We start from the raw sequence: 63,945 nt of genomic DNA, 5'->3' as shown, positions 1-63,945 counted from the left end.
GTGTTTTTGTATTTCGACATAGCGAGGTTCGCTAACTGATTTCTTCTCCCTCATCAAGAATGATGCTTAGTTTTTATCGAAAAAAACTTCTTCGTATAGCTCCCAGCTTCGGTGTCTGCCTCTGATCTGTCATTGAAGATGAATTGAGCATCATCTGCATACAATCGGTGACTTGGATTGTCTAACACTGATTTTTCACTGAAGTTGTGACCACGAAGGACTAATCCAATACTTGTTGTTTTGATATTACGCTCAGGTTATCGGTTAGAAAGTTTTCCCAGGCTCATTTAAATACAATCTATAAAGCTTAGCTGATAATCACCATTTTGCGAGTCAACCATGTTTATCTAAACTTTTCTCCGCATTGTTTTTTTCCGATCAATTTGTAGATATAATCATTTCAGAAGCCTTTTATTAATGCATAGGTCGCCTGTTTCTACTTGTCTTTTCATGAGATGTTCCCTTAATCGATGCCTATCTACAGTATCAATTGCTTTTTACATATCTATGCCAGCACCTTTTTGTTAACCCTTCGGATTTCCAGCTCCAAGAGGAATTAATGAGCCGGAAGACTTCTGTGATTTTACTTCCCTCTATGCGAATTGTAGCTTATCAATGTCGGCGTTCATCAAGTTAAGGATAATCTGTTACAAAAGGTTTCCTCTGAAAAGGTACATGGCTGGATGACTGGCCATGGACTGGCTGGCTGTTTGGCTGGCTGACTCGATAATGGATGGATGGCTCGATGCGAATGATATGGATGGCTGGATGCGAAGCAGAATGCATTTATGGATAGAAAAAAAGCTTGTTGGATGTCTGAACAGAAGGATGGGTGAATGGATAGCCGGACTGTAGGATGGAATGGTTGATGGTTGATATATTGCTGACTGAAATTATAGATGGCGGAATGTTTGGCGTGAGTGATGGATGGCAGGGTGAATCGATGATATATGGATGCATGGCTGATTGGAATGATGGATGGTCGGACACTTGGACAGATAATCTCTAGGATGATTGATTGGGTGGATGACTGGATGAATGAGCGGATATATGGATTATTGGATGTTGGATTACCGGTTGGATAGATGGTTAGATGGGTCGACAAAATTTTGGATGGATGGACGGATGGTGGGATTGATGGATTGCGGTATATATGGAGGAATAAATAGAGGGATAAACAGATGAATGGTTGGATGGTTCAATAACTGACTGGATCGATGACTGTTTAGCCGAGCAGAACAGTTGTTTGATGAATCGATGGATCGATGGATAGATGGCTGGATAGATTGCTCGATGGATGACCTGATGGATGGAAAAATTGATAGATGTCTCAATATATGGAGGAATGAGTGGATGGCAGCATTAAATGATGAATGGATAGATAGATATCTGGCTGGATTGATCAACAGATTGTTGGCTAGATAAACAGATAGATGGCTAGCTGAATGACCTGATGGTTGATGGAATGAATGAGCGGCGGGAGGGATGGTGTAAATGGATTACCAGCAGGGCGGCTGGATGGCTGAAATTACAGTTGATTGAGAGGACAGCTGAAAAACAGATCAATGAAAAGCTGAGTGAATGGCTGGCTGGATTGCTGGCTGGACGAATGGGTGGCAGGATAAATGACTGAATTGATTAATAGTAGGATGGATGAATCAGTGATTGGATGGGTGGACTTTCCGTTTACAAAGAAAAAATCCCTGTTGGATTCCGACCATGGATTTTTGCCTTTGTCTTTGTTTGCGTTACCCATGAGTTTGCTTTTCAAGGATTTTTTTTGAAACAAGGCAAAGGATTTTTCATATCATCAGTCCGGATGTTTTTAAAAAAATTTCGCTGATTGGTTGGACTGATTTCCTTGAAAAAAAAAGAGATAAGCGCCCAATCTTTTTAAAAGCTATGAATTTGAATGCTTAAGGAGGGCGATGCAAAAGTGATAATAGTTCTGATTTGAACATGATTTTGTTTTTTATAAATAAAAAAAATTGCAGGCAACCCTTTTCTCAAGAGGAGGCAGAAAAGCAGGAAAAAAGACTATAAGAACCCTGAAGTCTAGACAGCAGGTGCAAAAAGCTAGACAACACAGCAAAAACCTTACTGACAGACTTGAAGAACTAACTACCCGAGACACTGACAGACGTTTAAGGTACAAAAATCAATCAGTTGATAAACCGTCATTCTAGACGAGTACAGCAGTCAGTAAGAAATAAGATCATGTTGAGAGAACTAAGTTTAAATCTTCGCACCCAAATTGCATCTGGCGAAAGATGTTCCATATTCTCAATTGCATCTATCCGTAAAATCATAACAATCCATCTGATCTATAACTATCATTTTAACTGTAACACAAACTAATAAGATCTAAGATTCCACGTGAAAAATTTTTCGCTGCATACTGCATATAGTGCTCAGAAAGACGAGACGGTCGGTGTAAGTATTTGATTTGCTAGTAAACTACCCGCCGCTAGAGGTCGTTTCGTTGGAGTATTAGGCAAATTTGTAGCAGCGTGTTTAAGAATGGGCATTTTAAAACGCAATGTCTGTTGCGACTGAGAGATTATATTCAACCCGGCTTGAGGTTTCGACTTTATTTTTTGAAGAACAAAATCTCATTGTGCGACCACAAATCCCTAGTCGCGCAGGGCTTATTGTCGAACTGAGTCGAAACTTAAGTCGAACTGGACACATATTTAACCTTGGTCGAAATGGCCGAGCTGAAACTTGCGTTGTCGAACTTGGTCGAAATATTTATGGCTCAGAACTTAAACATAAAAGATTTTGGTCGCATTGGTTGAAGTATCTGCCTTAGAAAACATAGATACTTTTGGTCGGGCTGGTCGAAACATAAAGTCAAAACCTCGGCCGGGTAATTGCAAGTGTTAGGGTTTGAATTTAGAAAGTTAACGAATTGATCATTTTAGCATCAAAGTTGTACTCTTGGTGAACTAAGACAACAGGATTGTACAAATCTACCTTTGCTCTTGTTGTTCAACCTTTCCGAAAAAAAAACAATTGATTTTTTTCGACGAGTTGTTTGTGTTTTTGGGCTGTGATTGTCCCATTTAAATTTGGGTAAAATTCTTCAGAACTTATTTCCAAAGATACCTTTTCAAAAAGACTTAAAAAAACGTTTTTATTCTAATCACTTATGTGATATCATTCAAAAACAAAAATTAAACTTTTAACAAGATACATAGCTGTAATTATGTTAAAAACATTCGTTGTTTGAGCATTGAATTACAGTTAATTTTATACGTGCTCTCTTTGATAAAAAGTCGAGTAATTTTTGAAGACAAAGTTTAAATACAGTATCTGAGAGACTATCATACAGATTCAACTTACAACACACTTTTAACACCAAGAATGAGTCGCAACGAACAGACGAAAGCCGAGTACGGACAGCAGGACACGAGGAGCGAGGCTGACACGACGGCGTCTAAGTCGGGCGAGGATTACTCGGAGTCACTTCGGAAATGTTCCAATTGCGGGAAGAAGGAAACCACAATACATTGTGTGATCACGGGTCAACTCGTCTGTAGGTAAGTTTGTGTAGTCGCGTTTTTATTGATATGTAAGTCAGTAAAATTTGCAGCGGCCATTATTTGGAAGTTAAATTGTAAGATTTTTAAGCTGCTTATCACATTACAGCCATCCCAGTAAATTATAGCCCCCCAGATTTGACGAAAATTAGTGTAGTGGGCAGGCGCGGATCTAGGAATTTCTCGAGGGGGAGCGACTTTTTCAAAAAAATCCTAAGTTTTGTCGAACTTTTTTAGGTCGATCAAATTGATTTTCTGAGCTATCCCAATTCCTCATTAAGACCTTATTTTGACCAAATTTTCTGCGCCGCAGTCAAATTTTTAACAAATAGGCCAAAAAGGCGGTTTTAGGCACTTTTTGGAAAGTTTTGGCCAAAAATTTTTTTTTTGCTGAGCGTGCTCCACCCGCAAATGTAGTATATATTGTTGGCGCCAAAGTGTCTTCATAAAACTTTCAGTCAGACAAAATGGATACCTCATAATAGTACAAAGGGGGAGCTTTTGGGTCGGCAGGGGGTCGAATCCCTAAGGAGAGGCGTTCGCCTCCCCCCTCCCCCCCCCCCTAAAAACGCTACTGGTGGCGGGGCTACAGCTTTTGGTTAGGTTGAAGTTATATTGACTATAATAGACGCGAGCCAAATTTTAATTGAAACGATTCAAAGGCTTCACGTTCATTTTATCTATAAATCTTCAAGCATCTATTCCAGTAATTGAAAATTGCTGAAGTTTAGTAAGATCAATGTTAAGATTGCAAATGTTGGAACTTTGAGTGTCCGGTAATTTTATCAACTCGAAACGGAACTAAAACTTTGCTCACATATAGAGGGAGGGATTTATGATTTTATGAAATCGGAGGGGAGCAAACGTTTTTTGGACCGAAAATATTTTTTGTTTTATGGTCCTGTTTTTAGTCGTCTTGCAAAAATACCCATAGAAAGATTTTTCGTTTCCTGGTTGATAATTGTTTGTTGCAAAGAAGTACGGATTGAATTACTTAGATGGGAACATGTCCATACCAAGCTTACGTACGTTGGTGGCGAACTGAATTTCATAGATGTTTTGTTGTCCCTAGAACTCATAATTTCTGCATCGATTTCCCCGGAATTTCAAAAACGGTTTCAGTCAAAACTGGAATCGAAAGAATTAGTTGAACGCACAGATTAAATGAGTTGTTGATTTTTGCCCGGATTGAGGTGTTTGACTTATGTTTCCAGCGACTTGACTTATGTTTCCAGCGACTCGACCAAAAATGGCAATGTTTTGACCGACTCGACTCAAGTTGGCTCTGTTTCGACCGACTGGACCCAAATTGGCTGTTTCGACAAAAGGGAAAATTTCTTCGACTGTGTTCCATTGAAGTCAACTATGTTTTGACCGATTCGACTCAAAGTGGCAATGTTGCGACCGACTCGAGCGAACAAAAATGAGTTCGACCCAAGCCACCTGTTTCGACAGATTCGACCAAATTGCCGATGTTTCGACCGAAACATCCCCAATTTGGTCGAGTCGTTCCAAACATAGCTGGTTTGCGTCGAACACATTCTCGTTCGGTCGAGTCGGTCGAAACATAGCCAACTTGAGTCCAATCGGTCAAAACATAGTTTACTTCAATGGAACACAGTCGTACAAATTTTTCCTTTTGTCGAAACATAGCCAATTTGGGTCCAGTCGGTCGAAACATAGCCAACTTGAGTCGAGTCGGTCGAAACATTACCATTTTTAGTCGAATGGGTCGAAACATAAGTCGAGCCCCTCAACCAGGGCAAAAATCATTAACCTTTTCAATCTGCGCGTTCAATCAAGTCTTTCAATTCCAGTTGTGACTAAACGCATTTTCAACTTCCGTGGAAGTCGATGCAAAATTTATGATTTCCAAGCGTCTCAGAGCCTTAAATTCGCAATCGACTTTTGAAAATTTTAGGCGACCTTGAAGCATATTTCGGTCTGAAAAATTGTCTGAGATAGGTCATTTGAATTTTTTAATTGAATTTGACTGTTCCATTTTTTTGTTATTTGTCATTGAATGTCAAAATCGTTCAAAGGTGGCAGGTTGATCTTTTTATTTTTTATGTCTGTTTCAACAGTTTCCAACATATTAATTACAGTGAACTCTGCCTCCTATCCGAACTATTTTGTTTCTGTCTAAGGAACTCAGAGTTGTTGTTTTTCAGATCCTGCAGGGGTGACAACATCCGGGACCTGATGAAGGACCTGAAGAACATGAAGGAGGAGTTGGAGGTCAAGTACCCCAAGTCTGTGCGGGAGAGGATGGCAAAGATCAACAAAGTCAACAAAGACCTAGACGAGAAACTCAAAAAGACCGAAAAGGTATCTTTTTACTTTGCAGCGTTAATACATTTTTTAGCTATTTTCTTAATTTAAAGAAACTCTTTAATAAACTTGGCACAGAAAACAAATAGAATTTCACCAATTGATAATCAGAGTAACCGACTATCTGCATTTGCTAACGATGACTAATTGATTTAATCTGCAAAGGTTTTCCACAGTAGCCGATTAAGAAATTTACCGAGAAGGTGGAATTTCGAAATTATTGTCAAAAGTTTTCTGCCGACCGAAACTTTTCTAAAACACTTTTAAGGACAATTAAATTTATCGATAAATCAATTTTTAAGACAATTTAAACCAAAAATTTAGAAAAAAGTTTCCGCGCGTGCTTTGAATTTTTGTGCACACGAAATTTTTAAGAGTTGGTGGGTCAAAGATCAAAAAATCAAAATATTTTTCCCGCGCGCGCTTCTTTTTTTAAATTTAGAGCCCCAAATTATTTTAAAAATTTTTAAGTCATTTTTGAAGAAAAATGTTGTTCAATATGCCTATTTACTAAGACTATCGGAAATGCCGATATTCTATGCTTTTGTTCAGATCCTTCCATCACATCATGAACAAAAGAGAAAACTAAATTTAAAAATGAACGGTTTTTTTAGTTTTTTCACACGGTGGTCAGAACGTTCTGTACTATTTGCACACAGCAACCGGCTATCCTTGTTTATGTTGGTAAACTCTAGCTGAGTTGCAAAAAAACTCTAGCTCAGTTGCAACTGTAACTCGGGCTATCAGCTGTCGTCTTATTTGCCAGACACCCGCTACTACGTAAAACAGCCAACATGAACAAGTAATTACACAGAGGCGAAGAGAAGCTTCGCACCACTTAAGATACAACACAATCATAAAAAAAATAGGAAATTAAGAACGTTGAAAAAAACTAGGTGAACCAAAATAAAGGACACCTAGGGAACAGCTAAAGCTGGAGGCATGTATTTGATTTTAATTGAATTCATTTATACTGACGCGTGACGAAATGCGTAATTTCAAAAATTAGACTGCCCAAAACATTAGTTGTTTCACTACTGAAATAAGTGAGAAGAGTGAGAATTTTTGAGATTTTGGAATTTTCCCAAAGACAATATTTCTCTTACAAAAATTTAAGGAGTAGCCTAGAAAAAACTTTAGGTAGCAAATTGTAAAACTAAGCTTCCAACAACCTGCTGTGTCGATTAAACCTATGATGTCAGATTTGGCAGGTTAGTTATCGAGACAATTGCAAAAAAACAGTCAACAAATCATAAAGTTGACATTTCCGAAATCATAGCTTCTTGTTTTAAAAAATAATTGGGCAAGGCAGTTTATGCAGCAAAGATTCGCCCAACCTTTAATTCCGATTGAACCCAAAAACCCAGGTTTGGCAGGGTAGCTCGAGAAAAATCAAAGACTCAAAAAACGGTTAAAAAAATGAAAATTTCACTATTCCGAGGACCATACATTTATGAGTTAAAACGTATAGGCGCAGTTGCTAATGGAGGTGAGCTTCGAAATCCGTTGTTTTCATTGAAATCAAAATCTGAGCTTAAGTGGGTTAGTTTTTGAGAAAACGAAAAAAAAAAATCAAAAATATCGGTCTAATATTCCCCACAGACTTTTTCGAAGTCTGTAGACAAAGGGATAAAGCAAAAAGGGACCAGAGGAGTAAGCAGACACAGGAAGGTGAAGGCCCTCTTTCAATGGACACTCCTTTTTCGAAAATCAGTAAAAATGTTTTGCAAAAAGTTATAAAATTTTCCAAAGCAATTACAAAATAATAATAATAAAACCCAATACCAAACATTTTTATGGAATTCTGAGGAAACATGCTAATCAAGAAGTTTGAAATTCAAATTAGCAACTGAAAAAAACTTAAGAAGTGGAAACACCAGCTGAGCCGAAAAAAAAACTGATTTTGTAGAAAAAAAAACTTTTAAAAGTTTTAAGTCGCCCCCTGAAACTCCCCTGTAGTAACTAGTACCCACGCACTATTTAAACTTGATCTTTCATAAAATTCAGTATCGCAGCTTTCTTGTTATTCACAAGCGTAACAACGCCGAAAATACCTGAGCAGAAACCTATCAAGACGAAAAAATTCAAATTTATAAAAAAAAATTTAAGTCCTCTTTCCCTCAGAACACGCACACGCACAAAAAATTTTAAAATGCTGAAACACTAAGAGCCACTCGAAGGAAAATACTTTACAGCAATAATAAACGACTTTTAGATGTGGCAATTAAGACAAAAACATAAGCAGACAAACATTAGGCCGACAATTTTATTTGAAAGAGAAAATTTCCGTTTGAAAAAAAAAACAGGTGCGGGTCAGGTTCCAACCCAAGACCTTAGACGTACCAGGCATTTTCGTTACCTCCAGGCAAAGTTGGCGGGGAACGCATATAAGTTTGAACTCATTATGAACCAAGATACAAATGCTTCAACTGATTTTGTTAAACTAGTTGTTAACACGAAAAACTCTACATTCCGGTTTGATAACACTTGCTAATCACAAGCGTAACAATACCTCATGAATATAAAATTCAAGTATATTCCAAATTAAATGACGCAATTTTGGCTGGATTATACGATCTGCTCATTTTTCGGTCCATTCATACTTCGACTTATTACTACATCTGTTTATTGCTACAGCGGCTTATTGCACGCACATCTAACTATCCACACTTTTTTTATTACCAGGATGCAGCTGAAGCATACCGCGATCTGCGTAAGCTGGTGGATGCGAGCGAGAAAGAGACTCTCCGAAAGATCAAAGCAGCCCACAAGTTCAAGAAGGACGAACTCACCGCAGAAATGAACATCTACGAAGGCCACTTGAAGGAGAACCAACAAGCACTCGACAAGGTACATCGTAGCTCCTAAAGGACTGGAACCAAACTTCCGACCAGTAGCTTTAACGATTAGTTCAAACAATTTTGATCTGGAAGCTTTCCCTTCCAAGTCAAGATTCGAGCTCTTGAAAAATCTGAATAACAGAAAAAAAAGTTTTTTTTTCTCGGTACTTCTTATTTCTTCGATTTTACTGTTTATCTCATGGAATTATTAATTATAATTGTTTTTTTTAATGTCCTTCCCTGAATCATGATGCAATAAAATTAAAGCCAAAATAAAAAGAAATAAAATTTAAAAGATAAAAAAATTTTCTAAGGTTTCTCGGTCCAGGCTAGTAAAATTATGAGCGTACTTTTGCTTGATTATGTACACGTAAAAGGTGAGCTAAACAATTCAAATAACAGAAATGAACTCAAAGTTCAAATATACAGTATAATCTGGTGTCTGGGTGACATTACGCCACCGGCGACAATCTGTTAAGGAAAAAATTCGTCACATGCGAGAATTCGTAAGCCATCAGCAAGTAGGGATCACTTGCTCCGCTGCGCTTACATTCGACACGAGATGTATAGTGATCGTGAATCAGTGTAGCCGCTTAAGCTACTGTATCAAAATTTGCATATTATTACAAATTGTCGTCTCATACGTAATCTAATGCTAGTGGTCGTGTTTGAGGTCTCGAATGACTCATGCCATACGATCCACTTTCCGGTGGGCAAAGTGAACGATGGGGAGATAGCGTCCTTGTGTCAGACTAAGAAGATGTACGCAGACATCATCGACAATCTCCACCAGCCAGAGGAGAGAGAGGAACCCACACGCACTTCACTCAAGGTCAGTCCAAATGGGTCATCTTGTTAGCTTTTACACCCTTATGGTTCATATATTACCCCCTATAGCAAAGAACATCCACCCTGTAATGGACTAATTTAGCGGCTATGCACATGCAAATTTTCTAGCTTGTAGCGAATGTGCCCCGTTTCTAACAGGGAGAAATAGGTAACAAGAACCATCGAATTTTTACTATTAAAAAAATCAAGCAGAAAGTAAGCCGAACACTTCATAATTAAAATAACAGCTTCATAAGATACAAGTTGATAGGAAAGAAAAGCATCAATAACTGCCTAGTGCAAGCCATAGCTACGATCAGGTCTATTTAAGATTTTGTTAACAGACTTTTTAAAATGAATATATTTTAAACCATTCTGATTAAAATGTTTTATGCTTTGTATGTTGAATAATGATAATAAAGTCTGGCTTTGAAAACAAAATGGAGTTGACTTGGATCTAATTAACAATTATTGTCACTATGATGCCCAGCAATATCGAACCTCTCTTTGAATTTGTGAAGGCCGTGGAATCTTTTCAGCAATTCAAAAAAAGAGATTCGATTTTGCTGGGCATCAACTTACGAGGTCAAACTGCGCACAGGATAGGCGCACAATTTTGTGTCTGTATGTTCCTGGATTCCAGAGACAAGTCTTAGAACATATTTCAAAATATAAGTGGATTCCACTTACAGAATTTCAGTGGTTTCCGCGTACAAATACCTTAACGTAAATTTTGTCGGCAGATTTGTTTTGTTGCGGATTCCGCAACAAGCAAATGTAGCTAATTGTTATGGATTCCGCAACTGTAAGTGGATTCAAAAAAAAATAAGGTGAATCCGCAAAGGTAAGTGGAATCCGCAAAATTTGTAAGCGGAATCCGCAAATGTGAGCGGATTCCGCAAATTGTAAGTGGATTCCGCAATATTGTTTATTACTGAATCTGCATATGAACAATTTAAAGCTAGAGGTGGAATGATTATCTATAGCAACGCGCAATTAGAAAGCAAGGACTTATCTATTGTCAGCTGAATCCACAAACGAATCTTAAAATATTGTTTAACACTAAATAGGTGCGGATGTCAAATTTTTATCGATCACCCGATGATCGGATGCTTTTTGGGATCGGAAAACACATCATCGAATGGCATTTATTTGTGGTTCAGGGTTTGAAATGGTTCAGTATGTGGTTAAGTTGATTCAGAAATTATCATCAGTGTTTGAGATGAGATGGTTCAGAAATCAGCATCACCCATCAGTATTTGAGATGAGATGGTTCAGAAATCATCATCACGCATCAATTCTTGAGATGAGATGGTTCAGAAATCATCATCACTAATCAGTATTTGAGACGAGATGTTTCCAATGTTTATTAGGACAACGGACGGCTCGATTGTAATTTTTGAAAGCTGAACTGAAACGTCCTCAGAAACACTGGATTAAATGTTACGTTACAGGTATTTGTAGAAGGAATCCACTAAAATTTACTTAGTGGAATCCACTTACATTTTGGAAAATATTTAAGGACTTGTCTCTGCAATCCAGGAACCGACAGACACAAAATTGTGCGCCTATCCAAAGCACAGTTTGGCCTGGTAATATTGATGCCCAGCAAAATCGAATCCGTTTTTCTGAGTTGTTGAAAAGATTCCATGGCCTTCTTACGCAATTCAAAGAGAGGTTCGGTATTGCTTTCAATCATAGTGACAATAGTTGTCAATTAGACCCAAGTCAACTGCATTCTGTTTTCAAAGCCAGACATTATTACAATTATTCAACATAAAAATTTTGTGGACACTTAAATAAAAATGTCTTCGCAATATTTCTTGGGCAAAATTCGGATAACCTTCTCCGCAGCAAGTTGTTTGATGTTACGTTTTTTGAAGAAAATGATTCAATATTTGTGGTCGGGTGTTGATTTCTCCAGACGAGTTTTCATTTTTTTTTACACTTCTTATTAACTTTAAAACCATCTGACAGATATCAATTTCCGGCGGAAATCGTAGATGACCAAAATTGCCAAGCTTGGCGAGCAACAAATGCCGGAAACATTCAAAAATTCGAATGGCAGTGGTTAAAAAAATTAATGCCATTAGAAACATCAACATCAACATACAGCAAAAATGAACAAAAATTAACATCTTGGAAACTCTAGATTTACCGAATTCGGGTTTTCTGAAGTTTTTTGAGGACCAAATTTCGGATTTAGCAAAAATTTCATTTAGAATTCTAAATTTTTTTGAAATGGAAAAACAAGTAAGTGAAATACTGGTATTGTAGTTCATCGTAAAAATTCTGACTCAGAGAGTATCTAAAATTAATATCGTGGGATAATACACAAAGTTCGATGCAAAAAAGGGGTTCTAAAGTTGATAGACAATTGCATACAACAAGAAAAGTTGAGAAAAAGTTCTAAATAGAAAAATAGCACTTGATCTTTGTGCTCTCTCTAATCTTACAACTAATCTCTGAAGTTTACTGGATCCACAAACTCAAACTAACCAATGACAAAAAATCATCAGCACGCTTTCAAACTATGCTTTTATAGAAAATTTATATTTCAGCAGCGCAGTTCTTATACGAGATAATATAACCAAGTGAATTCAACTAGGCATTTCTTTATGAAAAGTTGAAACTTGTCGACGATTGCTTGTGACTCATTTTTTACTCTCACCTTTCTGCCTTCGACACTAACAACCCAAGTTGAGTCGACATACCTCTTAGCAAAAAATAAACACGCACAGAATCGATCTAAGGGCGTCAACTAAGTGGACAAAAAAGCAGACGAACAGAAGTCCGACAAAAATTCTTTGACGCGCGGACAGTTTTTCGCTTACAAAAAAAAAACAGGTCCTAGCCGTAATGAAACTATTGACCTTTGACTTTATAGACAGGTGTGTTACCTCTTCGCCGCATGAGCGAATTAACGTCTTGATTTTTGATTTAATATGAACCAAAGGTACAATGATTCAATTGATTCTGTTAAACCAGTTGTTAACCGGAAAAAAAGTCTACATTCCTGTTTGATATTGCTTGATAATCGCAAGCGTAACAGGTATGGTCTTTGTCAAAAGAGAAGCGCCTTTTAATTTTAGCTATCATTCAAAACAAGCTGAAAGTTAGTCACAGATATCACTGCCACTCATTTTTAAAATTTCATAAGTAGTTGATCTTATTTAATGATTTTTAGATTTTTAGATTTTTATTGATAAAGACAATATCCTGAAAAAAAAACATTGAAATATTATGAAAAAATTATTTTGAAAATGAAATTTTGATCGGACATAAAATTTGAAAAAATTATCAATTTATATGATTGAGAAAATTCATACTGCTTATGTTTCGTAATTAAAGCTTATTTTTCTGAACTTTTCAGAAAACTACTTTTTATGTAAAACCTATAATTTTTAGGCCAAATTTGACGAGGCGAAAGCAAAAGAAGGACTAGATCAGTTCCCAGAAGTGGTCTCGGACGAAAACAAAGAGAAGAAGAAGAAAAAGAAGAAGTCGGATAAAAACGAGGACGAGCAAGACGGCGAGCACCAGGGCGATGACGGAGATCAAACGCAGAGGTCAACTAAAAACAACAATGCCAAATAGACTAAACTAATAAAGCATCAATATGAAAAACTTTTTCGTCCGTTAGACAAGAACTTGTGATCAAAAATTAAAACTGATGAAAAAGGAAAAGCAAAAGAACGAGCAAGCGTGCCAGTAGCACAAAAAAATTGAACCAGTAAATGAGTTTAAAAAATCAAAAAATGATGGAAAAATAACAAAATATCGAAAAAATGTTTCCTACGAGAGTGATCGGAACACAACAAACATTTAAACACAGAGGCAAAGCTGCGCTTCGCAAACACAAGCAAGTAAAACGCAAAAAACTCTAAGCAGGCAAAACAACGAAATAACGAAAAAGGAAGAAATTAAAAACACAGAAGCTAAAAATCGAGCAAAAAACAATAAAACTATTTCAACGTTCCAAATTGGAATCTCGGACCTGATGATAACTCACGTCCTTGCATCTGCACCACGTTCACTTGGAAGTAAAATAGTGACCCAGGTAATGCTGGATGTACCTGTTTTAATAGTTTCAATCATATATTGTACTAATACAGAAATGCGTAATTTTTAAAATTTCAAAAAAATGACTTTCCTCAAAACCCTAGTAATTTCTCTGCTTAAGAAGGCGATTTGCTGATTTTTTGAACAAGGAAACTACTATTCGTTCTTTCAATTGAATTATTTATCTCAGATTTGTCTGGGTAGTTTGGAAAAAAGTGAAAAAGATTCGAAAAACGATCAAAAACTCAAAAGTTTGACTTTTTCTAAATCCAGAAACTTTTCTCTACTAAAACATGGGAATAACCTCTTATGCAGGGAAAATTTCCACGCCATTATTTTCAGATTGAACCCTTAATATCAGGTTTAGCTAGTAGTTTTCGAGAATAGTGATGAAAACTCTAAAAAAAACGGTGAAAATTTCAAAAATGGACATTTTCTAAGGCCATAATTTTCTTTCAAAACGCAAGGCATAGCCGCTTGAGCAAAGAAGATTTTTTCATTGAAACCTTTATTTCAGATTTATGCATTTATTATTTGAGAAAAAGAAAAAAATTCAAAATAAATAGGTCAAAAATACCCCTAATTAAACTTTCGAAGGCCGTAGAAATTTGGTAACATGAAAAAAAGAAAAACAAAATCTGCATTAAAGAGCATCCGGTTTGTCCATTGCTACAATTTTTTGAGAAAAACGGTACAGTAATTTTAAAGAAAAGTTGAAACTTCAGCGAAAAGTGCAATCATTTTCCAAAGCGTGGAAAAAAAACAACAAATCCCGTACATTTTCATTATACCTGTTTTTCAAAAAGGATCTAATACTAGTCAAAAACAAACAACAACATATGGTATTAAGTTGCTTATGCTTAATTAGGCTTAAATATGATTAATTTGAAATATACCAAAAGTGTCACCAAATGAGTACTTTTGTTTGCGATTTAGATTAGAAACAAAAATCTTCGTACTGATACACTACGCTTCGCTGTGTAATCAACTGAATTCAAAAAAAAGGACAGCTCAAGACATCAAAGCTTTCTTATATATCAAAAATTCCAATAAAATGCTGAAAATTCAAAATTTTTCTGAAGAAAAATTGCGCGGTGCTTATACATTCTATCTGTTTTTCAAGCTTATATAAAATAGTGTCTAGGCATTAGCTGAAAAACTGCAATTATCCCCTTTTAGTAGATACTATAGAAGTCAAAATGCAAAAACGTCCTACAAAAAATCAGGTGACATTTTTGGCAACAAGTTTATTGAAAAGCTTTATATGCACGTAATATGAAAGAGGTTGTTCTATTTGAGTTTTGAGAAATTAGGAAAGTCAGCACTGGTACGTGTCAGCAAAAAAAAGTTTTAATGGCAGATTTTCACACGGAAGTGAAGCTTCGCTTCGCAAACATTTGCGAGAACACGACAGCTCTATAAAGTGCAAAACAAAATATAGAAATTAGCCTCGAATTAGTAAAATCTTCAACGTCTAAGATTCGAACTTGCGACCTAGAGATTAAGAGATTCACACACTAACCACTCAGCCACGGAAGCTTACTAAGTACCAATTACTAGTCTTAAATAAATCAGAGAACAGATGCTATGCGATTTCCAATTCTATAGTGAAAATTCCAAATAAGTGAACACTTTTATTTGCGAAATAGGTTAGAAACGAAAGAAGGTTCATTATAACACACTAAGCTGATCGCAAGTGTAAAGACAAAAAGCCTTATGGAAAAAGTCTGTTTCATTTTACAAGACTCTTGCTCTCGAAAACGTTTTTATAATATCAGGCTAGAAGGGAGAAGAGAGATGTTTTTCATGTAAATGTGATTTCACTTTAAGTGTTTAGGGAGAGTGATACTTTCTATCTGCTATCAGTGTCGGCAACTGTATGATTAAAAAAAAGAACCGGTCGAGTAAATCAATGATTTTAAACAAATTTATACACAGAGGCAAAGCTGAGCTTCGCTACACTTGCAAAACAAATGACAGGACGAAAGCAACATGACAATTAAAAAAATAGACAAACAGAGATTCGAGCAAAGTAACAATTGACGCAGGTGGAAAAACGAAAAAAAAAAACGAAAAAAAAGAAACGAAAATATACATTTTATAAAAATTAAATTTTATTGAAGTTTTTACAGGAGATCCTAGTGGATTTGACTATGCGCATTCAAAAATCGGTGACAGATTCTTATTTGAATCGCAAGGTTGCAAATTTTTGAACCGACAAGCTGTGAATAGGAAACCGGATCAATATACGAACTTTAGAGAACCGAAAAAAGTTGAATGAATATTATTGAGCAATACTCAACTTTTGAATTTTGAAGAAAAATCTACCATGTTTAAGCTCTTCAAATTTCAAATACTGTTTATGGTCGGCTATTTTTTCTTGAAGTTATCCCATTTAGAGAAAACTGGATCAATAGTAGATTTTCGGCAAAGTGACCTTCCCTTCGTTCTTTTAACATTTCAAAGGAAAAAAATCATCACTTACTATATCAGCGGTCATCACTTCATTCTTATACACTTAACACAAACGACTGTTCAAAACACTAAATTTAAATATTGAATTGAGTCGTGTATAATCGATTAAATACTAACTTATACTGTCTAAATTGCACAATTTTTTTATTAAGAGCAAGGATAATAGAACCAGAGATGTTAAAAGAAACTCCAAGATAGAACAAAAATTTAACTTACAAATTAATTTAATTATTGAAGCACCGAGGTATCAATAGTTGAAAATTCAGGCACTTTTTCTACTGTTAAGTTTTCGCTATTATTTCCATTTTCAGTGGTATTAAGTGTTTCTTGTCCTGTTACCGCAAACTGCTCCTCATTTTCTGTCAATTCTTTTGGTAATTTCAAATCATCATCTGCAGAATGCAATCTTTTGTAATTTAAAGACGCAATTTCTTTCATGATGACATTTTGTTCCAGTGCCGACTGCAAAGACTGAAGAAGCGTTTGATTGCACAGAATTTCTGGCTCTACCATTACACTGAGTCTTTCACTCTCGTCTCTTGAGAGAATAAAAATAGCTTCTATAAAAGAATCACTCGATACTGGAATAGTTTCTGCGTTGTTTTCATTACTTCTTACTACCGAAGCGGAGACTCGATCAGGTGTACACGTGACCATTATAGTTGAATCAGAGTTCTTCTCATTTCCATTCGTTGACAAATGATCTTGTGACATTTGGTCGTTTTGGCCTTCCTGGACCTGTACACAAGTCGGCAACGCGATTTCAATTTCTTCCACCGTCATTTCATGTACAGTTCTGAGATGCTGACGCATTGTATTTTTAGTACCTGTTTGTTGTTGACATAGCGAGCACACAAATACTGCCACATTTTCTTCCGTCTGATAATTGGTTTCAACTTTGTCCGCTTCTTCTGAGAGTCGTGTCCATTTCAACTCGGGGTGAACTCGGTTCGAGTGGGCACGTAGGCCCTGCTTAAGTCGGAACTGCTGACCGCAATGAGAACAGATGAATGGCTTCTCACCTGAATAACAGTCGCTTTCAACACGTTTTTTCAAACCAGTGTTTATATTTTGAACACTTTTGCGCTCTCTAGACAGGCGGGTACAGAAATCCGCTTGCGATTGTGAAAAACTATCAATCTTTCTGCCAACCTGAACATGTTTCATTGCCGTATTTTCTCAAAGTTTTTTAAAGCCTCAAAAGAACTCAATTTTTGGGCTTAGCAAAATTTATTATTAAGCCCTGACCGTCGTTGTCTTAAATCGTCCAGTTTTTTCTTGCTTAAAATCCAAGCCCATAAACGGAAACGAGAGTATATACAGTATCAAAATCGACGCTGGCTAAATACATTTAACTCTGAATATTACCAAAAAAATCATTGCTGCAAAAAGTTGACGTTTTACTTTAGAACGTATTCAGAAAACACAAAAACTAACAATGATAGCCCGTTGCTGTTGAATGTTGCAACCACAACAATTGAAGTAAACAATCCAAAAACAGAAGAAAAAAAACAAACGACTGATTTTCCTTTTCACGCCTACCATACCATAAGCATGATCTACCTCGTGATTTTAAAACCTTAACTTACAAGCGTACCATAAGCATAGTCTAACGCGTCATTTTATCAAGAACAAACATTTATAAGCATAGAGGCGAAGCTGAGCTCCGCACCACTTGCTATGCAACAAAACAAAATGAAAAATCTCGAAAAAACTAGATCTATCATAATGATTAAGTCTAGTTTTGAAACAAAACATACCGCGACAATCGAATATGAAATTAGCATCGGAACATAAATTACCTTGGCAGATACCTTTCAGAAAAAATCAAAAAGGTTTAAGACTTATGAAAAGTCCCCCTAGCCCTCAAAACACTCAAAAAACATTGTCTGCTCGTCAAATGAAACAATATGAGACAAGTAAGCCGATATAATATAGTCCGAAACCTATTAAGCCCCAAAAAAGAAACATAAAAAAATGAAAAATTAAGACTAATAAGAAATTAATAAGCCCCCCCTCGTCCTCCAAACACAGACACGCACACACACCCTTTTTTCGCTCGTCGCAATATGAGGCTGATAAGCCGATATAATATAGGCCGAAACCTATAAAGCCGAAACAAAAGGAAAAAAGGCGATAAAAAGTTGTTGTCTTGAAAAATTTGAATTATATGTCTATTAAGATGTTAAGCATTTTGTGCAATCTAGAGGTAAACATAAAAAATATGTTTCCATTGAAACGACTCGAAATTAGGTCACTAAGCCGTTTGGGCAGAATAAAGTTTTTATTCAAAAACAAAGCAAAAAAAGAAATATATACAATGACAAGGTTAAAATAATTACAAACAAACAGCAGAGGTAAACCAGAACACTAAAAGCAACTATAATGTATTAAAAAACTGAAATTCAAATAAACGATTTAGTTGGATGGTTAAAAAGCGGAAACTAAGCCGACAAAAAGTAAACCGAAAGCAACGAAGTCGAAAATTCAAAAAAAAATACCAAAGAATTATCATTAAAAAATTCGAACTGAGAATTTATTGGAAAATCACTAAAAAGGATGCACAGTGAGAGTAAAAGACCAATGATCGCAAATATACAACGCTCATACTGCATGCATGTCGTGTACTGCATGCATGCTGAAATCTGTGGTCAAATTTGTTTACGAAAAAAAATCTAGTACCCGATTTCAATACCCTTGCTATCGCACGGGTAATTAGCCTTATTACCATCGTACATTGTGAGCAATAATTATGCCAGTAAAAACTCGAAGGTGAGGAAGGTGAGAAGGAAGAAAAAAGGTTGAAAAGGTACCAGTGTGTATCCTGTTGTGTTCCTGGAGATGTCTGTGGCTGTTAGTCTTGTAGTGACACTCTTCGCACTGCAACAACTTCTCCCCCCTGTGTCTCCTCATGTGCTGCTTCAGATTGTGTCTGTCGGGGAATGAGGCCCCACACAGTCTGCATCTCTGGGGCTTGTTACTCGTGTGCAGCTTCATCACGTGCTGTTTCAAGTCACTGTTGCGAGAACACGTCACACTGCAGTACTCACATTGGTACCTAAACAGATTTTGAAAAAAAAAACAATAAATAATCACAGGGCTCTCGTAAACTATCTTTCTCCCCTCATGTTATCAAGTAAAGTACCCTATCAAAGATTAACTCATACAACGGTTAGGCACATATGCATTTTCTACTTCGTACCGAAAAATCAGGTACAAAAACGTTACTATTTTTTTTCCAAAATATCAATTTGAAAAATATATACTCATTTAAAACAAGGATCGCAGTTTGTTTTAAATGAATCTGATTATTGCGATTGAAGTGAAGATTTTCCAAACGAACGGAGTTCGTTGTTATTAAAGGTCAATTAAAATAAATGGCGTTGTGGCGCATCGGTGGTGATGGTCACCAGCAATCATCTGATTGCGGGTTCAAATCGCATGTGTGCTCTTTAAGATAGCCGTATCTTGATTATCTTTAAATAATTAACCTTCGGGTTAGGACTCTGGCTGATTAACTAAAATAATATAATAATAAACACACCAAAAGGAGTGCCGGTAGCACCCTCACAGTACGCCTTTGAAGTCATTTTTCAATTGTTAGTTGTGGTTTTCATGCCACCTCGATTTCATACCTAATTACATCCATAATAAGCTATTTTGGTTTTCAATTTTTTTCTTGTTTTCCATTCTGCAGTCTTCTTGATTTTGTTTAAGATAATTTGTTTTTTTTCTAGATCACTGATGATTGCAGTTTTGCCGAAATAGTTCTTAACATTTATCCGATTTGATTTTACAATTTAAGTTGGTAAGTACAGAACGAGATGTAGTTAAATAATTCCAGACTTGACACCTAATGATCTTTCCTCTAGGTAGTCCAAATGGGTAAGAGAAAAAACAACCGGAATAGTTCCTACCCTTCAAATCATGAAGTGGTCGGAACAACAAGGATCGTCGGTTGCTGTACAAGGAGCAGAATGTTTCAACCACGAGAATATTTATACCAAATCCTTTTGTAAATTTTGTGGAATCCAAATCACGACTGAAAGGGCTTCAATATGATACCACCTTTGACCCCATAGATTTTTCATTGAGGTAGTCAAAATCCACTAAAAAACAGACCCTAAACCATAGTTTCTTCCCACTTCCTAAAGTGGTCGCAACAATTAACGAATGAAATTTTTTCCGTATTGCTCTGAGTCGCAGTGGTTACGTAAGTAAAAGATAACTGTTATTAACCTAAAAAACTAAAAGTCAGGATTGTTGGATTTTTCAAGTGTTTTCCAACCGGAGGAATAAAAAGGTTTCCGCAAAAAATTACGTCGAACAATTGACACTGCCAAAAAAATGGGAAAATGTGAATGAACTCAGGGAAGCAAAAACATTGAATATTTTGTTTATTCTTTTCTACTTTCGAAAAATACATTATAATACAGAGGCGAAGTTGCACTTCGCATACACAAGCAAAAATATGACCGATAACGCTACTGGGAAAAACTGAATGAAGAAAACTTTGAGCCTACAAAATTTCTTAAGTAACACACGCCAATTATGATGCATTATCAGTACCAGTCAATTTGATTTAAAAAAAGAAATTTACCAACTAACATGCCTCAATTTATACAGCAGTCTATCGAGCAGTAATAACATGAAAAAAATAAATGTCATGAAATAAAAATGAATTGATTGGGGGTTCAAAGATTGGTCAAAATGGCAATCTTTGAACCCCCATAACTTTAGGAAAAATAGTCAAAGCTGAAATATCTCTCCAAAATTAAGCTCAGGACAACATTACTTTTTGCAAGATACAAAAAAACGTCAAAAATGGCTAGTTAAAAAGTCGAAATTTGTCTGAAGAAAAAACCACCCCGAGCACAAATAGTCCGCTACTTTCGTTACGACAGTCGGAACAATAATAGTATGTGTTATTATCCTTAGCATTGGCTGTACTTAATAGCTGTTATTGGTCAAAATGAACACTTTCAAAATGAACTCATTTTATCGCAACAATAATTGCGACAAATGACTTAGGTTTGAAAAAAAGATAGTTCATACTATGACACAAGCATTGCTTGTGTCATCAAAGTTTTAGAACCTTTTATCATTGACACCTTGTTCATACACTAAGTCAATTAGAGAAAAAGAAGTCTATAAGTACCTTTTTCCGATGAGAAATCGAAAAATTAATATCCAATTTCGAAACTCAAAGTCAGTCACATTTATTCGCGTCATTTCCGCTTTCGTAACTGGAGAGAATAACTTGCATTACTTTATGCAAATGATTTTGAATTGAAAAAATCAAGGTGAACGGTGAAAAGTCAAATTTGAGTGTGACTTATTATTATTAACATTATTTCAAAACCAGAACCAAGAAAACTTTTTCAGACGGTTTCGGGAGTAAAAACATAAAATTGACTATTCAGTGATTTGAGCTTGAATGAAATAATCAGCCAGCATAACAACAGTTTTAATCTACAGCGAATAATGGATAATCGAGTTAACATTTACAGTACTTAAAAACACTAAAGCAAGGCGGTTTTATAGTATTAAAGCTTTAAATAATTTTATCAGCATTTAAAAACCCAAAATAACTTCGTGGCGAAAAACTGGCTTCTCATTTTTTCAACAGGCGAAGCGGAGCTTCGCATCACTTGTGATGAGACGATCAAATAAAAAAACATAGAATTCGAAAATGTTGAAAAAACTAGGTGATCCGAAATTTTCGTATTCTCGATAAAAGAAAACTAGGGGCCTAACTAAAGCTGGAGGAACGTGTTTGATATCTTTTAAAGTTTTTCTACCCATACGGGACGAAAGGCGTAATTTCAAAAACGGGACTTTGCCCAAAACCTTAGTTGTTTCTCTACTAAAATAAGTTTAAGTGAAAATTTAGAAATATAGGAAATTACCCAAGAACATAACATTTCTCTTACCAAAAAATAAGGAGTCACCGCTTCTGCAGGAAAACTCCTCGCAACCGTTTTTTTTCTATTGAACTTTTGATCTCAGACAGATTTGATAGGGTAGTTTTGTAGAAAATATTCTCTGCAAAAAGCAGGTCGAGAGCGCTTAATTAGAGAGGATAAACAAAACTAAACCTCAGAAATGGCACGGCTGTATTCGAGTAAAGTCGAAAATATTTCCAAAAGACGGTCAAGTTTCAAAACTTCGACGTTTCCGAGGGTCATAACTTTTGTAAAAAAAAGTCTTTGGATTGCAACCTATATGTCATATATGGGAGGGTAGTTTTCGAGAAAAGTCAGGAAGTTTCAAAAGACGCGCAAACAATCAAAGTTTTGGCCTTTCCGAGGCCCAGAAAATTTTACGAAAAAAATGGGCGTAGTCACGTATGCAAAGCAGTTTTTCAGAACCGACTTTTTGGATTTAAACTCAAAATCTGGGATATTGGAGGGTAATTTTCTAGAAAACTCGAAAAGTTTTGAGAATGCTCAAATGATTTTTAAAAGCTTTTTCCCAGGTCGATAACCTTTTGTGTGAAACAATTGTGATTGCCGTTAGTTCAAAAGATCTTTTTCAAACCTGTTCTGTTCATTGAAACCAAAATCTCAGATTTCGGAGGATAGTTTTTAACAAAAAAAAATCAAAAATAGGGATCAAATTTTCCTCTCCCCCACAGCTTTTTCCGAGGGGTGAAGTAAAATCAGACTAGAAGAGTATAAAATTTGCGAAGCGTCTCAAAAAAAATAAAGGAAAACATCTAATTCCATTAATTTTCATAACACTTGTTTTTATCAACTGTGAAATCTATGCAAACATGACTCGCAATTTTTGAATATAAAAATAGCAACGGAAAAAACTTACGAAGCGGAATTAAAGCAGACGCCAGCTGAGCCGAAAAAAAATGATTTTGGAAAAAAAAACATTCAAGTTACGAGTCCCCTCTGAAACTACAGCCAACATGATACCATGATACTTGCTTAAAGCACAAAAAATCCGTGATGTGGCAACTAAGCCGGCAAAACGTGAGCAGATAAACGAAAATCCGACGAATCAATTTTTAACGAAAAAAATTCCAGTAGCACATACTGAAAAAGCAAGGTCCGTCCGGGATTCCAGCCCCTGACCTTAGGATGCAAAGATGACGGCGTTACCTCTACGCAAAAGCGAAGAAAACTTGAAGTTGTTAAGATTCAATACTAAAGCAAGTTGAAAATTTGTAAAAGTTATTTAAGGGAAAAAGTCTAGTTCCAAATTACAAGACACTTGCTTTCGCAATTGTAATTATAGACAAAAACAGAGTGAAGAGTCACTCTTCACATTTATTCAATTCAAGCTTTTTTGCAAAAACAACAGAGATTCGAACCCTTCTGCTCTGCTTGCAAAGCAGCAACTTATTCTTGTTTTTATATACTTTGGTTTGTTTCCCGTATGTCCTAGCAGGTGTTGCTTGAGTGATGCGTGTTGGCTGAACTTGAACATGCAGAGGGGACAGGAGAACGGCTTCTCCCCCGTGTGCGTCTTCACATGTCTCTTCAGCTTGAAGTTGTCTGTGCAGCAGTAGGAGCACAAGTGACACTTGAACGGCCTCTCACCTTCAACAAAACAACGCATGCAATCAAAACTGTAACTTCACTGCGAAGCGACGTAAAAATGGCTACGCCAGCCGTCCCCCCGTCTAAAGGTCCGCGGTTCGAGGCCGACTACGTTCAGTGGTCTTTGTCCGAGGGCGAGGCAACAATTCTCAATACAGAAAAATAACAAAAAACTGCGTAAGTACAACAGCTATTCTGCGCAAAAAGCTCTGGATGCCCGGGGGCCGAATCCTCGAGGAAGGGGAGCCACAGAAATAATACGAAAATCAGTCACTTCGAAGAACGTCTTCCTGTCATGAGAATGAACCCAACTTCATCGAACCCCCATCCCATATTTATTAACTTACCAGTATGAGTTCTCATGTGTCGCTTCAACTTCGTAGACTCCACTGAGGCATAGTCACATTCGGTGCACTTGTAGGGTTTGTCTTCGGTGTGTTTGTACCTCTTATGTCGGGACAGCTCAGACTTAGATGCGAAACTCAGACTACACAGAGAACAGAAGAAGTCTTTGATGTCTGCGTGCGTGTTAAGATGACTGTTCAGTAAGTAGACCGAGCTGAAGGCCTTCTCGCAACGAGGACACTGAAAAATAATTTAAGTTAATTCAGCTTCCACGTCAAACTGTCTTATTGATGTTGAAAATGAAGGTTAACTTGAACTTCAAAACTTATTCGAGCCAAAAATTTGACAAACAATCTTTTATCTTCATTAGAATAAAACAATTCATCTAAACTGAAATTACAAACGAAGGAGTCCCATCAGGTTAAAAATTTTGAAGAAAATCATAGCCAACAAACAGTATGAAAAATATCAATGATGCTTGCTTACCTTATGTGGCCTCTCTTTGTAATGAGTTCTCCAATGCTTTTCTAATGTCTCTTTCGTCAACGCTGCATAATTCCCACAAATACCACAATGATGCACATTCTGATTACTCTCAATTAAACTGTCGCCGTCTGCTCTGATGTGTTTGTACACATCAAACTTAGGCTTACTGTTTTTTGACTTCTTAGGACTATCTGTCGTCTGACTAGATGCCATTTTGATCATATTTTCGATTCCGTCTTCCAAGTCTAGAGCTCTATCACAATTGGCACTTTCGCTGTCTGACAAACTGCATCCCTCCATTGGTGTATTTATTGCAGCTAACCGATTACTGTTTGGTAAAACTTGTGTTTTTGGAGTCTGCGGGTGGCAACTATCAGGCATTCGTAACGGAGGTTTAAAACCTGCTCCCAGGCGTTGGAAAATATTTTCATCTTGCACTTTTTGTAGCTCTGTTTCATCGCAGATCTTTGGCTTCGTCCTAGCAAAGTAGGCGTGATAAAAATGTGGATCAACAGAGAAAGAACTTTCCAGAACTGCATTTTCAATATCAGACGCTTCTTCGCCTAAAAATAAATGATTGTGATAAACCGCGTTTAGCATAAAACTTGGCCAACAGAAGGTTAGAAACGAGTTTATGCACGCAAGAAAACATTTTATAAAAATACAGTACCATGACAACTCGCTACAAAACACAACCAGTAACAAAAGACAACTCGCAAAATTTCAGGAAAGCGACAACTGGGAAAGTTTGGAAATTATTTTATAATGTAAGAATTTCGGTTTAAGTCCTACCCTCTGTTGGGAAGCTGGCAACATGTTGGCGTCACTTCGGCGGTGAGTATATTGCGAGCTGTCTGTTAATGCAAATTTCGAGTTGTCTTTTGTTGCGAGTTGTCGCATTAAGAAAAAATACTGAATTGTTATTTGAACCTCAACTTTCGAATTTGAAAAAAGAGGTCTCAAAGCTCTTTGAATTTTAAGAGCAAAACATAGCCAGCCGAAGATTGGAAAAGAGTAATGAACGCAAGTAAACATTAAAAAAAACACTGACTTTCTTGAAATCTCAACTTTCAAATTTCAAAGAAAAAAATACATACCCTTTAAGCTCTTTGATTTTCTAGAACAATTTACAATTAGCGCTTTTTTTGATAACATGAACCCAACTAGAGAAAACTGGATCAATAGGTAAAGTTTTTATTCCGCTGGAAATCTAAAAATAAAATTCCATTTTCGAAACTAAAAATCGTTCACGTTTTTTCGCGCCATTTCCACGTTCGTATTTGGAGAGTGCTGCTTACGTCAATTTCAGCAGATGAACTTCAATTAAACTCAAAAAACGCATATATACCTAAGTGCATTCATAAATGCATCAATATGTATGAATGCATATCTGCAGTTATTAGAGCATTTTATGAGTTTTCCTGAAAAAAAAATCAACAAGACCTATATAAGAGTTTTCATTACGTTCATTACTCTTAATTATGACAGATAGGTTTTGGATAAAATCAACCCAATTAGAGAAAACTAGATCACTAAGTAAAATTTATATTTGGCTGGGAAATCTGATAAAATTCCACAAACGAAAACTAGAAGTCGATCACGTCTTTCGTGACCTTTACACTTTTATTGTATGATAGAGGAGTTTGCCTTCCTTTTATCAAAAAAATGAACTTGAAAAGAAATCCAAATTCAAACAGCAACAAAGTGAATTTAAGCTTGAACAAATTTTAAGACTTTTCATGCAAAAAATCATCACGACCTAAATAAAAGTCTACAAGTCACCACTACGTTCATCAACTCTTAATAATTGAAAAATATTTCAAACTTTTCGTTTTAAATACCTTCAAAGCGATCGTCATATTCCTCTTCATCTACTTCGTCCAGAGCACTATCTGATTCATAAGATAGAAGGTGTTTATAACTGTTAATATTATGAGGATCGTCTTCATAAGATATGATCTCTTCAGATGTCACTGCTTCATCAGGGAAATCAAAAAATGACTCGTCTTTCTCGAGAGGGTGTTCGGAAACATGGCTCCAGTGATGCAACTTAAATGAAAAACATTACGTTCATTTTGCAATAAAGCAGCTTATGAATCTAGTACATTTCAGAAAGATTCGAAAAAAAAAACATTCATTTTTGACACAGAGGCGAAGCTGCGCTTCGCATACACAAGCAAGGACAATGCCAAAAAGAGCTCGAAAAAGACAAAACAAAGGGAAATAAGAAAAAGATAAAAACATACACCTTGGGAAATTTTTTTTAGTGAGACAAGGAGACTCACGTTCTCGCATCTGCTCCACGACCGCTGGTAATTTTAATAACACTAGCCACTAATAAAGCAGCTACAGCTTGTATCAAATTGCCATTGCTACGCAGCAAAAATTTGACCAAAAAATAAAACTATTTCAATGATCCGCATTTGAACCTCCGACCTGTTGATTAGGATACTCACGTCCTCGCATCTGCGCCCCAATTAATTGGAAGTAAAATAGTGGCCGGGCTAATGCTGGATCTACTTGTTTTTGACATTTTTAATCATATATTGCACTGATACGGAACTGGGTTATTTTCAAAAAAAGGAATATACGCAAAACCCTAGCGATTTCTTTATGTTTATCTCAGATTTCACTGGGTAGTTTTCGGGAAAAAAAGGAAAGAGGATTCCAAAAAAAAACGAACAAAAACTCAAAAATTGGACTTTTCCTATATCACAAAATTTTCTCTACTTCAGCATTGGAATAGCCTCTTGAGATAAAACAGTTGATATCAGATAAAGCAAGTAGTTTTCGAGAATGGAGATGAAATTTCAAAAGAAACGGTACAAAATTTCAAAACGTAGATTTTTCGGAATCTAAGCAGCACGTTAGTTTGAATGAACTATCAACCTCAGAATCAGCACGTTAATTTTTGAAAAAAAAGAATAATTTTCCATGAACGGGTAAAATATTGAAAATTGGACATTTTCGAAGGCCATAATTTTTTCAAAATGCAGGGAATAGCTACTTGCGCAGGAAAGAGTCGCATAACTGATTGTTTTTGTTTCGGTTAAAACCTTTATCTCCGAATTGGCAGGGTAGCTTTTGAGAAGACTCAAAAAGTTTAAAAAATTAACAAAAAGTCAAAAAATGGGCTAGTTTGAGGACATAACTTTTTTCCCACCGAATTTAGGGAATAGCCGCCTGAAAAAATGATATCCCTATATTTTGTTCTTTTGATTGAAAAATTCATCTTAGATTTGTGTATTTAATAGCTGAAAAAAATTAACAAATAGGCCAAAAATCCACCTATTGAAACTTTCGAAGGCCGCAAAACGTGGGGTAAAATGAAAAACTAGAAAAATATGCAGACACATAGAAGAGCCGCCGGTTTTCCACTGGCACTATTTTCTTTGAAAATTGACTGCGTAGTTTTTGAGAAAAAAATTAAATTTTCTGCGATTAGTGCAAAAATTTTACTAAGCGTCGCAAAAAAAAACAACAACACCAATATATTTTTATGAAACCTGTTTTTTTCAAATAGGACCTAACACTAGCCAAAAACAAAGCAAAAACATATGCTTTTAAATTGCTTATGCTTAAATATGACTAGCGCGTAACGCACCTCCGGTGCTTCGAATTTTTCGTATTTCATTAAAAAAAACGCATAAAGAGAAAAAAATTTGTAACCTTTGAGTGTGCTCTCTGCCAGCAAACAATTACAGTTCTGGTAGTTTCAAATTAAGTAAAGTTTTTATTCAAGTTTTTCAAATCAAATTTCGAAAAACCATTAAAAAATTATATCTAAATTCTTTTTAAAACATTTACAATGACATAAAAACGTCACAACTCGCAATTAAGCAGTCGCATTTGGCTGCAAGATTTACAATCCTCAGATGAATTAATCTATTTTTTTTTTTACTTCATTTCGTTGAATCAATTCACGCGTCGGTCTTAAGGTGTGCCAACCTACGGATATTGGAGCTTCAAAATAACGCTGGTTTGAAAATGCTTGAAAATCATGTATTTTTCCTTTGGTTTTTCTTTGTAACGTCTGTTAGTATCCAGGTTTATAGCATGGCAGTATCAATAGCTTTGACTTGCTTTTAAAAATGGCTATGTTCGACAAATAGATTTTCATTGAAGAAATTATTTTGTTCAATTTTTTTATGTGTGATAATTTAGTTCACTGTATTTGTGTTTAAGGGTAGTCTATTAGTGGGCATTACATATGCCTTTTAGCTATCCTCCCCAGTGCTAAATTATTTGCTTGTCATTTGTATTTTGTTGAAGACTTCACTCATAATAGTTAAATCTATTGTTCAAAAAATGAAAAAAAAATATCATCTAAAAAGGCTGGTCACAAAGTTTTATTTCCTAAAAGTTTCCATTCACACATTGACCTGCAATGCAAGGAAGACGCCCGATTTGATTAAACTTGGTGTTATATAGCAAACAAAGCATTCCGACCAGCCCATGCTAGGAACACATCCCATTTGATAAAACCTGGTGATATATCACAAACAGAGCATATCCACCTAGCAGACAAAAAATGAGCCAGAAGTCAAAATAAATTTAAACAAATACCATGAAAATCACAATTCGTCTCGAATGAAATTAATTTCAGAACAAACATGCCGAGAAAAATCATTTTTCTATTCAACCTCCCCTCCTACTTCCTCCTTACCAACATTTGTCCTTGCTTAAGTGGGTGAGATCTACGTCAGCCGTTTCGCCGTAGTTTTGGACGAAGTTGTTCACGGGGAAAAAGGCTAACACCCGATTGCAATAAACCTGATCTCGATTAATAAAATATTATTGCTTTAAGTCATTCCATGTCATTGAAAGGTCGCCTGTATAATTGCATACAAAATAAGAATACTCACAGTTCTTGTTTGAGCAGGAGCATCTTCTCTGGATATGTCATTATCATTGATTTCAACTGAGCCAACTCGCATTGTTTTCTCATTGGGATTCACGTATATTAACCTTTCGCCACTAGCATAAGTAAATGGCGTGAACTTAAATCTTTGCTTGATTGGTGAGCGATGTTGGAAATTACAAGCAGACTCCGATTCATTACTCAGACTTTCGACAAGCTTTATATCTTTCTGGAGTTTCGCATAAACTTTTTCAAAGCTTGTATCAGCAAATGAGAAAAACATTTCTGAAAGTTTTGAAGGAGTTCTGGAGATACTCCCCGACATTATCAACCTAAAAAAGGACTCATATACTAATAAATAAAAAAAATTGACGGGCAATACTCATTAAACTATTAGTATTATGTCAATTCAATTCGTTCAAAACGCCAGCAGTCATCGACAAGTATCAGTATCAAAGAATAGGGCTACAATGATGTCTACATGAGAAAAAACTTAAAATTCCTGTAATTTGATATATATTAACAAACATTTATAGGCAGTGTTATTTTTTGGACCAAGACAACAAAAATGGGCCCTTCCGTCATGCCACGGTCCGTGCACAGGTTGGATTGGGCCATACCACCCTTATTTAAAACATCGACAAACTTTTATGAATAAATCAAGTCGATTTTAAAGCATCCAGAGAATTCTCAATTAAAATCAACCCACTTGATTATTGCATTGAAGGAAATGTCATGTATGTATTTTTAAGTTTCTTGCAACCCATGAGGCAGAGGATTGCACTCCTCAGAAGTGCAAAACTTATTTAGGTTTTTAAAAAGTTTATTGTGTCGGATTATGATTCGTTTCGTTTTTCGCTTAATTTCTCTGCTAGTTTCTGGTCGGTTTTTCTAGAGCATGGTGCTGCTCCTCCAGTCCACGCTTCAATAAGTGTAACAAGCTGCAGTATTCCAGATCGAGAATTCCTTGTTGGTATTTTAATGTTCAATGGATGTCTGCTTAAAGTGAGTTAATATTTTTCTCCATTCGCACGCATTTAGAACTGAGGGACTGTGGCTTTCGAGCATTTTCAGGGTTGATTTCCGTACTGCCTTGACGGTTATTTGTTCGAATATAGAGGGGTGGTATGGCGTTGTGTCTTCACTTACTTCAGTTAACTAAGTATCTGCTTATATTTGATGATTCTTGTGAAGAAATTTCAAACTCCAAACACTTTGTTAAAATCAACACTGCTGGGAGACACAGGGGACTGAATACAATATAGATCAAACACAATTTATTTCATCAAAGCAAATTAGGAAGAGATGTGCCAGTCGGTCATATTTGGAAGTTTGACCTTGAGAGAAGAAAAAAACACTTGATTTTGGAGTGAAATTTAATTTTTCAAAATTTCGAATGGAACCTGTCATGCACGATTTTCTCGCGAGAACTGAAAATCAGAAAAAGAGGTCAGAACAATTTCAGAACAGTTGAATAACAATCGCGGGAAAGTTGCTAGAAAAATCGGTGGGAAATTGCTATTCGCAATTTCAATAGCAATAATAGCTTAGAGTAGAGCTGTCCCATCTGAAACAGAGACGAGAGCATTCCCACGAATTGGATTGTTACGATTGGAATACTATTATTGACTGGACTAGAGTGAACCTTCGGTGGAAAGGTGGACAGCTTGAGTGTCCCAATGGTTCACGATAACTTGCAGTCTAGAGTAAAAACTTGTTCTTGTTGTTAAAACTGACTAACATTAAACTCATATTAGTTACTTTATTAATTCTTGAGTTGTTTACCGACTTATTTACTTCCTGGTTCTTGAGCGTGCTACAATGTGAGTACTTAATTTAAATTCCTAGAGTGTGTTTTATAATTGTTATGTTGAGGTAAGGCGAGTTTTAGGTTGATCCATCTGAAATGGATCAAAGTTACACTGTCTAATAAAAAGTAACTTAACGGATTGTTCCAACCCGGTTTTTAACGGCGTTCATGTATTTTGGGTATCTAGAGACCTAAGTATGGGGACGTTTCTAATTCTAGAGTGGGGGGGATATTTTAGTAGTAGCCTTTAAGCTGTAACGGGTCGTAGTCTCATGTCACAAGCGAACCGAACTGGCTCCGACCGTTCTTGAGGTAGAAAAACACAAGAGATAGTGTCCCTGACCCTTGAGCCAGTGGTTATAGGGCCTATTTTTCTTAAGCCTCATGTGTGACTGCAGTAGACGAATGTTACATAGTGTTTTTATGGCGCTCCTGGGTGTTTACGACATCAAGACTACGGAGTCGAACCCACTTGAGACAGCTTCGGGCTGAATGCCCATTCTAGAGTACCGGCGGTACGGTTCGACAGGAACGTGCAAACCTTCCGGTTGTACCGTGATAGCTTTTTAAGAAAACTCGAGAAAATTTCCTGGTACGCTCTCCGAACGAGGCTTAGCTAACCGAGTAAAGGGGGGCAACTAGGGAGACAAAAACACGAGCAAAAAGACAAAAAGCAAAACAAAAACCAAAAAAGAATAGAAAAAGGAACAAAAACCATAAAACGAAAAAAGACAGTGACTTTGACACCAGATTAGTTGGATCAAACCTTTATATTAATTAAATAGTATACCCATACTGTTTTACAAGTTCGATCGTTTCGATCAACCTAGCAATTTAAACCAGTAAACTGAATAAAGTGCCCGAAGTGGGGCGTCGTCAAGGGTTTTCAGATAGCTTGGAACTTAGCTGGACCAATAGGAGACTTGACTGGAAGAGGTTACCAGCCGAGTGGGAAAGTGGTTCAGGGACACTTGAGCTGAACCAATAGGAGACTTGACTGGAAGAGGTGACCAGCCGAGTGGGAAAGTGGTTCAGGGACACTTGAGCTGAACCAATAGGAGACTGGACTGGAACAGGTGACCAGTCGAGTGGGAAAGCAGCCAAGAAGGATTTGGCAATTCTCGAGTTCTCAAGTTGGGCAGAACGGGTATCGTTAGAATCCACATTACATTATAGGAGATAAGTGTAAAATTGGATAAGCGAAATCCCCCAGTTTTGAGAACGTTTTTACTTGAGCAGGCCTGGAAACAGGTCTACGGTTTTCTCTTGAGAGGTTTAGCACCCGGCGCTTAAAGTAAATTTTAGGCTTAAGAAGGGGGGCTAGAAAGGGGGGAGGTTAGAAGGGGGACTGGTTAAGTTAGAGGTTGGCGGTTGTAAATTGTAAAAAGGGGGAAATTAGAGTAACTAATTAGTCGACATCGTTGACTTAGTTACATTAGAAATTAACACGCGTTGGTAATATTAGGTGGAGATCCAAAATTCAACTCGAGTTAAGACTGGTACGCTGGTTGGTTTGGTAGGGGGGACCGGATATAAACAGCTTTTGTGAAACCCCATAAGATCACTAGTGGGGGGAGGAAAACGCGTGGCAATTAGGAACCAGACATTTTTTTCGACGAAAGGTAGACATTGGTCACCTTTGAATTTCAGGTGGGCTCATTTTTCTGTTTTTATTATTTTTCTTACTTAGATTTTTGTTGCATTTTAGTGAGGATTTGTGTTTGGTTTTATACGAACAGGTGATCACAAGATACCTGCGCACCTACATTGAAATAGAAACAACCAAAAAGAAGAGGGGGGTCAGCATTTGGCTTTTAAGAGAGGGTTTTTGGGAAAATTTTACTAGAGCTTGAGTGGTGGTACAAGGTACGGTGATTCAAGAAGACCCTACAACGAGGAAGACACTCCGTGACGAGTCTTGGGACAGTACCGAAGAAGTCTTGGGACAGAGCAGTCTTGGGACAGTGGTCTTGGGACAGGGTCTTGGGACAGTGGTCTTGGGACAGGGTCTTGGGACAGTGGTCTTGGGACAGGGTCTTGGGACAGTGGTCTTGGGACAGTGGTCTTGGGACAGTGGTCTTGGGACAGTGGTCTTGGGACGGGGTCTTGGGACAGTGGTCTTGGGACAAGGGTCTCGGGACAGGGTCTTGGGACAGGGTCTTGGGACAGTGGTCTTGGGACAGGGTCTTGGGACAGGGTCTTGGGACAGTGGTCTTGGGACAGGGTCTTGGGACAGTGGTCTTGGGACAGGGTCTTGGGACAGTGGTCTTGGGACGGTGGTCTTGGGACAAGGGTCTTGGGACACTAGTCTTGGGACACTAGCCTTGGGACACTGGTCTTGGGACACTGGTCTTGGGACAGTAGTCTTGGGACACTAGCCTTGGGACAGTAGTCTTGGGACACCAGCCTTGGGACACTGGTCTTGGGACACTGCCCTTGGGACACTAGTCTTGGGACAGTAGTCTTGGGACACTGCCCTTGGGACACTAGTCTTGGGACAGTAGTCTTGGGACAGTAGTCTTGGGACACTAGCCTTGGGACACTAGTCTTGGGACAGTAGTCTTGGGACAGTAGTCTTGGGACACTAGCCTTGGGACACTAGTCTTGGGACAGTAGTCTTGGTACAAGGGTCTTAGGACACTAGCGGAGAGTACTGTGATAGTGACGAATAGTCTTGGGACGGTATAAAAATTGAAGTAGAATCACAACAAGTGTGTCTTAAGACAGAATAAGACAAATCGAAATAGGTACGGTTAAGACCAAATTAAGGAAAGTTTTTCGGAGGTTTTAGAAAGAGAATTAGATAAGGTTTTTAACACGTTGTACAGAATTTGTTACCACAAAAAATTTTTTTTTTACCCTTAGAATAGAATCGTGTATATAATAAAATTGTAAATAGGAGCAGTTGTAAATAGAAATAATGAGGCGGAGTAGGGTACCGGTGCTCGAAAAAAGGTCAAGTGGATCAAACACGAAATATAATTCATCGCTGCGCGGAACGACATCAACGGGCCCAAAGATAACGAAGACGAACTTTTCAGTTAACATGGTCAGCACAAGGAGTACAGCGGAGAACAGGGCGAAAGAGGGCACGGAAGGGGAGCGAGTAGAACCCACCATCGAGATTGATCTAGAGACACCCGATCAAAGTGTGGATGAAACAAGGAAGATGGCGACAGAGTCAACTCCAATGCCCAATGCAGAGGAACCGAACCAGAAACCCATAGAGTTCTCACCGATAGATGACGCGGAAGATGCAATAGGCAACACCGAAGAAACGGTGAAAGAAGACTCTCAAGTAAAGAGGACATTTTTTACGGAAAAATTGGGAATAATGTTCGGAATAAAAACAAAAGAAAACGTGACTGAAGAACCAAAAGCAGAAAGAGCACGAACATTTGGGACAGTGAGCACGAGGACCTCAGAAGCCAATCCAAGAGAGGAACAAGCTAAAGCAGAGGCCACGGCCGAAGAGAGACCGACAGCTGACCATGAAGAGACTACCATTGAGCTGGGTGACTTGTTGGCGAAATTAAATCAGATTGACAAAAGACTTAAGCACAGTGAAGAAGACAGAGAGGTGATAAAAAAGGAGATAAGATACAACAAGCACGAGTATCTAGACAGTTATTTTAACCTAGCTAAGGCAACAGATGAGAGACTCAAGGAAATGTCAGATAAGGTAGAAGCCACCAATGAAGAACGAGAAAAGAACATCAAAACAGACATGCAACAGTTGAAGAACCGATATGATGATGTCAACAGCCAATTAGGGAGCCTGGAAAGGAGAATGGACACAATGAGCAAGAGTCAAGCCGAGAGTTCGTGTGCAATACAGGCGAAGTTGGATGCAATCTTGAGAGGTTCTACTCCACAAGAAAGACCGGCAGCGGATCGTACGCAAGGCACCAGAGTCGACTTTGTAGAACCACAAAGGAACAAACGGCAATCGACACCGTTGCCCTTAACCAGGGATGCGATAAGCATAGCACCAACAGCTGCGAAAACAATAATGAAGAATGGAACGTCGAATACAACGACTGCTCCGGGAGATTCAACAGCTAACAGCAACACAGGACCGGATGCTATGACATGGGCCAGCACTTGGGAGATGATGAACAGGACTCTAGAGGCCTTCGCCACGAGGAACACTGACTCGAGCGACAGGAGAGAGGGAAAATCAAGAAAGACATTCAAGAAGCCAAAAGAATTCAAAGACGACTCCGATGGATGCATTGACACTTGGGTGGAAGTGATGAGATTACATCTAGAACAAGATAACTTGAGTGACGAAAGACAAGCATGTACAGCCATACTGAGCAACTTGGAAGGAACGGCATTAAAATGCGTGGTCGCAAAGAAGGAGGAAGAACGCGACACCGCGGACAAGATCTTCGAGATATTGCTGAATCGATTCGGGTCAGGCATGAAGGGTCACCAAGCGATGATGCGATTTGAAAAGAGAAGGCAGAGGGACGACGAGTCAATAGATCGGTTCCTAGATGACCTCGAGAGCTTGAGAAGGAGGAGTGACCCAGAGGAGTCGACAAATAGACGGAACTTTAGCATTGCCTCGAAATTCATCGATGGGGTGAAAAGTGATGACTTAAGGACAATGTTAGCAACATACTACACATTGTCGAAGGACAGCGCACCCACCCCAGAAGAAATGAGACAGAAATCAAGAGAATACATGCTGATAAAACCTAAGAAGTACTCATATTCCGAAAACAGGAACACGCAAGGGGGAAGCCAACCCCAGAGGTCATCATGGTACAAACCTAGAGATGATATGGACAAGCGCAGATCATGCGCGAACTGCGGGTCAGCGGATCATCATGTGGCTGACTGCACAACGTACAAACAAGGCATGAAGAGCCTAGGTTATGCACCGGATGAAGAGGATATGAGCCAGATGGAGGAACACGAGTACTATAATGGCTTAATCATCAAGATAGGCGCCAGATGCTTCTTCTGTAACCAGGAGGGGCACTTCAGAATGGATTGTCCCTTGTTCTGGGAAGCGGTCAAGGACCAGAATCACCCCAAACATAAGTTGGCATTAGCGGCGGTGCAGAATCAGCGGAACAGGCAAAACGAGTTTGAATCTAGGAACTTGGGGGCACCAAACACCGAATTGCCGACGAAGACAGTGAAAGCTGTTACACATGTTAGCGGTGCGTTAGAGTCCGCGGCCGGAAGCTCTCTAGAGATAAATTATGAGAAAGCGGCGACGGAAGCAATTGCCAAAGTGAAACAAGATCTGGCTGCGAAAGAAATAGAGCAACGACTAAAGTTGGAGATCGAAAGACAGAATTTTAACGAAGCATTAACCGGATCGAACTCAATACCAGAGGCTAGAACGGGCTCAATGAAGACCGGGAATTGTAACACCGTGAAAATGGTGACAGGTAAACCTTTTGGAATATCGAAAATCGGAGCAAGAATAATGTCGATAATCACAGTGGGCGGACACGAGGTAACCAGAAACTTGAGCGAGCCGAGCGACCAGACGATAATGCACATTGACGTGTATGCAGACTACTTGAGTGGAATAAGTCCACGAACGACTTCTAGAGCGCTCAGGGCACTACTCACGAGAGGGGGCAGCAAATCGGTACGTGTTGATAATAGGTACACTGAAGCTTATGGTCCACACGAGGTCATGCTAAATATAGATGGAATCAAAATCTATACCAAGACGATGATAACATGCGACGAAGACCTAATTGGACAAATCTATGTAGGGAAAGAAGAGTTGAAAGTAAGATCGATCGGACACTGTGCCATGCTTGAAGAAGATGCAATGCACATCGGGACGGAAGCAGACGTGACAGGGCACGTGCTAGACATAAATGGCAAAAAGACTCAGTTGCGTGGATTACTTGACACGGGAGCAGTCTTGAGCGTCATACCAATCGAAACATGGGAAAAGATGGGCTTTGACAAAGGTGACTTGATAGACTCGAGAATACGGCTGTCAGCTGCAAACAAAGGGGCCCTACGGGTGCTGGGCAGGACGCCGATAATAGCCCTCAATTTGGGGGAACGTAACCTGTGGATGAGCTTCATCGTGGTAGAAAACCTAGATGAATCTGACCAATTCATTTTGGGCAGAGACTTCATCAGGAATTTCGACGTAACGATTGATCTAAATAATGCAATGTTCAGGATACGGAACCCGGATAGGAGGTACGCAATCAAACCGGTAAATTTAATAATGGCGAATGAAAACAAAGCACCGGTATTCTTGAGTAGGAGAGTGAGGTTAAAAGCTAATGAAGCGGCAATCGTAAGCTTGAGGATGAAAAATTATAATGAACTAAGTGACAACAAGCAAGTGTGTATAGTTCCGAATCCCAATAGTCAAAGCGCTGCTGTTTTAGGAAGATCATTTTCGATAACGAAGAGCGGCCTCTGCGTCAGTGTCTTGTTGAATACCCTTGATATACCGATCACGATACAGAGAGGGAGGAAGCTGGGATATGCTTTACCAGTTAAAACTCGATACGAAACAATTGAAAACTCAAAACAAAATGAAGTTGTTGATTGTCCTAATCACAGGGACAAAATTTGTATCTTGAGACGATTGCAGAGAATAAAAGATTCTTCAAGTCTTATCAAATCACTTAAGTCAGAAACGGACGATGGGCTTTCGAGCTGTTCGAACTTTCCAGAGCGACCCACACTAGATGAAATGCAAACTGATAAACCGGTTCTGCCGGAGATTGAACATTTAAGGGGCAAACTGAAAGATGAACAGCTCGAAGCTATCAAGGACGTACTAGAGCGGAACGAGGAGGTTTTTTCAAGGCATAAGGCGGATATCGGGTGTTGTAATTTTGTTGAACATGAAATAGAACTTGAGGAAAACGCGGTGCCACACAGGGAGGGGGCGAGGCGCATGACCCCACACAAATCGGACGCGTGTAGAAAAGAAATCGAAACGTTACTAGAGTATGACATGATAGAACCATCCAAGTCACCGTGGGCGTGTGGAGTAGTGATGGCCAAAAAGAAAGGCGACCAGTTGAGGTTTTGTTGTGACTTTCGATACCTGAACTCCGTCACGGTGAAGGATGCCTATCCCATACCTAGAATTGATGAGAGCCTCTCGAAGTTAGGTGATGCGAAATTTTTTACGACTCTTGATTTAGGCTCGGCCTTTTGGCAGGTACCATTAAGGAAGCAAGACAGGGACAAGACAGGGTTCGCCTGCGAGTTGGGTCTGTTTCAATGGAAACGGATGCCGTTTGGACTCTGCAATGCAACAGCCACGTTTCAGCGGCTGATGGCACACGCGTTGATAGGCGTGACGAAGAAGTACGGCAACCTGGTAATGTGCTATGTGGACGACGTGGTAATAGCAACGCCAACACTAGAAGACCACATCGAGAGGCTTGACGAGGTGTTCGCGTGCATGAAAAGATCGGGGCTGAAGTGTAAACCATCAAAGTGCGAGATACTCAAGGACTCGATTAAATACTTGGGCAGGATGGTAGATAAACACGGTATCAGACCTGACCCAGACGCCGTGGAAGCAGTCCTAACCTGGAAATCACCGAAGACGGAGCACCAGCTGATGAGCTTCCTGGGTTTCGCCAACTATTATAGAGAATTCATCAAGGGCTATGCGGACAAGGTATACCCGATGCAACAATTAATGAGACACAAGGGCAAGAAGTTCACGTGGAACAACGCGGCAGAAGAGTCATTCCAGAGAATAAAGAAAGAGCTGTGTGAGGCACCAGTACTGGGTATGCCGACTGAGAAGGGGATGTACGTGCTAGACACGGATGCGTCAGTAGTCGCTATTTCTGGGATTCTCCATCAAGAACAAGAATGGAATGGGAAGACAGTCTTGAGACCAATAGCATACGGGAGCAAGGTCCTAAGTGACACAGAAATGAAGTACGGAGCACCGAAAGCAGAGATGTTTGCGGTGGTCACCTTTGTCGAAAAATACAGAGCATACTTAGAAAGTGAGCCCTTCAAGCTGCGAGTCGACAACCGAGCACTAAGCTGGCTGAAAACGTACTCAATGGACCAGAGCTATATTGGGAGGTGGATAGTTCGCTTGGATGGATACAACATGATAATTGAGCACAGAACACGAGATAAACATCAAAATGCTGACAGCTTGAGTAAGAAGACGGAGTTCTACGAGAGGCAAGAACAAAGAGAGGCGGACAGACCTGAGATCAAAGACGGCTTCTCCTTCATGGACAAAGAAACGTACGACAGTCTTCCACTCACGAGATGGCTGGACAAATCAGGCAAACCGATTGAAGATCATCCCGAATTGCCGGAAGAGCCTCTTGAAAAGACCATCTTGAAGAAAAGCAGAAGGATTCCGATAGGAATAATGCTCAAGTCCAAGATCGTGAGGGAAACACTTAAGGCAAAAGGTTATGATCTCATCCAGGTAGAGGAGGGAACGGTCCGAATAGATGAAGACTTAATGAGGTTGCTTGAGAAACTATCAGATGACAAGCCCGTGATCCAAGGGAAAGGTCAGGAGGCACCGGAACTAACCATACTTCGGAGAGAAGAAACAGTGAACAATACTGACGTCTCAAAAGGAAGCATCACTGATAGCAGGGAAGTTGTGCGATCACTAGTTGAAAAAATCCCCGAAAAAATTCTGGAACAGACAAAAGTCAGGGATAAGAAAGTAACATTCAGAGAAGAAGTTGAACACCTGGGACTAGATCAAGAGTCCGGGGAGTGGTCCAGATTCATGGAAGAAGACGAAACCGGAGAAGGGAAATTGTCCGGGGAGCGTGAAGAATGGGATGAAGACTCGGATGAGAGCAGCGAAGACCAAGACAGTCTATGCATGATACTGGCGGAAGAGAAGATAAGACAGCACGACAGGGAATTACAGACGGATCCATCTTCAGGGACGTACAATCTGGAAATACAAGAGGTACGAGGTGGTGAAGAGCTCGAGAAAATAGCAGTTTCAAGAAAACCACTAAGGGAACTATCGTGCAACTCAAACGTCAGAACGAATCTGGTACCAGAAGACGACATGAAAATCGTGAAAAGGATGATATGTGTGAAGCTGAGCGATGACATCCACAACCCTGGTGAAATGAATGGACAGATCATGGCGCTAAAGGAGCACGTTAAGGCGAGATACAGGCTGTCTGACCTAATAAGGGCCCAGAAGAATGACAAAATGACAAGTAACCTCTCCAAATGGATCCATTCGGGAGTCAAGGAGAAGGGGGAACTTGAGGAAGACAGCTACAAGATCTTGAGCCAGTTCTACAAAGAAAAGAGAGACTTACTTTATCACACAGCTGAAGGGGTGGTAGCGTGCAAGAGAAGAGATGAGGAAAAAATATTACACAAACACAACCTCATCATACTACCACAATTGTACCAAACGGAGGTGCTTTTCAGATCACACGACCAGATGGGCCACCAGGGGATAGATAAAGTACAACAAAGGATACTTCACAGGTTTGACTGGCCGGGAATGAGAAAAGCTTGCGAGAGATGGGTGAATGCCTGCCTAGCATGCCTTCAAGTAAAAGACCCAAGGAAGATGAAGTTTCCCCTCAAGTCTGTCGAGAGTTCGGAATTCAATGAGGTGGTGCAGATAGACCATCAGAAAATCTGCATGACGGAGTCGGGTTATAACCAAATACTAGTTATAATAGATCACTTCACCAAGTTGGCGGAAGCGGTTCCGTGCCAGACAGCCTCAGCAGAGGAGACATGTGATCACCTGATAACGCATTGGATATCGCGGTATGGTTGTCCAATGACTTCCCAGTCGGACAACGGCAAGGCTTTTGTGGGGGACTTGACAAAAGAATTGATGAAGAGATCACACATTGCTCAAGCACACTCGACGACCTATCATCCACAGACCAATGGGTTGGTAGAAAGACAGAACAGGACACTGGTCAACATGCTCAGGGTGTACTGCTCGAGATACATGACGGACTGGGACAAATACCTGCCACAGGTAGTAGGAGCCTATAATAGTACTCAGCACTCGACGACGGGTATCAGTCCTTTCATGATGTTGACAGGCAGGGAAAGGGCAATGCCTATAACATTCTTCTACCCGGAGTACGAGGGGAAGAGGACGTCACCTCAAGCATACGTGAAGGAAGCGATCAAAAGACAACAAGAGCTAAACGAGCTATGTCGGAGAAACACGGCGCAAGCGCAAATGAGGCAACGCAAGAAATATGACGAAAAGATACTAAGAGCAAAGCCATACGAAGTGGGCCAATACGTGTGGGTCTTCCAAAATGTCATACCGCCCAAGGGAACAAAGAAACTACTCAAGAAATGGAGAGGACCGTTCATGATTCAGGAAGTACATCAACAAGGACGGTTCTATCGCTTGAGTACAGGGCGAGCAGCACATTACGAAAATCTGAAGCCTCACGTCCCGTCCCCGGAGGACTGGTGCCTACCAAAAGACATGGAAGGTCTTGAGTACCTGGTGGTGGAACCAGCGTGCGAAGTGAATGAGAAAGGCACTAGAGAGAAAAATGATGGTAATGAGAACTTGAGTTTGGACGACAACGAAAAGATAGAAGTGGAGTCGGATGCAGGTTCATTTGTAGAAGAAGACTGGAACGACCCAGAGCAAAACGAGGTACCGAAGTGGATGGAGCCGGATCGACCAACACCACCGGAAACCAGGACTGGCAATCGTAAACGAACAGGTATGAGGTACAATAGGTACGGGGATGACTTCTTGATCGATAAGATACAGCCAGACAAGTTGGGCGATGAACTACTAAGTGCAGGCGAACTGGAAGCCGAAGAGGAATGGCAGGTCATTGACGATGGTGGACATTATCCGCAGGATGATTACTCGACGCCAGAATTGGAGACGGATCTCGAGCAGAGTGAAATAGAAAGGAGGGAGAACACGAACTTGAGGATTCTAGAGTGGATGCGTGATGTCAAAGACGAGAGCCGCGAAGGACAAAGCATTCAGCAAATCGATGTATCAGCAGCAAATTACATGAAGACAGAGGACCCTCTTTTCGGATGGACAGCAACAGACAGGCCACTGGACATCCCCAAGGACAATTCAGACCCGACTACATCGACGGGGACGTCGATAAATATTTTTGTCCGGGGAGTGGGGGTAGGACTTACCCACACCGAAAATTTGATGATAAAGAAGCTCAAGGAAGTGAGGGAAACAAGCGGATTGGAACTGGAGGAAGAAGAACCAGAGCCTACCATAGGAAGGAATTTCAAAACGAAATTCGAAATACCCAATGAATACTCAGAGAACATCATGATAACGGATAGCGACTTCATCCTGTCAAACAGGACCAGCGCGATCTGCATCACGGCGGACATGAGTTTCAAATCAAGATTGGAGGCTGACTTCAAAAGAGAGTACCAGAACGTAGAGTTTCTGTTCAGACAGAGGCCAGGACTGGGAGGCATAGCAGCACTTCCACCGTCAGTGGCACAAGTCCCGGGCAAATACCTCTGCTTCCTAGTAACGAGAGTCAACGACAGAAACACAATTGATCCCGAACACGTGATATTGGCACTGACAAGACTACGTGACTTCATGATTGAAAGAGGAATAGTGGAGGTCTCGATGCCGGTGTACGACCCAAACAGGGGCAAACTGAGCTCGAGGGAATTGTACGCTATCCTACATGTGGTCTTTGCAGAAACAGAGATAATGGTGCATCTTCACAAGAAGTACTACTTGAGCATCGCCTGAGTCGGGTACATGGAGGTATCAGGTCGGGTGTGAGGGAGGAGTCTTGAGTTAGGTACTGGGGTGCGGCGCAGGTAAAGGGATCTTAAGATGTGATTGGCATGACAATTGAATTTTAAAAGAAAGAATTGATGGTGCTAAAACATAAAATGAATCTGCATGTTCTTAAGGGAAAATCCAATCGAATTGCTTTAAGTGATATGAGAATGATAAGTTTTTAACCATATGGGTAGAAGGGGGGTCTCTAGGTTAGGAACGTGACATGCTAAGTTTTAATGAGCTTTCTGTTTTCAGATCGAGTTTGAAAAACAAAGTTGAAAATCCAACTACACTCAAGCGAGAAACAGAAAGAGAGAATCTTGATTGAACACGCGATAATCCGAATCTACAGCAAGTACTCGCAAGAGAACATTTCTAGAGAATACTTGAGTTGGTAAGGTAATTCTTGAGTTGGTAAGGTAATTCTTGAGCTGGTTAACATCTACCTATATACATCCCGATGTTGCAAAAATGGCAGACCGATTCTGGAACTCCGTGCCCGCGGCTCTGAAGAAGCCCACTCTTGACGAGCTGTACAGACGCTTGAGGGACCTGGACTACACCCAGATAGACGAGAGAATGGCGGTGATGCTGAATGCGATCCTCCAGTTGGAGGACCAGGGTGAGTGCAGGGAGTCTGCGACGGAGGCTGTCTTGATGGTCGGCTACACCACCGAGGGCATATCAAATCGAGAACAGACCAGATGGTTATCTTGGAATGCGGATGGAGGAGTAAGGGGCTTTGACTTGGCAAGAAATCCTGGCCTGAGTAACAACACCGAACACGGCGCAGGAGAGTTTCCGCTACCGACGAGACCAACAGCAAGATACACAGGCCAGAGCTCGAGTAAGGTGCCGTCGATGTCGCGAGCGCAACAGACGACAGAGGCATATCCGGATCTGGGGGTTCTAAAGAAAGAGCTCGAGAAGGCGCTGAAGGAAAGGAATAAAGCGAACCTCGATCGGGATCAGGCGAAGCTGGACAGGGAGAAGCTTCAGCTGGAGAGAGACCAGGCAGTCGACGAGCGAGATCAGACGTCGAAATTACTTGAGATGCTAAGGGCTGAACATCAGCAGGAGCTGAGGGTGCGGGAGAACGTCGCAAATCGTGATCAACTGAAGTCGGAGTTGGAAAGGATAGAACAGCGATAACGCGAGCTTGACGCACAGAAGGGAGCCAGGTCAAACGAACGAGTGGTGACCAGCTCGAGGCCAGAGTCGCGCATGGAGGTGGATGAAGCTCCCAGGGCTAGAGGACGGTTCAACCTTGACCGCGAGGCCAGAGAACACATGAGCGAAGGGTTAGAGGTCTGGATACCGAATGACGTGACGCCTTCCTTGCGCAACCTAGAGACACAACCTGTACGTCCTCTGATGGATGTGGTGTTACCAGGATATACCCCAACCTCGACCTCGAGTGGCAGTCAGGTGAGTGGCGCCTCATCGCGCCTGAAGGAGCTAGGCGAGAAATTGCAGCAGCAGAGTCGTGAAAGATCGACAAGGCCAGAGCTTCCCCCAACTTGGAGGGAACAGCCGGTCAGGAAGGTCGTGATCGCAAGCTATAAGAAGAATACAGAAGGGAACTACCACAGGCACAATCGGCTGGACTGGAGTGCGGAACAGGGAGCCAGGAGGGACTGCTTCCATGACGCAGCCTGGGTGGAGTATCTAGCGCCACCTCGTGTGCCAGAGGGTGCAGTTCACCTAATTATAGGGGATAGCCTGGTGCGGGTGTTGACCCAGATACGGTCCCATTGGCAGACAGGAGTCTTGAGTTTCGCTGGAGCTGCCACGCCACAGATGTTGGCAACCCTGGACATGCTAGGGATGACCAAAGTTTACACAGTGACCCTGATGGTTGGGAACAACGACGTGTCAAGGGGAGAAGCGAGGAAAGTAGCAAGGCTGTGCGACAAGATGAGCTGCCTTCTTGAGGAACTGAGGATCCAGATGGACCCCATCCTGCTGACGGTATGCACGGTCCCCTACAACATGATGTTTGATCAGCACGCCCTAGAGATGAACCAGAAGGTGCGGAGCCTGAACAAGATGATCCGAGACATACACCGGAAGAGTGTGCTTCCTCTCAGGCTGTTGGACATAGCAGAACGTATGGAGAAAAAGGGATTCCCTGAAGACACCTCAAAAGATGGAATCCATTTCGATAGGCCAAGGGGAGCGGAGTGGCTGAACGACGTCTTCCAGGAACACATTAACACGCTAGAGGCGGACCTGCTGGAGACAGCCCAATTCACTTTAGGACCACCTCCCAACCCACCATTCCTTGCCTCGAGGGCCTTGGCTGGTCGCTTGGGAGCGAGAGTTGATACTAGAGACAGTTCAAGGAGCAATCAGACCCGATTGCAGAGTGCCACGCCAATGGAGTCGGAGGAGGTAGAGTCATCAACACCTCCGGGCTCGGCGATGTCCTCTGTGGTGGTGGCAGATGGCAGGAGAGAAAAGAAGTCTATGGAGACTGCCCGCTTGAGATATCCTGAGAAGATGAAGGAACTGGATCTAGAGAGTTTGGAATGCAGACGAGAGTTGGCGGAAACCCTGGGGATCGAACGAGTGTCGCACGAGGATTTGAATAGACATCATTGCATAGACTGGTTGAAAGCTCACGAAGCGCACTTCTCGAGAGCGAAGTTAATGGAGACCACAGACCTGACTGGAATTCCCACAAAAACGATCATGGGACCCATTAACTACAGGCCTCTCAAACTGTTGGGGGGTCCTGGACTTATAACAGAACCTCCCAAGCACCGAACTGGCATCGCTAGGATCAGGTTGGCAACCCCGGCGCAGTTGAAGGTGGTAGACAAGCTACTCAATCCGGGGGGAATGGAATTGCCTGATGCCGCTTACGAAGGTCCGAAGTTGGCAGAAGATCCCAGGTACGGGAAGCCCTGTGGTGGCACCCAACTGGCCAAAACTCTGGCAGTTTATGATAGAGCAGATCCAGCTGCTGCAAGAGTAGTCATTGTGGCGGGATCGGACTTCGAAGGAACGTCTCCCAAGTTGTTCTGGCCGGAGACTCTGGTATACTCCTTGCCAGGAGCCGAATTGAACCAGATGTTGACTCTAGTGGTGGCAATAAAGTCGGAGATGCCCTGTGAACCTGAGCTGCTAATGTTTGCAGGAATGAATGATCACCTGCACGCGATGGGACTTCTTGAGCAACTGAAGGGCAAGGAGATTCCGACATCAAAGAAGATATGGGAGGCTATTCAGGCGTTATTTGCGGCGATGAATGAGGTACAAGAGAACGTAGCCTCGAGATTTGGGTCCAAGACGAAGGTGGTGTTTACCACATCCCCGGGATACGCAAATATGCCACCCGCCCTACAATTCGTGTACGCGGTCTTGATCCTGATAGCAGAAGGGAGTGAATGGCGGATTCTGATGGCAGCCCCCAATCGAGAGCTGGAGCCATTGAACTTGAGGCTTTACAAATCAGAATTGCCGGCCGCATGGGCTGACATATCTCATGCACTGAGGGGCTTTTACGGACTGGCCGACGTCCTGATTGTATTGGATGAGGTACTCTTGCTAGAGATATCGAACTTTGCTAGACAACTCAAGTTCAGCCCAGTCATCGGGGACGACCACCCGGCGATAAACCAATTGACGGCCAGCCTGTGGTTCCGGAGTATGGATGTGAAAGTCGCAAATTCCACCAGCAGGACTAGAGGTCCCAGCAACGAGAGAAGAAATGTGGTCGAGACGGAGAAACAGTTAGAATCGATGAAATATCGCTTGACTCAAGAGAATGGCTGGTGGCCATTCCTGACACCAAGGCTGGAGAACGTCACGAATAAGACGAGGGAGGAAGCACCACTCCTCGTGAAACAAATCTGGAGTTTTCTAGAGAAGCAACTGGAGCTAGCTGAAACGAGAGACATGACGGTGGCTAGATTTGTCTCGGCCGCCAATGAAGTGACGATTGGAGGATTTTGGAGAGAGCACGCCAACGGCGAATTGAAGACTAGGAGAGATTACGAGATTCTCAAGTTCTTGAGTCCTTGCTGGGAGAGAGAATTCTTGGCAGGAGTGTTCGGCACCACGGCGACTATCTTCGGAGCCTTCGTACAGGAGATACTGGGCATGTCCATCAGCCTGCTCTTGGCCCTGTATTTGGTTTACCCCAGATACTTGTTCAACATGGGCCCAGCATACATGTTTAGTCGAGGAGTGGAGACACTTCGAGTTGATGGGTATCTGGCACTAGTACTCTTGACCCATGGGGAATTGGTATCGTTTCATCGGTTAATGGAATATGGAGAACCTCTGTCTATGGGGAGAGTCCACACGAGCATTGAAACCAGCTCCTACAAGTGTGCCGCAGGGTTGAAGACACTGCTGGTGCAATACCTCATGATTCAGAATCGATACATGACGGGTGAAGATGAGAACCCAACCTCGAGAGAAGAATGGGAGAAGGCGAACAGAGGGATGCCTCTGTTGACGGACCTGTGCCTGGCAATGAGGTCGGACCCAATGGGGATAATCCGAGGTCTAGAGGAGGTGGTGACCTGCATCTATGGTCCAGCAGTGACGTACGCGTTTCCAGATCCCCTGGTGATAACGTATCGTCACTCGGTGACGCACTTGAGTCTCATCAGCGTACTGGATGGTACAGCGCTGAATTGGTGTCAGCAGGAGGTGCTCAGGGCGCGTATGAGCAACACGGTACTCTTCGGAAAAGTGAAAGATGCCGAGATGATGGTGTGCAACTTCAGGGGACAAATGCAATGTAGAATGGGAGGCAAGCGAGAGGGCCCCATTGAAATGTATCCAAAGTTTTGGAACCTAAACCCATTGACGGCCGACGGACGAGAAGTCTTGAGAATCCCCGCCTGGAAGGAGTGCTTTGCACTAGTCAAGAGGGAGCTGGAGGCCATAATGGAGAAAGAAATCCTACCAGCCACCATGCCTGAGTTCCCGACAGTCAGGAGGATGACCTTGGGAATGAATAGTCCCTTGGTGGTTCCCTCCATAATGGCGAAGATGATGACGAAGGAAACGCAGAGGCATTTCACGGATGGCTGGGATCTCCTGTTCATCGGCTACACGGCGGCAGTCTACTTCCACATCAGCGAGATGAAGGTAAATTCGTGGACGACGCAAGCGAAAAAGAGTAGAGGTTCGCAGCCCCCTGGATATGAAGTGCGGAAAGTCTTGAGGACTCTTGAGAAGGAAGGACTTGAGAATATGCTACCCATATGGGATGATGGCAGGATGATCGTGATGGAGGGGCACGTCGCATTGGTGGACGAAATGAAATTTGCCACGAGAAAATACAAGGCACCCTATGGCTTGGAACAAGTAGAAGTGACACAGGAGGGAACAGAACTAGATGCAGCAGGTCAACTGCATGTAGCCCTGACGGAATATAAAAAGCTGGATCCTACGACACCGTCACCACTGTCTGTAGACACGCCTGGAGACAAGAGGAGTGGACCTGTTGAGGATCGATTCAAAAGAATTCTCGAGAGAAGAAGAAATGAATCAGAGGAAGAGAGTATGGATGAAACTCTCAGTGAAGCTGGAGAAGACATGGAGGTGGGGAATACGCCTGAACCAGGGCCATCAGGGGAGGAACTCACCACTCAAGAGCTGTTGAAAGACTTGAGCGAAGAGAATTGGGCAGATACTGCCACCCCACCTCTGAACCCGTCCCCGCGGAAGAACCTAGAGTTGCCATTGGCAGGTGAGACCTTCAATATGGGGATGTTACTCTTGAGCTCGGAGGAAAGGGAGAAGAACACGTTCGAAGGGAACAGGGACATATTCTTGGGATCTCTCGAGGATGACGCTTGGCAGGAATTCCTGGGGGAATTCAATCGAGAAGTGGGCAGCGAGACGACGCTGGACAAGTTCAAGAAGGAACTGTGGGACGCAGTAGTGAGGTTCGGGGAACCGCTCCTGATAGGAACGGGCCTGGATGAGAAAGCAAGAAAAGAGCTGCTGAACAAACTAGTGGAGCTGAGGAACGCACGATCGAAGACTAGAAAAGAGAAATGTGAGGACAGCTCTACTCTGAAACAAAAAACTGTGGATAAAATGGTTGATGATATAAAAAGGGATAAGTTTGGGACTAGTAATATGATTAAAAGTACTAATATCCTTAAGGCTCGAGCAGGGGGGAGGCAAGAGTTGGAAGGAGTGGATGGAGAGGTCGAATCATTGATGATAGCCACAACACCCTCGAGCAGAGATGTGAAGACTCGCAAGAGGAAGAGAGAAGTGGAAGGATGGGGTAGTCCTTCAGTGGATGCTGTTTCGGAAGGAAACTTGAGAGAGACGGCGCCCATCGTTTTGGCCCGATGCAAGACGGCGGCATACAAGAACAGCTCGGAGCTCAGGAAACCACTTGAAGTAGAAAAGGAAATAGAGGTTTCCACCAGTTCGACGTCAGAAGAAGACTTCAAGCCTCAGAAGGTAAACGTGAAGAGAGGTTCAACGAACGGACAGGTAGGGGAAGTGGAGATCGGCAAAGAATGGATCTCGAAGGCACATCAGGACATGGGCAAGCAAGTGACGAGTGATCCATTGGAGAGGAACAAGACGAGGAACACTTCCCGGACGTGGTGGGTGGCCCTCGAAACATTGAAGGAAATGGAGGACTGCTTGAAGAAGTTGGACAGTGGAATAGCTCGCAGGCGACGCAATTGGGCCACCCAGCAAAAAGCCGAGGTTAATAAGATAGAGATGGCAAGTCATCTGAAGAGGTCCTGGCAGAGTTTGTTGAAGGATCATTTTGAAGAGGCGATGAGAACATCCTCATCAGCACCGCCACTAATGGCGAATCCCTTCGTTAGAACTGCGGGACAATTAATGTTCACCTGGAGTCTGGTGGGAATAGAGTTGGAGACATTGACCTCGTATGACAGGCTGAAGTTGGGAAGCAAGAAGCTAGAGGTGTATCAGGCACTGATGCAACACGTGGCCAGGGACAATTCAGGCTTGAGCCTGGCTAGAAGAAAAGATGCCACATGTTTCTTGAGATGGACAATGTCAATGATGTCTGATAGCACCATCCTGGCATGCCACCAGAGAGCAAGTGGAAGTAAAACCATGGAGAGAAGAGTCTCAACGATCATCTTGAACGTATATCAGAGTACAGGAATAGAGAAAGAAGATGGTTCCAGACTATCCTTAGAGAACCATCGAAAGCTGGACGAGGTACGGAGGTTCTCTAATAAGAAGTTCGAGGAAGAACATGATGTTCACCGTAACCTGGCCTCGTCAGAACAGTACTCGAGACTCAGTGAGAAGGGGGAATACCAATATGTGTCTGGAGTGATGGGAATAGCCTACAATCCCTTCTTAGACTCGGAAGCTGGAGGAGCCCACAGAAACCATGAGGTAGCGGAGCTACTGAAGTTTTGGACAGAAAGAATAATGGAAATAGACGCGGTGGAAAAAGAGGGGCCGAGCCTGGGCCTGATTCTTGAGAAAACACCAGAGGTGATAAGCATACCGCGCTCAAACAAGAAAGTTGAAGTGAACATGGGCGGTGGAAATGGCTTGTTAACCACGAACTTGGGAGTGATATGGAAGCTACTAAGACCCTCCTGGTGTCCACATCCCCATGCAAGTCTAATCGAGGAAACCACAGAGCGAGTGAGGTTAGCACCAACGGAAGATGAAGATCTGGCGAAGTTGAGTGTGCTACATAAGCTAATCACGCCCCAGATGCAAGAGCCAAGCGAAAGGACGAGCGACCCCGGGTCAGCAAAGAAATTGGAACCGGGTAGCTGTCTGGATTCGACGTGTGGGAACGGAGAGCACATCTGCGATGGACGGTCATGCGTCAGAATACTGTCGTTTCAAAAAGAGGACCTGGTCACTTGGTTCGAAGACATCACAGAAAGGGAGAAAAGTGAAGTGCAAATAATAGCGGAATGTTACGCGAGAACCACGGTGAATATAGCGACAGCTCTCGGATTCTTCTCGAGAATGTGTGGTCTGCAGGCACTGGAGAGACTGGAGTCTGAACATCATTTAGTGACGGCGTTGAGCGTAGAATCATGGCCCGGGGTGTTGCAGGTGACTCAAAAACACATCCGGAGCTGGAAGGTTGGTCTTGAGGCGGAAATGGAATTTCCCATGAGCGAAGCTTATGGCTTGCCATTGAACGCGAAATCGCTGATAGGGTCAATGATGGCCAACTTGTGCGGAAGTCACTACCCGCTACACATGGCGATGGTGGAAGTGTCCAGCCAGAGAATACTGGTGGACAAGGCCTTCTCAGTGCCCAAGTGCGTGAGGTTGGCTCGGATGTCGCATCACTCGCACAAGTTGTTGAGAAAAATCAAAGGGACACTACCAAAAGAATTGAGAGATGACTTAAGCGAAATCTGGGGAGAAGATCTTCTGAAGTTGGAAAGAGAAAACACGAGCGATCACGAGAGACAAAACGTGATCGGGAAACCTGTGGGAAGTACTCCGAACCTGGAAGACAACGACACGATGCACGAGAAAATGATGGAGCTTGAGCCTCTCTTGGAAGCCTCAGGGGAGCGTAATCTCAGGAGCATTGAGATCTCTCATGGGGAATGCCCATGCCACTGTTTGGCACAAACGGTGTGGTATCCAGATCACAAGAACCTTTGCCTGGTGTGGGATGTGGAAGAGATTCGGTCGATCGGACTACCGGATCACCGGCAGAAGGTGACGCTCTTAGTAGTGAGTACGATGTTAGCTCTGAGATGGATAGAAGAGAATATAACGAAGTATCGGGAGGCGACGACGCCAACGGCTGAGTCAATATACGCGATAGACTACAGCAGGAGACTCGAGTTGTTTGAGACTGCGTGCAAAGTATTCGCCATACCGACGGAAGTCAGGTACGTATGGAGTCGCTTGAGGTACTTTCCATGGTTTCGGGCGACACTGACGTCTTGGTTGTACCTGACAACGAAAGATCACATGAGAAAACATCAAAAAGAGTATCGACAGTTCCAGGCCGAGATTGGGCCGGAAGCTTTCAAGAGACCCCTGCTAACCCATCGTAATGCGATCACGACAGGATGGAAAAGAGTGGGTAAGATGTCTAGAGACAATACCAAAGCGAGGGAGTCGATACTAGAGGAAGACCTGGCGAAGAACGTGAGCTTGAGCCTGCACAACTCCTTTTGCTTGAACCGAGAAGCTAGGGTGAAGGCACTACCCAACCAAGCAAAGAGATTGCAGGAGCAGAGAGAATGGATGCGATCCTATGAACAGCTGAAGGCTTGGGAGGAGATTGTGATTAGTTCCGATGATGAAGAGGAACTGTTGAGACAGTTTGCCGCATCTAGCACTTCAGGATGCAGTACCTCCAAGGCGAAGAGTACGAGATGAATGGGCAAATCGGATGGATCTTGAGTCTTGAGAGGGAAGGGGGGCTTGAGCGTGGATCCGAGTGAAACTTGGATTCACGAAAAAGAAATTTTAACAAAGCAAATATTGTTACTAATATACTATATTTATTATATAAATCGAAATGCTGCATGACAATTTCCTGATTGAATAGGACAAAAGAGATTTTAAAATGATTGGCTTGAAAAGCGAAAATTCAAGGGTGCAGGTGTATGCAGATTTTGGTTGCTGTTTAGCAATAGCGTGAAAATTTTAAATGGCTGTGAATTTTGGGGTGTAGATAAGCTTAAATCTGCTGCAAACTTCTGTAAATGACCACTGGCACTGTATCTTGAGCAACACTCGGTTTTTCTGGGACTCACTGGCAGAAGACAGCGCGCGATGAGGACATCGATCTCGAGTCCAGGGAGTATGTGCCAGTCGGTCATATTTGGAAGTTTGACCTTGAGAGAAGAAAAAAACACTTGATTTTGGAGTGAAATTTAATTTTTCAAAATTTCGAATGGAACCTGTCATGCACGATTTTCTCGCGAGAACTGAAAATCAGAAAAAGAGATCAGAACAATTTCAGAACAGTTGAATAACAATCGCGGGAAAGTTGCTAGAAAAATCGGTGGGAAATTGCTATTCGCAATTTCAATAGCAATAATAGCCTAGAGTAGAGCTGTCCCATCTGAAACAGAGACGAGAGCATTCCCACGAATTGGATTGTTACGATTGGAATACTATTATTGACTGGACTAGAGTGAACCTTCGGTGGAAAGGTGGACAGCTTGAGTGTCCCAATGGTTCACGAGAACTTGCAGTCTAGAGTAAAAACTTGTTCTTGTTGTTAAAACTGACTAACATTAAACTCATATTAGTTACTTTATTAATTCTTGAGTTGTTTACCGACTTATTTTTTTCCTGGTTCTTGAGCGTGCTACAATGTGAGTACTTAATTTAAATTCCTAGAGTGTGTTTTATAATTGTTATGTTGAGGTAAGGCGAGTTTTAGGTTGATCCATCTGAAATGGATCAAAGTTACACTGTCTAATAAAAAGTAACTTAACGGATTGTTCCAACCCGGTTTTTAACGGCGTTCATGTATTTTGGGTATCTAGAGACCTAAGTATGGGGACGTTTCTAATTCTAGAGTGGGGGGGGATATTTTAGTAGTAGCCTTTAAGCTGTAACGGGTCGTAGTCTCATGTCACAAGCGAACCGAACTGGCTCCGACCGTTCTTGAGGTAGAAAAACACAAGAGATAGTGTCCCTGACCCTTGAGCCAGTGGTTATAGGGCCTATTTTTCTAAAGCCTCATGTGTGACTGCAGTAGACGAATGTTACAAGATGATGAGTTACAAAGTACACACATAGTTTTGTTCAAGTCGCCGAGGGATGTTTTACAAATCAATACATTAAGTCAACAATTAGGTCTAGGATATTGGGAGACACAGGGGGAGACACAGAGGAAACAACGACTGACGTCTCTCTACCATCGGCTGAAAGGGCGCGGATTGGGTAAGTGAATCTACTGTGTGAATTATCCTGCTGAGAGCCGCATGAGTTCAAGTGCTCGTGGCCTGCAGGATAATGACCGCCGTAGTTTTGCCCCCACCGATGCTGAGATGGATACTCAGGAAAAAACAAACTTGGAAATTAGTTTTGAATTACCTGAAGTATTCAAATAAATTAAACAACAATTTCCATCGATTGAAGTTTTTACGGAAATGTCAAAGCAATGACATAATACCAGATTTTTTGAGATTTCGGGTGCCAGAAAATAGGGTTTTTTCGGACCAAGCGGTGCATAGCTTTCAATTAAAACTCCTAAGAACAGAGATAAATCAGGCAAGGTCAGAAGAGAAGAAGATAGACGATGATCTAGCTAAGGCAAGAGAGGTAGTGCGGAGAGGGATAGATGAACAATGGTGGCCCTCAATAGCATTTTATCTAAAGCTCCAGGCTAGAATTGCTATCCATGACATCAAGGATAGACATGAAAAGAAGTTAAAAAGCTAGCAGAGCGGCAGGACAGACCGTTAATGAAAGTGAACGACAAATCGGTCAGAGCACTAGATGGCATTGAGCTACCCAAGTGGGTTCACGAAGTGTTAGATTTGGCCCAAAGCACCCGGTGAGGGATCGTTTCAATGAACTTCACTTTCTTGCGGACATTGATAATTTTTTATCTGAGCTTAAATCGCAAAAGGTACCAGGTGAAAAATTATGTGAAATTGAAGCTGCTGCAAAATCATACGCTAAACGTGTGCGGCAAACACCGTCGGATAGAGGGATTGAGAAAGCCAGGAAGTATTTGAAGGACAATGGTCTCTTGGCAGTCCCATTCGATAAAGGTGTTGGCTTCTGTGTAATGAAGAAAACGACATATGAGGCTAAACTAACTGAGCTGCTGCAATCGGAACAATTTAGCGAAAAACCAGGTTTAACTGATAGTGTTGTTATGAAAATTGAGAAAGACATCAACAAAGAACTGTTGGCCATGAAAAAGAAAGAAGAGATCGATGAGGCACTGTATAGTAGGCTTAGGTCCACGGGAGGGCAGCCAGCTTGATTATATGGATTGGCTAAAGTACATAGAACCCCTCTCCGTCCCGTACTGTCACTGCCAGGGAGCTCATATGAACATCTAAATAAAACTTTGGCCAAATTTTTTGACAACATTGAGGGGGCAAACATTGAGACAAACACACAAATGGCTCGGGAGATCATAGAGAACATAGATCTAGTCTATAATGAGAGTATTATCTCCCTGGATGTCAAAAGTTTGTACACTAATGTCCCACTAAAGGAGGCAATAGATATAGCACTGAGGAAACTGTACGAACAAACTAGTCCTCCTAAACTGGCACGCGGAACTATGAAGAAATTGTTGAACATGGCTGTAAGTAAGGTGCACTTCAAATGCAATGGTTTATGGTACGTACAAAAGGATGGGTTGGCAATGGGTGCATCCCTTGCTGTCATTCTTGCCAATTTATGGCTAAAGGAGTACAAATATGCATTAATGAAGGAAGTACCTGCGTTGACACAGCTAAATGAAAACCGGAATGGCCTATGCCCTGATTGCGAGCGGAGGGTAACATACAGAAGTAAGGGGATCGAATGCGAAGCTTGTTTAAATTGGTACCATTTAAAGTGTAGTAATGTATCCGACAAAGAATATGAGCAAATCTCAGAAATGGTTTGGTATTGTAAGAGATGTAAAGAGCAGCGAGATCAAGAAAAACCAACAGAAAATGTCAAAGCGTTCCTAAGATATGTAGATGATATTGTGAGGACGGTAAAGGGGGATCTAGATATAGTGTTAAAAGCAGCTAATGAGCTCCACCCCAACTTACAATTCACTATCGAAAATCCGGATTTGAACGGAGACTTAGCCTTTCTAGATTTGAACATTAATGTGGACTCACGAAAAAAGGTAACAAGTGGATGGTATCAAAAACCAACGGATACTGGGACTATCCTTAACTTCAGAAGCTGCGCTTCATTGCAATATAAACGCAATGTAGTTGAGGGTACTGTTCATCGGATTTTTAGAAGTACATCAACATGGGAAAACTTTGAAAAGGCAATGAAATTCAATAAAGAACAATGGGTGGATAATCAATACCCTGAAAAATGGTCAGATGGTGTCGTATTAAGAACAATGAATAAGATCATCGACCGAAAAACGGTAACATCAGTCAAGGAAGATCCTTTAAAGGTCAGTGCACCCATTATAACATTACAATACCGGGGTAATGCATCAGAGTGGTTTGCTGCCAAACTGCGTCAAAACGCCGGAGCCCAAGTGATATTTACTACGAGAAAGCTCAAGACTTGCCTACCGTCCCTTAAATCTCCCTTTGCGAAAGATTTGAAATCCAGAGTGGTCTACAAGCTCACATGTAGTGGATGTAATTCCACCTATGTTGGACAAACGGTCCGGCATTTGACCACGCGGATTGAAGAGCATCACAAGGAAGATTCGCCAGTAGGGCAACATTTGAGAGAACGTGACAGGGATGGTAAGAGCGCTGAGCTTAAGACTGAGATTATAGATCAATCAAGTAACATACAGAAACTCCTCACTCTGGAGGCCTTACATATTTGGAAAGAACGCCCCAGAATTAACACGCGCGAGGAGTTCAGGAGCAGGGAGCTGACATTAAAATTATAGTACATGTTTAAACATGACTAAAATTGCAATTTTTGAAAAAATAAACTGACATGTCAGTTAGGATAAAACATCAAATCGAAAAATTATGACTCAAGTAACAAAAAAGTATGGAAATTGTCATAATCGATGAAATAATGATTACGTAATATCAGATGTAAGAATGTGATTGGTTAAAAATTTCTAACATGTTCTTTTTGAATTTCATACATGATCTTTGATCATTTTATTGTAAATAAAAAATTTTATATCCTGACGATGCACAAAATGTACGAAAACGTTTGAATTAACAATTTTAAAAAATTCTTATTGATATTGGGAGAATAGAGAAGAATAGAGATCTCAAAAGAGTGGTATCACGATGCAACATCGGTTCCTTATCTTCATTTACTTACTGATTTAACCCCAAAAAAAGTTGATTCACATAGGTTTTGCTCTAATAGCGGTTCAGCTCCAACAAAATTTTATCAACCAACTTGAATAGAGACAAAATTGTTGGACGATGAAAACACAATACGTCTCTATTCTCCCAATATTTCAAAAAGTTTCCCTAAGGCTTCGAAAACAATTCATTCTCAATCGTCTAAAAGATTTCATTCAGTTTCTGAGCGAGTAGATAGTTAACCTATTAAGAGGAGAGCTTAGAGAAGAAGACGTAGTAAAATATCAAAAAATTTCAGAACTAACACAAAAAAATAGCCTCTACACAAAAGAAGAATTATTTTTAGTTCAACTAAAGGGTTACAATTGATATCTATCATCTTCCTTTTTGTCATTAAACGATTGACATAGTATGGAACAGTTTTTTTCAATTCGGTACTCAGATTAACAATCTCAAAGTACGCTTCCAAGAAAACAAAACTTAGGGCAAACGCAAGAAGAGAGGTTGTACCAAAAAATTTTGATTCTGTTTACAGTGCTGTAAATGCGAGGCTGAAAACGAGTAACAAGAAGCACTTTATTGATTTAATTTTGAATTCTCCTAGATTTAAATTCAGCCATTCAGACAAAAGTATATTAGACAATCGAGAAACAAAAGAATCTATTGTAGAACTTCTGTGTGCACAAAAGCAAAAAGCACCGATTTTCCAGATATTTACTTTACTATTTTGGAAGCAACTCAACTTCCTCCTAAACTTGTAATTAACAAGAATGCCAAAGCAAAAGACAGAAGAACTTGAATCCCTTTCAAAATCTGAAAAGGTAAGACTAAACAGATTGTGTTCTAGCAGCAGAGCTGCGTACGGTTCTATTCAAAACTTGAGTAAAGCGAGTGGTTTATCAAAAAGAAAGAAGAAAATTTTTACAAACCAAGATATCAAATACAAAACTTGGTCCAGCAATCAGGCGTTTCCGAAGACTTCAAGCTTTTTCTAAATATATCAATGAAATCTGTTGTTTGAACTTGGCTTTTCTAGACAAGTTAGCTAGTCAAAACAATGGAGTCAATTATTTATTATTTGCTGTAGATATTTTTTCGAGATTTTTCAGAGTGCAAACAATGAAAACAGAGTATGTCAAAGACACTTCACTAGCTTTCTTTTCAGAAAAACAATTTCTCGAAAAAACACTCCTGAAAAATTTGGGTTGATAAAGGAACAGAATATGGGGGAACTTTTAAAAAAGTTTGCCAGGAGAAAGACATTGAAAATTACTCAACAATGAGTGAAACAAAAGCTGCATTTGCAGAGAGAGTAATTCAGTCTTTAAAACACATAAAATATTGTTAAATTGAAGATCATGCTAAAAAATTTGTTCGCAAATTGCAGCAATTTGTTTCCTCATTGATCTGTTGCAAAAAATATCGATCAATTGGAAAATCTCCCAGAGATGTGAAAAATAGTGAATTTTTATCAATTTTGTATAAAAAATCGTTCATGAAATCTACTAAACCAAAATTCGAAAATGGATCTAGAGTTAAAATGTCGAAAAAGGATACTTTGTTCCGAAAAGGATACAAGCCACAGTATACAGATAAATTTTGTGAAATTTCGACAATATCTACAATAAAACCACCAACATACATCATCAAAGATCACAAAAAAGAAAGAATTCAGGAAAAATTTTGTAAGAAAGAGCTAATAAAACGTTGAAATAAGTAGTAAGTCATTTTTTAAATTGAATTTTTATCGATCAGTTGTCATGGATTGTTTTACTATTGAGCTAGTTTCTAATGCTTCTTTAATTGTTATCCGAATAATAGTCTTAGCTCCTTTTCAAATTTTCTACGGAAAAAAATACATCTTAGAGGAGAATGAGAAGTTGCAATTTCAGAAATCTTGTATCCTTCATTGTACCAAAACGTTACTGAGGGAAAAATTACTGAGAAAAAATGAAAAATTCAACCGATGCATATTGAACCTGAATTGTACCCAAGTATTGTTGATATAGTTGTAACCATGAATGAACAAGTCCCAAAAACGTATAGGAGCACAAAATTATGAAAATAACGGAATTTGCGAATGAATAGATAAGATTACGCAAAAAGTTTCCATTCAATAACTTGAGGATCAATCAGTGTTAATAATTCAAAGTGCTGATTTGAGTCTCATTTTTGTTTATGATTTAGAACAAAATCAGACTGTGGTTATAATGAAAAAAAGGACCACTATACCGTCAGTATTCTTACGACGGTATAAGATTACATTCCCCAGTGATTTATAGTGATATTATTAAATATAATATAGTAGCCGATACAAAAAACTATTTTACTGCGTTGTATTCTTTTCATTTCCAAAGTAAAAAATGGAGACATAATATCTACAGGACAGTACATGAGTTATCAATCCTTTACGAGTCTACAATTGAAAAAATTATTTAAAACGCTTTCCACAGCGTTAAACTAGAACTTAAGGAAAGTACAGGTGAAAATTTTATTTTTGTGTCCGTAAGAATTACACGAGTTGTTATCTTGTTTCGCAAGATTTTTGATAACAATTTTTTTTTATTCTTCATGCGAAATGGTTGCTCAAAGCTCAGCTACTTTTCCTATTTTCGTCGACATGCAAGACAGCGTGGAAGCGGTTTTGGTGCTCTTGCACAAACTCTTTTGAGAACTGCGATTCCCTTTATTAAAAACATATAGTCTCAGCTGCAAAAAGACTTGGAGCAGATTTATTTGAAAATGCTGCTGCAGAGATTGGAGAAATTGTCAGTGGATGAAAAAAATCATAATATTTGCAACAAATGTTGGAACAAAAACTTATCGAAAACAGTTGGGAGATGGAAAAAAGAAAACCAAGCGTAGAATTAGAAAAAAATTTTCTGGAAAAAGTAGTTCAAAAATCAGTCGCTCTCGCAAAGACATTTTTGACAAAACAAAATGAGTGTAAATCAAAGTAGTCATTTCTGGTAAGGAGCTTTTACAAATTTTTCTTTGGAGACTTTTGAAAAAGTACTCGTTTTGGAAATAATTATTTCATCTTACACACAAGAAGTATTTCACAGTTTTTCTGTAGTTGAAAGTAGTATTGAGTTTGAATTCGAGACGGACTGTAATCTTTATTTGGATATGCGTGATATCCACCTCAGTTTAAAGCTTCAATTATTCAGAGGAAGGTTGTTTGATGCTTTCGAAAAAGAAAAAGCAGAACATAAAGCGATTTCGGAGGAAGACTCAGATGAGAAACCAGAAACTTACTCTTAAAAACTTATGAAAACAATCTACTACATTCTATATTCTCCAATTGTCAAGTTTATTTTAATGATATAATGGTTTACAATGCCAATGGAATATATCCTCATAAAGAGCAAATATCGAACGAATTCAACTCGTCGGCACTGGGTAAAAAAGGAAAATTTTCTTGTCATGGATATAGCTTTGAAGAATATCCAGAAGCGCTTGATATGTATCCGTTCACTGATAGAGCAAATTAATTAGGATCAGGGAGAACTTTTTCCCTTTATGACAGGCTAGCCATTGATTTGTTTACTTAAGAAAAACTTTTACTACCAAAAACCAAAGTTCGAAATAATTTAATTCGAGCTTGACCTAATTTTTACATGCTGTCTGATAATCCAAATGTTAGTCTGAAAATTGCTGATTGTTCGCTGTTTACTAGAAAAATTTTAGTAGCTGAACCTAATCATCGATACTTGCAATGGGGTCTGGAAAGGGAACCAGCTCATTACAATTAAATTGAAACTATAGCAAGAACCTTTATCGTTCCATCTCGTCAAAACTATTTTATTCAGCAAAATAATTTCAATAATGCCCTTATCAGAAGAACAGCTGTTGCAATGAGTGAAAATTTAGCTGTTGTGGGATCTTTTTATGAAAATATTTTCAATTATCAACAATTTCAATTGAGAGAGCTTGAATTATTCGGGGCAGAAGAGCAATTAATTCATTAGATACAGTTTCTCATTGTCGCCCTTATGTTACAACAATGAAAGCAAAGCAGCCTAAGGAAGATTTTCCAGCTTTTCCAATGGAAGATTTTTGAAATCACTATATTCTAGTTTTCGACTTGACTTCATTACAGACTATCAAACATGCAAATTGACAATTTCGTAACAGTCGCTTAAAATATATTTATTTTGAGTTTTCAGGTTCCTATAAAAGTATTGTAACTTTTTTGGGACTTTCCATCGTTATTGTCTCTGTACTATCTATTTCATTTTTCTTCAGGGCTAAAGCTCCGGAAAAAACAGAGAAGGAAGGCTGTTTACTTGAACATCCGAGACATTTCTTCAATCTAGACTCTAAAACAGTATTCAATAACCTTTGCCCACTACATAAGGCTTGTGTATGGGACTTTGTTCATTCAATTCTTAAATGTTAGTCATTAATCTTTCTTTTTTTATCCTAAAGTACACTATCAAACTATCAATTTCTTTTTTTAGATGTATATTAGCGTACAATTGCAAAGATGGATAATTTTTTACTTCTGCAAGTTATTGAAAACGTTCCTGAGCTCAAGTTCAAGTAAATGGGATCATACCCTTCTGATACAGTACCTCAACTAACAAAATACTTTTTTAAAATTAATTTATAAGACAGCCCCAAGCAATGATAAAGGAGAACACTGGTTCATGATTGCTCGACTCGATAAAAGCTTCTACTTTGCTGATTCGTTGGGTAGAACGAGATCAACTTACCCTTTTTGACAAAAAAGTATCGACGAATGGTTCCTTGAAAACTACAAAAAACTGATAATTTGTGTGGATTTTACGCAATTTATTCAACATTTCTTCTTTTAATATTGTTCCAAAAGTTTATGATTTACAAGTTTTGAATTGTATCAGTAATTTTATGTAAAATGCATTTTTTGTTATTGAGTGTAATTTTTTGCTTTAAAATTACTATACGATATAGTAAATCGTTATTTTTTTATGTAATTCAACTCTTTAAATCCCTATGTTTGTTACGAAAAACATCCTAGCAACTATCTTTTTGGTGAGAAACAGGGTGAATGATGATGGAATATGGATGTTGTAATCCCAAAATGGAAAAAAGAATAACGATAAAATAATTAAATTTACGAAAATTGTAGCCAACTTCTTACAAATTAAACAATTTTTTTAAAAATTTACTCTGAGAAAGATAGAAACACTTTCCAACAAAATAATCAGACACAAAAAAGTACAAAACTATATCTTTTGCAGTGTAAACTTTTACCAGAGTTGAGCAACTGACAAATTTGGATGATAATTTTTGGAAAACTTCAGAAATTTTTATAAGATTAAAGACAAAGTGATAAAATAAGAACTGAAATTAATCGTAGCAAGAAATATGACAGAATAAATAAACCAGTTGAGTTAAAAATAAGAACTAGAAAAAAACACCTGTTTGGTCGAAACTTAAAAATTTTGCTTGTTTTTATCTTAGTTCCAATGAAAAGTTCATGCAATTTTGATTGGATGTATTTCAATTCTTTATGAAAATTGAAGTTTTTAATCTCTCAAGAAAGTTATTAACGCTTCATTAACTCTTTGGGGAACTGCTAAAATACGTCTGTCATATGATCATCGGATGATTATGTGAAAAAAGATAAAATAGTCATAAAATTAATAAGTATAATGGAGCTGTCATCCGTTCTCCAAATAACCTGGGGAATAAAAAATTAAGTGGGATATAAAAGTAATCAACCATGAGGAACTTTCAAGATTAGCCTGATATCCCGTGGAGTGGAATAATTAACCTGTCAAAGATAATCCTCTCTTGACATTTTTCCCCATATAACCTGAGGTAAAATAAATAAGACGAAATAATTATTTAAAAGACTCTTTCGAGAAAAAAAAGTTGTGTTATATATTAGTTTACGATCTCATACTCTAAATTGAAACCTCATTTCCGTCAAATCTTACCATTTGAAACTTACCATCTAAATTTTTTTACGATTTTTCAAAACAAAAATGTTTTTTCAAGATAAAAATTTCTTGGCCAGTGAAACTTAAAAATTTCCAAAAAAACTTTCTGAAACCTACCATCTGAATTTTACTAATCAAAAACTTTCATTTTCAATTTTGTAAGTAAATTTGAGAAAAAATTTCGAAAAACTTTCTTAAACTTATCAACCATTCCCTATTTTAACATATTAGGAAACCTATTCCCTATCTTAATGAGTTCTTATTTCCCTACAGTGAATTTCTGATACATAGAAAATTCTATACACTATGCTAATACATGGAAAACTCGGGCGACGAAAAAAACTTACAATCTGAAGCTTACCATTTGAAACCTGCTATCTTAATACATTGGGAAACCTATTCCATATCTTAATACTTTGGGAAATCTATTCCCTATGTTTATACATATGGTGAGGACCGGACACTCTATAGCCTATGCTAGTGCATGGGAGGTGTCCTGAGCGAGCAAAATATTGGAAGTGTTATTACCATACAAAGAAAAGTGAAAACCATCAAAACGTTTTGCATTAATATTAACGTTTAGATTGATGAAACAATTGGGAGATTCTTGAGTGGTTAAGAATATTTATGAAGCGAAACAAAAGATTTTTAAGAGCACCAAATTTTTTAATTTTAAAATGAAGTTTGCAGATAGGATGGTTTTAGGGATAAAAAAAACAATTGGTTTAAACTTATGAGTTTTTAAATTCATTAAAAATCACGAAACATTAGCAAAATCTGAAACCGTAGATGAGTTATCGCTAAGGCCGGCTACTATGGTTACACAGTTAACTTTGTGCGCGAGACAGTAAAGGCAAGTTTGGCTAGCTTTGCACCTCTTTGAACCGTGTCTCCGACATCTTTGGGCCTGCAGTAATTCCTTCTTGAGGTTCCTATTACCAATTTCCTGCTCTACCTGGGTAGTCACTTTGGCCTACATTTAGGCCAGTATATTCACTAATTAGGGTTCAAAAAAGTAAAACAAGAGAAAGAATAGATTCTAAAATGGATTGTTAAAATATGGATTTAAAAAGAACTAAAAAGAGAATTGAAAGCAGTTACAATCTGAGTTTCCACAGGTGGACAAAGACAATAATTACCATGCGGACTCTGTTACTATACATGTATAGAGTATAGATAGTAACGTTTTTACCACAGAGTTGAAA

At 39.9% G+C, this 63,945-nt stretch overlaps 2 protein-coding genes across 2 annotated transcripts; one reads left to right on the top strand and one right to left on the bottom strand.

Annotated features, from left to right (window-relative positions):
- Positions 1–3,221: 3,221 nt before the first annotated feature.
- Positions 3,222–13,241, top strand: LOC134856096 (eukaryotic translation initiation factor 5B-like). Its single transcript, XM_063872461.1, has 5 exons — positions 3,222–3,542; positions 5,714–5,870; positions 8,559–8,723; positions 9,387–9,545; positions 12,950–13,241. The coding sequence occupies exons 1-5, from the start codon at positions 3,367–3,369 to the stop codon at positions 13,136–13,138; spliced, it is 846 nt and encodes a 281-aa protein (XP_063728531.1). The 5' UTR covers positions 3,222–3,366; the 3' UTR covers positions 13,139–13,241.
- Positions 13,242–16,147: 2,906 nt separating this feature from the next.
- On the bottom strand, positions 16,148–29,652 carry LOC134856095 (zinc finger protein 765-like). The gene is made up of 7 exons (XM_063872460.1): positions 29,328–29,652; positions 26,304–26,511; positions 24,463–25,025; positions 23,979–24,216; positions 23,451–23,631; positions 18,892–19,136; positions 16,148–17,100 (listed from the first exon to the last, which is right to left on the bottom strand). Exons 1-7 carry the CDS (start codon positions 29,646–29,648, stop codon positions 16,307–16,309), a joined length of 2,550 nt encoding a protein of 849 aa, XP_063728530.1. The 5' UTR covers positions 29,649–29,652; the 3' UTR covers positions 16,148–16,306.
- Positions 29,653–63,945: the final 34,293 nt, after the last annotated feature.

This window comes from Symsagittifera roscoffensis, unplaced genomic scaffold (genome assembly GCF_963678635.1).
Source record: "Symsagittifera roscoffensis unplaced genomic scaffold, txSymRosc1.1 SCAFFOLD_121, whole genome shotgun sequence".
Lineage (NCBI taxonomy): Eukaryota > Metazoa > Xenacoelomorpha > Acoela > Convolutidae > Symsagittifera > Symsagittifera roscoffensis.
Note: the sequence above shows the minus strand (reverse complement) of the source record. Positions and strands in the feature narration are given on the sequence as shown.

Excerpts from the sequence above, each read along its gene's own strand:
- LOC134856096 (XM_063872461.1), top strand. The coding sequence starts at position 3,367 with ATGAGTCGCAACGAACAGACGAAAGCCGAGTACGGACAGCAGGACACG. Across the intron at positions 3,543-5,713 it reads ACGGGTCAACTCGTCTGTAG|ATCCTGCAGGGGTGACAACA; the intron begins GTAAGTTTGTGT and ends GTTGTTTTTCAG. Across the intron at positions 9,546-12,949 it reads CCACACGCACTTCACTCAAG|GCCAAATTTGACGAGGCGAA; the intron begins GTCAGTCCAAAT and ends TATAATTTTTAG.
- LOC134856095 (XM_063872460.1), bottom strand. The coding sequence starts at position 29,648 with ATGTCGGGGAGTATCTCCAGAACTCCTTCAAAACTTTCAGAAATGTTT. Across the intron at positions 25,026-26,303 it reads ATATGACGATCGCTTTGAAG|GCGAAGAAGCGTCTGATATT; the intron begins GTATTTAAAACG and ends ATTTATTTTTAG. Across the intron at positions 17,101-18,891 it reads ACACAACAGGATACACACTG|GTGAGAAGCCATTCATCTGT; the intron begins GTACCTTTTCAA and ends ACTGTTATTCAG.